This window comes from Schistocerca cancellata, chromosome 2 (assembly GCF_023864275.1).
Source record: "Schistocerca cancellata isolate TAMUIC-IGC-003103 chromosome 2, iqSchCanc2.1, whole genome shotgun sequence".
Classification (NCBI taxonomy): domain Eukaryota; kingdom Metazoa; phylum Arthropoda; class Insecta; order Orthoptera; family Acrididae; genus Schistocerca; species Schistocerca cancellata.
Genome location: NC_064627.1, coordinates 551,021,446 through 551,093,534, shown reverse-complemented (window position 1 = coordinate 551,093,534; position 72,089 = coordinate 551,021,446). Strand labels below are relative to the sequence as shown.

Below are 72,089 nucleotides of genomic sequence, written 5' to 3'. Positions count from 1 at the left end.
AGCGGCGTACGTCGGCGCCACATAATGCCACCCTAAAACACCAAGGAACCTCCACCATGTTTCACTCGCTGGACAGTGTGTCTGAGGCGCTCAGCCTGACCGGGTTGTCTCCAAACATGTCTCAGACGATTGCCTGGTTGAAGGCATATGCAGCACTCATAGGTGAAGACAACATGATGCCAATCCTGAGCAGTCCATTCGGCATGTTGAGGAGGAGGAGGAGGAGGATATTAGTGTTTAACGTCCCGTCGACAACGAGGTCATTAGAGACGGAATACAAGCTCTGGTGAGGTAAGGATGGGGAAGGAAATCGGCCGTGCCCTTTCAAAGGAACCGTCCCGGCATTTGCCTGAAGCGATTTAGGGAAATCACGGAAAACCTAAATCAGGATGGCCGGAGACGGGATTGAACTCGGCATGTTGATGGGCCCATCTGTATCACGCTGCATGGTGTCATGGTTGCAAACATGGACCTCGCCATGGACGTCGGGAGTGAAGTTGCGCATCATGCAGCCTATTGGGCACAGTTTGAGTCGTAACACTCTGTCCTGTGGCTGCACGAAACGCATTATTCATCATGATGGCTTTGCTGTCAGGGTTCCTCCGAGCCATAAACCGTAGGTACCGGTTATCCACTGCAGTAGTAGCCCTTGGGAGGCCTGAGCGAGGCATGTCATCCACAGTTCCTGTATCTTTCTGTATCTCCTCCATGGCCGAACATCATCGCTTTGGTTCACTCCGAGACGCCTGGACACTTCCCTTGTTTAGAACCCTTCCTGGTACAAAGTAACATGCGGACGCGATCGAACCGCTGTATTGACCGTCTAGGCATGGTTGAACTACAGACAACACGAGTCGTGTACTTCCTTCCTGGTGGAGTGACTGGTCCTAATCAGCTGTCGGACCCCCCTCCATCTAATAGGCACCATACAGCGAGACCTTCACAGGTGGTGGTCCAGACTGCTGTACACACCGGTACCCCTAATACCCAGCAGCACGTCCTCTTGCAATGATGCATTGTTGTTTACATATTTGGGTTCAAATGGATCTGAGCACTGAGGTCATCAATCCCCTAGAACTTAGATCTACTTAAGTCTAACTAACGTAAGGACATTACACACCCATGCCCGAGGCAGGTTTGGAACCTGCGACCGTAGCGGTCACGCGGTTCCAGACTGATGCACCGAGAACCGCTCGGCCACTGCAGTGGGCTACATCTTTGGGCGGGTTTAGTGAAATCTCTGAACAGTCAAAGGGACTGTGTCTGTGATACAATATCCACAGTCAACGTCTATCTTCAGTAGTTCTGGGAACTGGGGTGATGCAAAACATTTTTTTTTTATGTGTGCATAAACATGTACAACAGGAAGTAAACATTACAACATGCATTTTACAAACTATCGTGACTTTTCAATGCTGACAAAGCACAGTGTGGTAGAGCGGTGGCGTAACACTACGGTTTCTGCAAGCAACTTCTCCAGGCTCTGAGGCTAAGGTAGCGGCGCCCCAGGCGACACTGATGTCTCCAGTACTGTGGCAGCCGTGACCACTATGGGAGCGCTGTGGCCAACGCGCTGTGTGCTGGGCTCAGCGGTTCCCGTGGCGGCTTTGTATCCCGAGTCTCAGAGCAGCCTGTCCTGACATTAGGTCGAACTACCGACCCAATACAGCATTCTGGACGGCCCCGTACTGTTACCGCCCTGCGCTGATACTGCTGCAATACTAACACAAGAGTATATATCTACAAAAGTACTTAGGTTTTTACATGCTCGCGGACTGCACTTGCTTCGGATCTGATGTGCCTTGCAGCATGTACACTAAGCATTTCCGCAGTTGCTAGTGTGGGACTTCCGCCTTCATCAGCTTAGTTGCCGCCGTCAACTATTTTCACACCTCGCCTGGCTGGCACGCCTCGCAATGCGCGACGGCTGTGTTGTTTATTGTAAGGCATAACATCCGTGTTCGCCTGCAGCTGGCTTGGTTGTAATCTACTTCCTACTTTGTGCATTTCTGGCTGAATGCCGTTTCTGGGTTACATTGCCTTCTCTGTTAACAAAACCCTGTCCCGCGGATCGCCTTAACTACACTGTCTTAAGCTAGAGTGACAGATCCTGGCGGCTGGCCCAACTGCCTCCAGCCTGCTCTTGCACGATTATTTTTACCAATAAGTTCCCTTAAACACTACTTAGCCTAGGTCCCTTAATTTTCCGCCCAATTTCCTTTATTGCTACGGCTCTTCCTCTCCTACCTCCTAGACTCTTGGTATCCAGTCAATTATAATCTGAATAGTGGCTAGGTCCTTACTTTGTCGCCGCGCTGTGTAGCCGCGCGATCTAGGGCGCCTTGTCACTGTCCGCGCGGTTCCCCCCCGTCGGAGGATTGAGTCCTCCCTCGGGCATGCGTGTGTGTGTCATCCTTAGCGTAAGTTAGTTTAAGTTAGATTAAATAGTGTGTAAGCTTAGGGACTAATGACCTCTGCAGTTTGGTCCCATAAGACCTTACCACAACTTTCCATTTTCCTTACTTCGTCTTGTGTTCCTTTTTCTGCCTGTGTAAACAAGACCTACACTTAGAAGAGTAAGTGTTGCTACGGCAGTTGGTACGACAATGGTCAGCGTTGTTTTCCTCCTGCACTGACTCTCCCATATTGACTTATGTGCTGCGTCGATGTATCCACAGAGATTCGCCCCTACTGCTAGCAAACGAAATTGTCTATGGACTGCATTAATTCGGGCTCCTAAAATTGCGGCAGGTAGATGGAAAGTAGATCTCATTATATCACATGATGTCCTGTTTATTAGTAGTTCACTCCCATGTAACTCTAGCCTTTTGCCGTCATGTGTCCCCCTGCTCGAAACAACTTGTTACTACTACTGCGTTATCGAAGTCAGGGTGCAGCCAATGTTCCACAGTCCGTGCAAGTACAGCTCACAGCTAATCACTTCTTTCGCGTATTACTTCTCTACTTTCTTTCCCATTAGTATCTTCGCTTTGCAAGTATTCTGACCCTCTTCCACTGCTCTGTTCCATCAAATCATAATCACACGTCTGTAACACATCTGTAGTTCCACTTCTTCCAATTCAACATGTTTACTCTTGTCCTCCGCAACCAATAACAACCGTAGCACATTTACACTGACAAATTTCTTCAGCATCCCCCATTTAACAGCATATGTGTTTTTTCGTAGCCCTTCCAGGTACTATTCCAATGATAGCAACTTCACTCCAAGTTGGCCTTACACAGCTTGCTGCTTCGCTCCTGTAACTCTGCTAACTTTCTTCGTGCTTCCCATATCCTGTCCTCCAAGGACTGTAACCATTTTGTTACTACTACTTCCGTGTGCAATATTTCCAATAGTACAATTGTAAGTAGCCTGTTTGTATGTTATCAGCAATATAGACTGTGTTAATATCGCTGGCAGCTCTCTGCGCCCTCTGCAAGAGATTCTGGGGTTGGATGGACTAGCAGTTAGTTAGTAGATAGAGAAATGTAGGGACATGTTTTTTCTTAGTGGAGACTCTGTGTTGGTAGGACATGCACTGTAAAGTGAGACGCAATGAAATGTATGAGGATGGATGTATGGTTTGATAAAATTTGGGCAATGGTATTATTGACAACTATATAATATTTGGAACTGGATATCACATGAATAAGGTAAAATTTTCTAAATACATTGTTCGCTCTACAACTAGATCTTTCTTTTTCTGACAATATGCCTCTCAGTAGTTCGAGTCTATAGCAGTTAGAATCTTTTTATTTAACTGGCCATTGTTGCTACTTGCTGTAATTGCTATAGTTATTATTATGAAAATTTTCAGTGAGCTAAATGACTTATAAAAAAGAATGCGGGTTTCTACTATCGAGATTAGTTATTGTAATGAGTTTAGGCAATTAACAGAGTTGGAGGTAGTTTCATATTTCTGTAATTCAATATTTTTTGGATTTGTATTATTGTTAGGATTTCTTGCAATTCAGGGCCATTCTTTTGTGTTAATTATTGGAAGTCATGTTGTCAATGTATAGCAGTCAGATTGCGTTGAGCTTGTATATTGTGGGTAATAAATGAATGGGTTAAGTTTCAGTTGTCTTTGTCAGGGAAGATTCTGTTGGTCAGCGCTTCATAAAAAAAATTAAAGAGTTAGTTTCACAATCTCTTAATGTCCCGATTCACTAATTCCTAATTCTTCCGCAGTTTTGTCGTAGCTCATTACTTCCCCAGTCATCTGGCGTAGTAACCGAGTATTTTTCAACACATCTTTCTTAAACTAGCGATTTGTGTGGCGAGCCACTTACTTGTTGCCTTGTTTCCCTTCACCCATCGTTTTATTACATTTAGTGTGTTATTCACTCTCCTAATGTCGGCTTCGTTGTCAGTTTTCATAAGTCGGCCTCTCACGTTGATCCAACCTCTCTTCCTCTTCGTATGTGATATAGACCTCAGATCCTGTATCTTCTCATCCCTTAACTTCTCATAAGTCCCATATATGCTCCTACATATCCCGAGAACTTTGAGCATTCCGTGATTCTCTGCCCCCTGTCTATCTCACAGAGCGATTTCTACCTGATGACAGCCACTCAATACGTCCATTGTTGAGAAATGCTGGCACTGGCCAAAATCGTATATGGTTTTCGTAATGTTTGACAAAGGGTAGGCAACCGTTAAATTTTAGCATTCAGATGTCGATTTTTTTTTGAGTCGTCAGATTCTGACTGGTTTGATGCGGCCGGCGGCCGGCGGCCGGCCACGAATTCCTCTCCTCTGCCAACCTCTTCACTTCTGAGTAGCACTTGCATCCTGCATCTTCAATTACTTGCTGGATGTATTCCAGTCTCTGTCTTCTTCTACAGTTTTTGCCCTCTACAGCTCCCTCTAGTAACGTGGAAGTCATTCCCTCGATGTCTTAACAGATGTCCTATCATTCTGTCCCTTCTCCTTGTCAGTGTTTTCCACATATTCCTTTCCCCTCCTATTCTGCACAGAATCTCCTCATTCTTTATCTTATCAGTCCACCTAATTTTCAATATTCGTATGTAGCATCACATCTCAAATACTTCGATTCTCTTCTGTTCCGGTTTTCCCACAGTCCATTTTTCAGGACCATACAATGCTGTACTTCAAACGTACATTCTCAGAAATTTCTTCCTCAAATTAAGGCCTATGTTTGATACTAGTAGAATTCTCTTGGCCGGGATTGCCCTTTTTGCCAGTGCTAGCCTCCTTTTGATGTCCTCCTTTCTCCGTCCGTCGCTGTTTATTTTGCTGCCTAGGTAGCAGAGTTCCTTAACGTCATCTACTTCTTGATCATCAATCCTGATGTTAAGCTTCTCGCTGTTCTCATTTCTGCTGTTTCTAATTATCTTCGTTTTCTTCGATTTATTCGCAGTCATGTTCTGTACTCGTTAGGCTGTTCATTCCATTCATCAGATCCTGTACATTTTCTTCACTTTCACTCGGGATAGCAATGTCATCTGCAAACCGTATCATTGATATCCTTTCGCCTTGAATTTTAATCCCACTCCTGAATCTTTCTTTTATTTCCATCATTACTTCTTCGATATACAGATTGAACAGTAGGATTGAGAAACTACATCCCTGTCTTACACCCTTTGTAATCCGAGCACTTCGTTTTTTATCGTTCACTCTTATTAATCCCTCTTGGCTCTTGTACATGTTGTATATTATCGGTCTCTCCATAGCGCGTACCCCTATTTCCCTCAGAATTTCGAACATCTTGCACTATTTTACTTTGTCGAAAGCTTTTTCCATGTCATATGTCCACAATCGCAACAAAACGTATACTTCCGTGTTCCATCCACAGATTTTTTGGCTACGGCAACTCTCCTCAGTAATTCCATCCTTCACTGCTGGTCGATAAATTCTTCCAGAATCGGCTGCTAGTGCCTTGTACTTCTGTATGGTTTGCAGTAAACCGTCGATTCATTTCCTGTTGGTATCCAGTGCTGCGTAATATGCACAGCTGGCAACAGCAGTATTAGAAAAAGCAATTCCCTAAACTCCAAAAGTAGGTGTTTCATCCGTTCTCTGTCACTACCATTTTGACGCTTACTTCCCTCATTATGCAGTTTAGATGGCGTTTGGTGAACGTCCGTGGCTAACAACAATACTGTAACGCAATGTGAATCTTCGGAAACTCGGTAACGCTACCCATTCGCAGATTCAAACTATACGAAAGAAAGTCACTGAAACAAGTATCCACGCATATCTAGTAGATCATACTCCGTATTCCAAAGATCCAGTGGCGACTTATCACCCACACAAACAGTCTCCGACTTTTCACTTGCAGACTCTTTGGTGTAGGTAATTTGACGTGTTTGGCTTTGCGTCGGGTTTTCATATTTGTACTTAAGCTGTAGACCATTTGATGTATGTAATTTGACATCTTTGTCTTTACATGGGTTTTTTCATATTTGTACTTCTGCAGTTTGCAAATTAAAGTTGTTCTGCAGCGTATCTCACGTTGATGATCTATTCCTTTCTCATATAAGAAAGAGACGGAAATTACGACAATCCGAACCTATTTACCCATTCATTTGAAGTAACTTCGATTCCCAAAGAAGGTTTCATTTACAGAAACAGTAGGCTCAAGGTCAAGCATTCAGTGATTTACTATCAGAATTTGTTTTTGCGTGGTCATTTTTATGTTATCCTTTCGAAATCTGCGTCCTTAAATAGTTCCCAGGATAACCCAGATTGGGACGTACATCGAGATCCGACACACATTTTGTAAATATGAAGTATTGCCGGGTTCTCTTAGCTATACAAATATTCTTCATCTGAAACAGAAGAATGGAAAAAGTCAATGAATTCAAAAGACAAAAGAGTAAAGATCACGGCAGATGTATGAAATGCCGTACTTCATCTGAAAGACCAGCACATGTTTATCAGTTGCAAAGTCCGCCCCGAAAACTGAGTGGTCAGCGTGACGGATTGCCGTCCTACGAGCCCGGGTTCGATTCCCGGCTGGGTAGGGGATTTCCTCCGCTCAGACACTGGGTGTTGTGTTGCCTTCGTCATCATTTCATCCCCATCCGGCGCGCAGGTCGCCCAATGTGGCGCTGAATGTAATAAGACCTGCACCAAGGCGGCCGGACCTACCCCGTAAGGGGCCTCCCGGCCAATGACGCCAAACGCACATTTCCATCAGTTGCAAAACAGAAAGACCTCTTGCCGATGTTGCCATTTTTCCCCAATATCACATAAATTTTACAGTAAACTTCGGAACAACTCATCCGAACAATGAACTTAATATTGTTATTCCCCTGAAAAAACTGTTAAAGAAATGGAAAATGGTTTTTTAAATTACAATTCTACTAGTTAAAATAGCACATTACTTTTTACAGTAAACTTCGGAACAACTCATCCGAACAATAAATTTAATTTTGTTATTTCCCTGATAAAAAACTTAAAAAGAAATGCGAAATGGTTTTTTATTACAATCCTACTAGTTAAAATATTATTGCTACATTTCTGTTTACATATTACCACAAATAAACCCGCCAGGGTAGCCGAGAGCGCTAATGCGCTGCTTCCTGGACGCAGGTAGGCACGCTGGCACTGGATCGAATCCGCCCAGCGGATTAACGACGAGGGCCAACATGCCAGCCAGCCTGGATGTGGTTTTTAGGCTGTTTTTCACATCCCACTAGGTGAATACCAGTCTGGTCCCCACGTTCCACCTCAGTTCCACGACTCATAGTTCGCACTATTTGATAGCTTACACTAGACGATAACAGCTGGGGGTGACCTACTTACATCCCAGAGGGTTGAGGAAGGGCATCCGGCCACCCTCTGGAACTAACACTGCCAAATCCGTAATAACAAGGCCGACTGCATGTGACATGGGACAAGACCCCAAGACAGACATTACCACAAATAAAAAGTTCTATCTATGTATTAATGATGTACGAATCAAAAACTTTCGAAATGACATTTAAAACCAGTCTTTTTTCTTGATATGGCATATATAATGTTCTTTATGAATTATTTACTTTCTGATTTGTCTCATTCTTTTTTGCAATGGTGATCTGAGAAACATAATTCTCTGGTATCAGCATAGCATCTAAGTTCTTTGGATACAAATAAGTTATGTACCAAGCGAGGTGTGCTGTTTTTCTTTTTTTCTTTTTCTCCAGACAAATTTAATATTTCGCACTTAAATCCTAAGTTCATTGTCACCTTTCAATAACCAAAATGTTCATTCTATTTGTGATGTTTATTGAAACTTGCAGCATTGTCTTTGAAAAATCTGTACTCACAGACACATTTGTAACCCAAACAAGGAAGATAGCTGATTGCAATGCGATGTACAATAATCAGTACCAATCTTGAGAATTACCTTACACATTTTAAAGAAATCAGCATATTTTCTAACCTATTTTCTGTTATTTATGTCACATTTCTTGCGAATTTCAATTAAAAACGCACTATAATTTCCCACAGACAAACGTTTGTGTTGTGATGACATCATCATTATACTCTTCCAACAGTAAACAGAAGTACTGTGGGTAAGGCTAAGAAAGGTCAGTTGGCAGATAAAAGGCGGTGTCGAGAAGATAGTAAATGTACTTCATTCTCACGTTTCCCATCCTCTTCATCTGCTCGGTATGGCATTTTTAGTTGCGTGGCCCTGAGAGACTGTTCCAGCCGCTCAAGCGGATAAGTTGTCTTTCTCTGCGCGCAATGCCTTGTTTCCTAGCGTCGAGTCTCTAATATATCTATTAAGCTTAGGCGACCGTAATGTATGTCGGTACAGCATGGAAAATATTTCTCTTGTATGCCTTCGTGAAAGGGGGGGGGGGGGGAGAAGATAACTCGAACTTGGCACATGGCCTTCTCCTCTATAAAGACCACCAAGGTTTCTATTGAGCGTAATGCCTACATCAGACGGACGCATCAGTAGTCTCACATCCCCTTACTCAGTGAGAGACTGCGATGGAGTCTGAAATTTAATCAGAAACTTTATGTCACCACCTTTCCTGCTCTTTCTGGCCAGTGAAAGCCTTTAGCTTAATCTTAATTACTCATTACTATAACCTATGTTCCAAAACGGCGGCCTCCCACCCCTGACTCATGTAGTGTATTTCTATTAGAGCTCCACCACCAGCCCTCACCCACCAACGCTCTTCATGTACCCAAGCATCATGAGGTGAGCTTGTCATTCATGCTGTGTACGTCGATCGATCAACACCATGAAGCGTGAGCCGCAGAAGGTGTTAATCCTTCCATCTCTCTCTCGTTGCACATTATTATTATATGTGTTTTTCATTAATTTCATTTCCTTTCATAGTCAAAAGATCCCTGATCATGATGGAGTCAACCTACCAGATTTATGGGAGCTGACCGAGTTACAAAAGCAATTACCTAATTTATCAGACTTCTGATTTCCAATACCTGAATCTTCGTCCAACTTCTCGTCTCTAGCTTAGCAGTGCACTGGTTATATACGACAGCAGTGCACTGCTGATATATCACAGTATCAGCAGCTGCAAGACGTGAAACTACTCTTCTTCCAGTGCAGAGTTTTTATGTCTATGGACATGTATTTAAATAACGGTGGTGAGCATAAATGGTTGTGCAGCATGGAGAAAAATAACTAACAAAACTCAGCTGAACTGAAGGGTGCACATCAGGTACATTGTAGTTATACGACAGCAGGCCTTAAACATATAGCACTCCGTCTTCAGGCCACGAGTGGCCTACCGGGACCATCCCACCGCCGTGTCATCCTCAGAGGAGAATGCGGATAGGAGGGGCGTTGGTTCAGCACACCGCTCCCCCGGTCGTTATGATGGTATTCTTGCCGAAGCAGCTACTATTCGGTCGAGTAGCTCTTCAATTGGCATCACGAGGCTGAGTGTACCCCGAAAAATGGCAACAGCGCATGGCGACTGGAGGGTCACCCATCCAAGTGTCGGCCACGCCCAACAGCGCTTAACTTCGGTGATCTCACGGGAACCGGTGTATCCACTGTGGCAAGGCCGTTGCCCAGGCCTTAAAACTACAATGAGAAAAAAAAACACCGTTTTGTTACTGGAATTGTTGTGAATCACTAAGTTTTTGTAACTGCAATCTTCAGTGTGCATACATTTAGCTTTTACTAACCCTTTCTAAGAATGTGATATCTGTATGTGATTCAAATTGACATCAGTACGTTAATGTCAGCGTTCCGCTTATCAATGTGAACATGAGACATCACCTCCAAACCTTAAAGACCTTGTCATCAATATTAGGAAGCTCATTAGTAAAGAAATATACAACAGTATTATGCCTTGATAACACATATCCCTCAAACATTTGCGGGTATAAGACTATAGAGGGCCTTATTTTTGTTACTAACTTTTGTAAATCGTCATTCCAAGAAGTCTATTCCTTTTTTAATTAGACTATAGAAGATCTGATTTCTATGCTCTTTTAAAAGGTTAGTTGAGAAGTACCTGACTTCTTTACAAATGCACATGCGAAATTTGTGTAACTATGATTTTAAATGTGGCTGTGTTGAATAGAAATGTGACTGCTGTTTACATCACTAACAGTAGTTGATGATGGGATGCACAGAGCACATGGGGAATACCATACTAACTTGTAGCTAAGAAAATTAAGTCCCCTGCAGCACAATATCTACTCCACAAATTCCTCCCCGATGACAATCCACGAACAAATACACAAGCACACACACACCTCAGGGAGACAATGCATAGGGATTACACTACAAAAAACCGACACCTGCCAGTTTGTGTGAGAGGAGATCGCGCTAGCAATTGCTGGCTACGAAACTAAGTAAATAGCAGGACTAGATCATATCCACTCGGTAGCATTGCGCCATGTATACGGCAAATAGCCCCACATTTAGCTAATCTAATAAATGACGCCCTGAAACTGAGACGGGTGCCTCTAGTCTGTAAAACAGCCAAGACTGTAATTATTAAAAGAGCTGCAATAGGAATCCATCAGTATCAAAATCGTACCGACCAATTTGTTTGTTAAATACATTGGTCTTTGAGAGGCTTCTATGTAACCGCCTTCAAGCTCACAGGAAAATCCATAGCCTCAGTCAGCACCAATTTGGCTTTATAGCGGGAAAACCTATTGACGATGCGATTAATCGGGCTTTCCAAATCTTAGAACAGACATTACAGAAGTAGGCAATTGCGATTCTTATTGACGTTGCTGGCGCCTTTGATAATCTTCGGTGGCCACCAAAGTTCGCACGAATTCGAGAACTATAAATACCCGGATCCCTGTACAATAGTCTTCGAGACTATTGTAGGAGCAAAGAGACTGAGTGGCAAGACGGAAACCGCGATGTAGAAAAAAGGATTACCAAAGAATGTCCACAAGGCTCTATCTTCAGACCAATCTTCTGGGATACTACAACTGAATGCTCTTGAGTTTAATCGAGTGAGACGAACGTTCAGACGGGATCGGTGCTTATACTGACGACCTGTTAGTTGTGATATCAGCCAACACAAGAGAAATGTTGGAAAAGAAGGCCAGCGGTATGCTACACACAGTACAACAATAGTGCAACCAAAACAAATTATCCATAGAAGTCCGAGAAAGGGCATACATAGTGCCTAAAGGATCAGTACAGAGACATTCCCAAATATACACTGACGAACAACACAGCTTCAACGAACAAACTTCGACATTAAATTCAACCGGTACAGACTACCATTCATACACATGAGAATGCACCACTGTGCACTTTTCGAATCGGTGTTGAGCTATGCAGCTAGTACATGGGCACACAGACTCGCTGTCGTCGTGCACAGGGTCACTATTAGGTGAGGGTATGAGGCAGCATATCATTAGATTCGCTGCATGTGGCGCTTGGAATATATCCGATCGATGTAACCACTAGATGTCGGGCTGCAACATACTGGATGAAGATGGGTAGACCTGAGAGTGTTGCAGGCACTGGGCAGCACATAGAAGATAGGCGACAACTAAAATGTTTGCTTGCGGATACTCGGCAAAAATAGTGGGACGAGAGTGATAAGAGCGGTTCAGTCTACGCATTTTCCCCCAATATCAAGGAGCGGTTACAGTTGCGCCAACCGAGGCATGGTTCATTTTGTGACTACACACTACGCCCTTATCCCACGCACTTGTAACGCATGTCGCTTTCAGAAAGCAACCGTTGCACATGCGGCGAACTGCTTCCCCCGAGCACTTGTAACGCCGGAATTGCATATCTTCTTATTTCCATCTATTGTACTATAATTTTTTTCCTTGTTTTGTTACCTCAAGATATGACATTTACGTCTCTTTATATATTGTAATTGTTTTACTGTTTGTATGTATATATATATATATATATATATATATATATATATATATATATATATATATATATATGCATTTATGTTGGTATGTTTTGTGAATGTTATTTGTATTTATATGCTGGGTCTGGCCTAGGGAAAACTATGCTATCGGACGAATACGTCGATAGGTTGTGCGGAGAACCAAAGTGTTGAGGATCTTTGGTAGTGTTAACTCTGTCGCGTGGAGTGCGGACAGAGAGAGAGTCTGGCTGGAGTAGTGCAGTGGAGCAGGTGTGTTGTGTGAAGCTCCCGCGAGTTGCCGCGCTTTCGGGGTTTGGCAGCATGTAATCGCGCTCGACTTGCGATGATAGTTTCTAACATGGTGCCGCGGACGGGAAGCATTAGCTGGCGCACATCAAGAGCCCGTTTCGTCTGGTGACCGTGTCGAGAAGAAGGCGCGCCAACGTCCAGCTTCTGCAACAGCGCCGGCCGACAATGAGTGACTGTCGCCACCTCCTCGATCGACGACTTCAAACCTTCAATCAACCAACAAGGAAGACTGGAAGCACGTAAAGTTTTAGAACTGTATGGCAGACCTCAGCTTTTCAAACTTTTAAAATTGTTGCATCACATAATTACAGCAACTTAGCATGAACGTTTGTTGCTCATTGTCCCAATTGCATTACCAAGCAGGGTCCCTTCCTTTACCGGAATGAACCCGAGTGTCGTTGAAATTCAAACGCCAGCATCATTCGATTTCACTGCTTTAATTTCAAAGTTCAGTTAAGGTATTCATAGCTGGCTACAATATTTAGATTACACAAGCACAAATTAAAAGTACGAGTTTTGTTACCGTATTTTAGCTTACCTATGACTGCAGCTCAGCTTGGTACGTACTAAATTTTACTATTGTTAATTGTTCAGAATCATTTAATTCAAGTTCAAAGTTAAATCTCGTATTTATAAATTGCGTAGATTCAAGTAGCTTTTGAAGTGATTGTTGAGGTAGCCCAAGAGTACCCGTATTTTACTGAATTTCGATGTGCTTCAGAAACAAAGCTCACTATTAATTTCAGTCACTAAATTAACTTTCAATTTTCCGGTTTTATTAATTCTTTTGCTAAATTAAGTCAGAATGTAGGGAAATTTATTACTTCTGACAAACTCAGTTTTCACACTACACGTGTCAACCTTCAGTTGCCACGTTTCTAGTGCTATTTATGTATGTAATAACCTTTCTTTTTCACTACTATAGTAATTGTCCTTAGGACTGGCGACCGTAATTTCCCCCAAATCTCAAATATCTAATTACCGCTAGTTAATTGTTAACGTAACGGCCGCACATTTACTTTCTTTATTAACTTTACCCCTTTTCAAAATTAATTTCCACCAGTTTCATTTGCATTTTTCCTTTAATTAAATGTAACCCTTTCCTCCCTCTTTACCGACAGATTAACTTCGGTGACGATTGCTTTTCCCAAATTTCCATTAGGTACACGCGGTTTAATTTTTCACTGTCATTAAGGTCGATAAGTGAGGGGGAGCTTACACACTTTCTTTTGAAATGCATTAGATACAGGCACTTACGTATTAACATAGGACACATAAAGGAAACAACACTATACGATGTACTGAGGAACCCAGAAACACTGACACAGTTGAACCCAATCCCCAACAACATCTCGAAAGCAGACATGACATAAACAAACAGGCCCATCAACACAGAAGGCACAGAAAGACTGACACAGATAGTTCGAGTAGCTTGAGTACTGATGATGATACGAGTGATAGTGACGACACTGTCATAACATAGACACACAAAATATACATAACGAAAAATGTGTAAAACATGCAAACTACTCACGTGAGCATTAATTAAAGATTGCAGTTTATATCCTATTACGAATGAATATAAACAAAAGTAGGAGTAATTAGAATAGTTCATGGATATATATTGTTTTATAATCCATGTTAGACCTGTACAGCAAACTGTTTAGTAGTTACATATATGAACACGTCAATGTAAATGTAATAACATGAATGTAATATGAACTTAATATAAAGTAAGTATGCAGGATCAAAGAATGTAAATGCACAACAAAAACTAATCATGTATGTTAAGCAACTATATAAAATTAATGGGTCCACTACTCAAAAAAGGCCAGTTTATTCCAGAAAAACGTTTTACAAGATTAATAATAGGTTAGTTGTGACTTGTTATTCCTCCTACAGCAATGTGGGAACAGTATATAACTTAATTAATTTCACTGATGTAAGATATTGTTCCAAAGCCAAGCAGAATTTGTTTACTAATAATCTACTTGTAGTAATTATTATGTAACCTAACCACCATCTACTCACAAAGCACTCTAACAATCAATGCTGGCATAAATTAGATCTGTATGGACTGAACATATCGAGCTTTCCAGAAGAGGGTTTCTCATGTGGATAGTTACTGAAATAGGTAGCACCATATGTGAACGCTGAACTTGAATTTCAATACCAACTCCCCTTCCTCAGGTGGTGTTGGTGAAGTGATATCTATATCTGCTCGTTCCTGTCTTATTTTATTCCCTTCTTAAATGATACCATAAGTTTATAATTTGCTGCTTCTAAATTCCTGTATTTTTCTTTGAAAGACAAGTGTAATTGCTGCAGGTAAATAACAGATAACACCAAAGTGCAGACAAAAGAATTCCACGCAGCCCCACTTCCACGTGGTGCTGCATGGGCAACAGTGCCTGTGGCTTCAACTGCATAGCACAGTTTTTCTGTGCGGTGGTGGTCATGAGTACTGGCTAAGAGATCTGTGTGGAGCACTATGGCCTACGTAATAAGATGCCAGGCAAAACTGCTCACAATGCAGTTTGAAAAAAAAAGTCGAGCAGCTGTTCTCACTATTAACATCGGCACCACTTGTGGGCAGTTACAATGGCACACCTCACCTATTAAAGTGAAGCTATTCACAGTAATGGGCAACGGCCTTACCCCAGTGGATACACTGGTTCCCGTCAGATCACCGAAGTTAAGCGCTGTTGGATGCGGCTGGCACTGGGATGGGTGACCTTCCAGGCCACCATGCGCTGTTGCCATTTTTTGGGTTGCACTCAGCCTCGTGATGCCAACTGAGGAGCTACTCGACCGAATAGTAGCGGCTCCGGTCACAGAAAACCATGTTAACGACCAGGAGAGCAGTGTGCTGACCACACGCCCCTCCTATCTGCATCCTCAGCCGAGGATCATAAGACGGTCGGATGGTCCCGATGGGCCACTTATGGTATGAAGTCAGAGTGCTTTTATTCACAGTAACAAGCTATCTAAATGTAAGGGAAAGAAAGCATGCAGTTGTGGGCACGTCATCTAGTGAAGAGTTCAACATGTTGGCACTAGCAGCATTTCATCCAGTGAGTGGTGACAGGCATGTCAGAATTCTTCAAAGGTGATCTCACAACTGAATGGTCAAATGGCTCCTGCCATACAATACATGTTGAGGAGTACAATTAAGATGTACAACAATGAGGACAGTGTATAGTGCACTCATTTTCAGGAAACAAAGTTTGGAAACTTGATGTGTACTACCACTGCCTTCCAGTGTGCTGTGAATGAACGTCTTTGAAAGAGAGAGTATGTGTATGGATATGGAAATGTATGTTATGAGCATATAAAGCTCATCCATGAGAAAACTTCGGAGGACGCTTTCACTAAGAATTTCGATGTTTGTTGTGATTCTGTTTTCAATATGTGTGGTGCGTCATGACTACTCAATGGAGCTACAGAAATACATGCATACTTATACGTGTGTATGTATCCTACAATGCTACGTGGGATTAAAAAAAGAAAATAAATGATTTTTTTTTACAAATAAAATTTCAAATAGATCATCCACATTAGGTAAAGCTGCATAGGCACTGTAATACAGTAACTAGAGTATATGCACTAAAGCAAAAAACGGAGTGATTGCATTACTACCCTATCGCTCCCAGCCATGACAATCTGTCTCGTTTTTGGTACCTACCGCGATAGCAGCTTCCAAGTACCCAGCAAGCGACATGTCTGAAGACAATAGCGGATAAATTAACGTTTATATTGATTTGTGACATAAATTTTAAAATAGAGAGTGTATGTAGTACCACATTTTGTAAGTAGGCTGTTTATGTTTTCTTATCGGCAACGTTACGTAGCGCTCGGTATGAAAATCACTGGCTGTGCTGTGTGCAGTCTGTAGCTAGTTTGCATTGTTGTCTGCCATTGTAGTGTTGGGCAGCGGCAGCTGGATGTGAACAGCGCGTAGCGTTGCGCAGTTGGAGGTGAGCCGCCAGCAGTGGTGGATGTGGGGAGAGAAATGGCGGAGTTTTGAAATTTGTAACACTGGATGTCATGAACTGCTATATATATTATGACTGTTAAGGTAAATACATTGTTTGTCCTCTGTTAACATCTTTCAATTGCTAACTGTGCCTATCAGTAGATAGTGCCTTCTGTAGTTTGAATATTTTATTTAGCTGGCAGTAGTGGCGCTCTCTGTATTGCAGTAGTTCGAGTAACCAAGATTTTTGTGAGTTAAGTGATTTGCGAAAGGTATAGGTTAATGTTAGTCAGGGCCATTCTTTTGTAGGGATTTTTGAAAGTCAGATTGCGTAGCGCTAAAAATATTGTGTGTCAGTTTAAACACAGTCCTGTATAATTGTTCTAAGGGGACGTTTCATATGTCGACCCTTAGCTGAGGATACCTCACTGGAATCTTCTGATTTTTTCTTGTAGTTTGTGTAATTAGTGTAGCTATTGTTTATTGCTAGCGCGTAATTGTAGAGAGAATCTCCTTTGTAGTTGCAGTCTTTCATTGTTGTACAGTAAAACAGTTGTGGCATGCATGTAGATTTGCACCAAGTATTTCGCAGCTGCGCTTGCAATTAACTACATATCATTTTCAGTGCTATGTTAATGTGTTTTCTTATTTTTGCTCTTCAAATTGTGCTTTTCTGTGTTATCGTGTGAAATATTGTGACAATAATGGCGTGTGAAAAACATAATACTAGGCTCCAACGTAAACTGAGAAATGACAGTGAAGACGAAAGCAGTGTGTTAGCGCCGCAGAGTAATGAATTAACTAATGTTCAAAGTAGTAATTTGGTAATTGCGCATAAAGAAATGGAGCGGGTTGCAAATAATGGTGTACACAGTGAAACAATTAGTGAACAGGGAAGCATTATCGATCGATCGGTCGGCAACAGCTCGCCTCAGGAATCCGAAATGACAGAACACAATATTGCAAATACTGTAGACTTAGGTTTTGCGTCCTCACCGTTTTCTCAAATACGTCAAGACACATTTTCTGCTTGTCAAAATGTGAATGTTACCAGTGCAAATGCACTGCCGTAAAGCGTAGAGGAACAGATTCCAAACACTAATGCATTCTTATTACAATTAATGCAACAAATGGGCCAAAATCTTCAAAAGTTAGACGCAATGGAACAAAATCTTCAAGAGTTAGACACAATGGAACAAAATCAGAGACAAATACAGCAAAAGCTTCAAAAGTTAGACACCACACTTGAACAAACACGTGAAGATTTAACTACTGAGTTACATAACAATGAATCGAAATGTCAAAAAGTCTGTAATGACGTAAAAACATAAATTTGTGAGCATTTTCAACCTATTTTTTCGCGGCATGAAAATGCATTACAGAATCACGAAGCAGCCATAAAAGAACTGCAAACCATTGTTCATGAAAATCATGAGACCTTGTGGGCTAAAATTGACTCAGTTGCATCTACCGATTCGGTTACGCAACTTGCAAAAACTCAGGAAAACTTAAAGGACACAGTAGATACGATTTCAACACAAATGGACACTCTGAAACTTGGTTCAAAAAAACACACAGAGGAAATAATTTCACTAACGGATAAAGTAGCCGAACTTTCAGATCAGTTCACTAACTTATCTACAAAGGTAGATGATCTGAATGACACAAGACCTGTAGCCATCACTGACACAGAAGAGTATGAACAAATTAAGAAATTCAAACAAAATCAGAATCAAATTAATACGCAACACAAAAGAGAAATCCGGGAAGTACAAGATCAGTTGGCACAAGTAATACAAAAATTACATATTTCTGAGGACACTCGCGCTCCAACACGGGAAGAGGGACCTAGAAATACGGAACAACCACAAAATAATAACACAGGACACTTCGGAAATTATGAATGAAATTGGCAAGGCACACCGAATTTTGAGATGGAACCGCCGAAACGACGTAACAATGACCGACATGTGACTCGCCGACATGATGATTTTGAATATAAGCTGTTCATTACTACACGTAAATTCAAAACATTTAAGAATTCTGGCAACGACATTCATCCACAAGCATGGCTCCTTCAATTCTCTCATTGTTTTTCTCCCAACTGGTCATTGGAGCACAGGTTAGAATTTATGTGTGGCTACTTGGAGAATGAACCAGCTGTAAGAATGCGATCGGTCATTCACGATTGTCACAGTGAAGGAGATTTCTACCATGCGTTCCTCTCAGCCTATTGGTCTCAAGCTACACAAGACCGAGTAAAACATAGCATCATGATGATGAAACACTTTGAACAATCTGAATTTTCTAGTCTTGTCAAATATTTTGAAGACATGTTGCACAAGAATCAGTATCTTTCTAACACATACAGCCCCTCAGAACTCATCTGCATTTGCTTAATCAAATTGCCTGAACATTTACGACATATTATCTTAGCAGGACGTTGCAAAGACGACATTGAAGCTTTTCAGGGACTCTTACAAGAATTAGAAATTGACACTGACAATCGCGGAACGCGAAAATTCCGCGATGACAGAAATAATAACTGGACGGGACAAGGCTATTCTCACAACAAAAATCGTGACCAAAAGAGACACAACCCATATGACAACCACTGGCAGAGTAATAGTTACAGAGAGAGATCGCATTTCCGTAGTAATGAATATGACAGAAAAACTCATAGAAACAGACAATTTGGCAACCAGAACAATTATTATCACGGGAGACAGAATAACTTCAGACGCAATGGTCCACCGTGCAGTGATAATTCAGGGAGAAATTCTCCACCACTTAACCAACAAGAAAGAAACTACAGGAACTACCGACATGATGACAGATCCTCAGGGGGGGTACACGCCTACTTTGTGTACCATGTGTTTAGCAAGCACAAGGAGCCCTAGCTAATATGGTATTTGCTTATACAACTTTACACATCGGTACCATATTCCTCTAACACATAAATTACACAGCTACCTGATCATTTAACTGAGAGATAAACTTTTTTTTACATCAGTGACACATGTTTACACAATTACACAGTTGGATAACTTCACACTTATGAAACTGTATTTTGTCTGTACTGTGTGAACTGTTCATATTTTTTTGGAACCATTGTGATACTATGAGAGCTTTGAATGATGTATTTGGTATGGGATCACGATTTTTAAATTACGTTTGAGCCAGATGACACTTTTGACATGAGCAGAGAATTTTTTTAGGTTTTGAAATTATTGGAGGAAGCTACGACGGTTTTGAGAGTTGACTGAGGTGTTATGATGCTATTATTACGACGACGATGTGTATTATGCTGTTGAGGTATGTTTGTGATCAATAAACTGATGCTATATGAGGAATTTGATTATGCTATGTATTTATTATGATGAAATATTGAAATGTCGTCACAAGATTGACGTGTAGACGAGTATATATATATGTGTAATAACGTAAGGAGTAATGAATAGTGGTTAGGGACTCTGACTTGTGAAAAAGTATGTTGGAAACCAAGAATCGTACTTTAAGAGTTATGAATCTGTGTAAATGCGTGAATGTATCACAATGCCAGCGAAAATTTTTTTGGACACTGCTATATTCATAAGATTTTGCTTCTACACATTTGCAACGCAAATTCTCGACCCGTGAAATTTTGTATATGAGACTGTCACTGTAGCGGAAACTGCTGTCGTAAATATTTCCGTAAGAAAGTTAAGTGACCACCTGCACGTAATGGGTCGTGGACACCCAGCTGTGTCAGACGCCTGGAGAACAAGCCATTAGGGTGTGCCTTTTCAGAAGCACAGGTAGAAAAAAAAGGGGGGCCATTATCCTCGCTATTGACATTCCTTTGTAGAAAGCATCGCAAATACGACACGCTCATTACTTGGAAACATTCTTACATCTGCACACCTGATTATGACAAATATCTATGAGAGTTGAGAGATTTTTTTTTCTACATTATGAAATGCCATATGGCTAATGAATGATGTTTCATGCCTTCCTTTGTACATATTTTCATTTTTTTAATATCTAGTTTCTAGCTGCACTGCAGCATTGGTTAAAATAGAATTTTATAGATTTACTAATATAAATATTTTCTGTCTACAGATCCAGTAAATACTAATTTTGTAATACATTTCCCAAAAATGGGGGAGCACAAAGACATTTCCCTTCACAGGAACTGCATACATAATTTTCTTTTCAACTACTTGGTAATTTTTTTGGTAGAGTAAGTTTTTGTGATGCATCACTCTAGTGTTAAGATGTGACATAGGTATTAAACATGGCCATTTTTACTGTAATATTTTTTATGCTTGACCTATGTCTTGTTTATATATGTTATTTCATTTGCTGCTGCTGTTTGCCAGGCATAGAGTTACTGAATTTGACTGTGTTATTCTTCTAAGCCAGTTTACTACTGATTTATTTTTCTTATTTGCTGCTCCTTGCCTTATATTAGTTGTAATATTATTTTTTTGTCATTGCTGTTCGTGTTAATTGTTTTGTGCTGCTGCATTGTCTCGTCCCTTAGTTTAGCATCTGAGCTCAGTAGATTTAAGTTAGCTTAAGAGGGGGTAGCCTATAAGAGAATGAGTTGTGAGGAATTTGAAGAAATGCACTGAGAGGTTATGCGAGAAAAATACAGAATGCATGCTTGGATAGGATTTTTTTTTGGTGGAAGCAAAGGTTGAAATAAGACGAAAGATCTATGGAATGAAGTTTTGGGTTGGACTGCAGTACCAAAAGGTTACACTGAAAACAAACCCAGTCCTTTCCTTTTGTGTTATCCCACTATGTTTTTGTGTACCCTTGTGTATTTGTTTACTTCCTGTCTATGTGTAGTTTCATAGATGTTTTTCTTCTTCTAATACTAAGCTATATTCACTATGATGAGGAATACTGTTATCCTCAAATATAATTGGCATTAATAATATGTTATTTACCTTGTAAATATGCTTAGACATTATTTATTCTGTTTTGTTTTAATGCTCATGTGTGAAGTTGATGTTTCGAAAGTTATTCTGATCTTTTATGTATGTACTCATGTCATAATTCCTGTAACACTGATGTATATGTTATTTCTATTCTTTTGTAAAGCCTGTATTACTACAAATGTTCTCTGTATTGTTATGTTATTACTGATGTATTTTGTACCTTTGTAATTGTATTCTCCTGTTATAATATTGTAATTGACACCAGTTCATCAAATTAAGTAACTTGTAAGCATTCATTTCACTGCACACATTTCTGTTGGTCATAGTAATGCACAATATGTGAGAAGTTGGGACTGTTAGTGTTTGCAAATGTGTTACTAATTCAGCAAGGGACAGGATAACAGCATTGCTGGTTCTAAGGACAATTCCAAAAACTTTGTGCGTGCACAAGTGGTGGTTTATGGGCTTGCTATATTGTCCACAAGACTCATCGATGGTGATTGTGCACCTGCACAGTTGCAACAGATGGCTGCTGGCCGTCTCTACAAGGACTACAGTGGGTCTGCATCTTTGATGACCCACCAATACCATTATTTCTACAAGGACTACAGTGGGTCTGCATCTTTGATGACCCACCAATACCATTATTTCTACAAGGACTACAGTGGGTCTACACCTTTGCTGACTCACCAGTACCATTATTTCTACAAGGACTGCAGTGGGTCTGCACCTCTGGTGGCCCACCTATACCATACTCTCTACGAAGACTATAGTGGGTGTCGGATGACTCTGCTGTGGGTTTGCTCTGTTGTGGCCCATTACCTGTCTGCATGTCAAGAGTCAGCACTGTCTTTCCGTTGGAAGGACAACACTACTTCTTCAAGACTGCATGGAAATCCACTACTTCTGTGTGCAATTTCTTTTACTAATGAGACTTTGTGGAAAAAAAAAACTGTAATTCCTATTATGATGAATGATCAGGACTATCTTTATGGACTGTGAGAAAATTTTAGCTTTTGACCAACATTGTATCAATAAGTGCGTGCATTTGATTTCTTTGTTATTGTAATTATGAAAAATTTTATCAAAACATTATTGGCCACTGCCCAAAACAACTTGTAAAATTTTTTGTGGGGAGCATGTGGGCTATGTAAGTAGGCTGTTTATGTTTTCTTATCGGCAACGTTACGTAGCGCTCGGTATGAAAATCACTGGCTGTGCTGTGTGCAGTCTGTAGCTAGTTTGCATTGTTGTCTGCCATTGTAGTGTTGGGCAGCGGCAGCTGGATGTGAACAGCGTGTAGCGTTGCGCAGTTGGAGGTGAGCCGCCAGCAGTGGTGGATGTGGGGAGAGAAATGGCGGAGTTTTGAAATCTGTAACACTGGATGTCATGAACTGCTATATATATTATGACTGTTAAGGTAAATACATTGTTTGTCCTCTGTTAACATCTTTCAATTGCTAACTGTGCCTATCAGTAGATAGTGCCTTCTGTAGTTTGAATATTTTATTTAGCTGGCAGTAGTGGCGCTCTCTGTATTGCAGTAGTTCGAGTAACCAAGATTTTTGTGAGTTAAGTGATTTGTGAAAGGTATAGGTTAATGTTAGTCAGGGCCATTCTTTTGTAGGGATTTTTGAAAGTCAGATTGCGTTGCGCTAAAAATATTGTGTGTCAGTTTAAACACAGTCATGTATAATTGTTCTAAGGGGACGTTTCAATTTGTCATTATTTAGTTTTTTTAGGGACCCTGAGAGATATAAACGATGCTTTACAGAACAAATTATTTACAGTTTTACTGTAACATTCAGATAATTACCGAATAAAGTTGTTTTCCTTCAATAACTAAAAATTGCTAGTAAATACCATAAGACCTGATCTTTTGCAGAATTACGTCGTATATGTTCTCAGCAAAATGAATTTTCGTACGCTACACTTTCAGCCGAATCAGAAAATGTGGAATGCAGGAAACCTGTATGGAACGTAATACCTACATTATTGAACGCAACAAACAAGCCGCCACACCTGTAGCTTAAGGGAGACCCACACGGACACGATAATAAGTAGTTAAAAGCAATCAAACTGTTTCCCAAAACACAAGAAATCAATTCCATAACTGCTGCTAAATATGATCCACAAACAGCAAGAATCTTCAACACATTCTCTTTAGAAGTACAAATAATTACATCTACTCAAATATTCGAGCATTAGAAAGTCGAATGAAGTGCAAGAATCGACGAATCGTTAGACTCTATGAAAATTTTTAAGTGTCAAGGATAGTACCCGTGATAATGAAAACAGGCAACATCAGAAATATAAGTTTCTCAAGCATGAAATATGTGTTAATGTTCTCTTGTTTTCAGCAGAATAAGCTGCAGATACAAACACATTCGAAAGTATTTTTTCATGAATAAACGGCAGCTCCTGTCACTGAATCAGTGGGATTCGGTTATTTTACGTGTATTCCACGATAATTCATATGACTTGATAATTTGCGAACGCATGGAACACAAAAATCTGACAACTATTTTGTTCATTACGAAGAAAATAATTTAAAACAAACACTGCCCATAAGATACATGTGACTGACTGCTTTCTCACCACTTGGAGCGCTAGTCTCGCTCCAGCTGTAAAGCGATAGCAACATCCGCACTAAAGAGCGTCGTGACTGTATGTATTAGATTGTGGTACAACTACTGCTGTTATTGGGTCTTCTTGTAAATAAGATCAGGACGGATGTAAATGACAATTTAATAATTTTTAGTTTACTTCTATATATATAGATACAATTTTTTTGCTGTTGTATGAAGAATGGCTATGATAGTAACTAAAGAACACAGAGATACGTTTTCATTTATTTAATACACATTTTAATAACAACGATCGAATACTTTTTATACTAATATTGTTTAATAATATTGCCTACAAACTTTTTAAAATAATATTAGTAGCATGAAAAGATATATACAGTTTTCTACAATGGACTTTTAAAAAATATGTTAACATTCTTTGATATAGCCGTTTCAGTAGAAATATTTTTACTGTTGTCATTCTTTGATATAGCTTTTACAATAATAACTTTTTTTGGTTTTAGAATGATCCAACCAGTCACAATAATTTTTAAATGTTTTATTTTAGTGCTATAACCGGTTTCGGGCTACCATGTCCATCTAATATTTTTAGTTAACCAGTTGTTTTAACTGACAGCATGTCGTCTGCTCACATATTGCACAAAAATATTTCAGTATTTGATGCCACTTCATAAGTCGTTTCAGTAATGAAAATACGCTAAAATGTTTGCGTTTATTTATGTATGAAGCAAAATAGTGGTGTTTGCTTACGTAAACTCCAGCACATGCCGATTTGTTTTGTTGTAGTCCACGTTGTTTTCCAGGTCGATGTACATGTTGTTGAATTACGCACAGCACGCATATTGTAAATAAAGTATAGCAGTAGTCTCACTCTTTAAATACAAAACCTCAAGAAGCAAATACTGATTAATCATGTAATAGCATAGGTATGCTGCTGCAAGGCTAATAGTTTCAGGGAGATGAAAGGATGTCTAAAGTTACCATTTAAAAGTTGTTAAATAATGTCAACTGTAATAGGTGTACGTGCTACAAATGTTCATAAAATTCCTTTACTTTCAAAAAATGGTGTCAGGTATTTCATGTAGGATAACGAATAAGGATTTCTGAAGATCTTTCCGAAAGCTTCTTCGGCGTGTCCTGGGTCACTGAACGATTTCGTAAACTCTACACCGTACTTTTCAGTCGCCAGAGCAAAACTGCTCATGGTGCTGTAGAGAAATCCTATGACTAGACAGCGGTCCATTTCCCGCTTTAGCTCCTCTAGAGTGAAGACCTCAGCTTCGTCCTGCATGCCCAGGCGCCGTAGGATGCCCACCAGCGTGTTGTGGTACTCGCCCAAAAGGTCATCCATGTGGTGACGATGGACCTCCTCACTAGCGCTTGCGTACAAGAAGTACTGCAGATCCGAGGCTGGGCTGGTCACGTATGATACCTGAAACATCGCCATAACACTAGTTTAGAGTAAAGATGTCATACTCTAACTATTCATCACCAACTCACACTATTGAATGTACTAGTTATTCGCAGACAATTCTATTATGATAAATGACGAAATAGGGAAGAAATCTTCTAGTAAGTTGAGTCCATTTACAGTTAGAGTAGCGAGCAGGAAACCTCTTGTTTTAGTTATTTAGTTTGTTAGCCGTTTATATGAATCAAAAATGATTAGTACAACTAATCTTAGTGAGATGGAACGAGTCATTTTATACTCTTATTACTAATTCGTACATAAGTATGGCTACATACTGACCATTTACAAACTGTTTTTTCTTTAATATAGATGTGAATTAGTAATTTCTAACATACCACCTTTCACATATTAAATAAACAGAAATTCTTCTGTGGAATACAAAATGTCAAAGGCAAACTTTTTCAGTTTGTTTTCAGATTGAACTTCGCTTTCTCGCACGCGTTTTATATCGTGGGTAAGGGAACAAAAATTTTGGTGATAGAATTGTGCACCACTTTTTGTGAAAAGACAATCTAAATGTGGAATAATGAATGTCATTTTCCCTTCCAATATTGTAATTATTATGCACCATTGTTCTTATTGTACTTTAATGGGTTGCTTACGAGAAATGTAATGAGGGAGTAGAAATACAGTGATGCACTAGTCAAAATACCTAACCCCAGGAGCAGGTATCTGCAATATAATCATGGGTGAGTATCACATGCTATTCTTACAGCACTTTCGTGACGAATGGAAACTTTCTTTCTAAAAGTAAAGCTATCTCATAACATTATTCCACATGACAGTATTGAATGGGAATAAGCAGAGTAAGTCAACTTAACAATTTGTCTTCCCCCAAGGCTTCCAGTGATTCTAATTGCCAATGTGTAAGAACTGAGTTCTTTTAGGAGTTCTAAATTTTTGTTCAACTTCAGTTCCCATCAACATCGCTACATAAAAACTTCGAAGTTTACAGCACACTTATTATTTCCTCGACATCTGTTTTATTTTATCAACTGGTACAGTACCTCTAAAAGTGAATATGTTGTATTTTGGAAATTGATAGTGAGACCATTTGCATTTCAATAATGTTTTCAAAAACAGTATTTACCATTTCTTCTGTTGCTCTATTTATTATCAGAATGAACAAAATGTTAGTGTCTGCAGCATGAAGAATCGTGCTCATGGATGGTCATTATGTATATATATATATATATATATATATATATATATATATATATATATATATATATATATATATATATATATATATATATATATAAGTTCGATGAATGATATTAATCAAACGAAAGACAAACATAATACCTCAATTCGTCTTCAAAGTGATGTCCACTGGCCACAATTCTCTTTACGACAATGTTTATGTAGTTGCTGGAAACTGTCACAGAAAGCTTCTTTTGAAATTATTGAGCAATGTCAATCAAAATATGATGTGGACAGCTTTACAAAAATGTTAATGTGTGTGAAATCTTATGGGACTTAACTGCTAAGGTCCGCAGTCCCTAAGCTTGCACACTACTTAACCTAAATTATCCTAAGGACAAACACACACACCCATGCCCGAGGGAGGACTCGAACCTCCGTCGGGACCACGCGCACAGTCAATGACTGCAGCGCCTAAGACCGCTCGGTTAATCACGCGCGGCGACAGCTTTACACAGCGACTGTTTTCAGTTAGACAAAGCTTTGTGAATGATGGCGTCCACACTGTCTTTGCCAGTTCCTGGGTTATCCGATTCTGTGCCAATATATATAATTTGAGAAACAACAGTACACCTAGCACTGAGCTTAGTGAATTCGTGAATCCACTTAAGTGATTTCTCTCCACCAGAAAAATCTTCCACGGCTTTATTCGTTGAGTTATTGAGGACAATTTTCCGCATTCTTTTGTTTAATAAGGCATTATCCATTGGTTGACAATACCATTAAATTATCTAGAAGGATAAAGTTACTGAAACAGCCAGACGCATTAGATAGATCGCAAAAAAGGGCAGTCAGTGCCATTTTGTTATTTTATGCTTGTAAAATTTGCTGATGAATTTATAAATAGCATTCTTAGTCAAAAAAATCTTATGAAATGCAAACTGTGATGTACAAAGGATGCTATTGTTGCTCAGGTAAGATACTATTTTCGAGTACATTACTTTCTCAAATACTGTGGGAAATTATGTCAATAGTGAAACTGGTAGGTAGTTATTGATATGTTTCCTATCACCTATCTTATAGAGATGTGGAGAATGCGTGGACATTGTGTTCTGTTAAAAATCATTGAACACTAGATCGAGAGGCGAGAGATATTCGTGTAAGTCTGCAGAACAAATGGTTCAAATGGCTCTGAGCACTATGGGACTTAACAACTGAGGTCATCAGTCGCCTATAACTTAGAACTACTTAAACCTAACCAACCTAAGGACATCACACACATCCACGCCCGAGGCAGGATTCGAACCTGCGGCCGTAGCGGTCGCGCGGTTCCAGAAGTAAAACTGTGAGTACCGGGCATGAGTCGTGCTTCGCTAGCTCAGATGGTAGAGCACTTGCCCACGAAAGGCAAAGGTCCCGAGTTCGAGTCTCGCTAGGGGCGCACAGTTTTAATCTGCCAGGAAGTTTCATATCAGCGCATACTCAGCTGCAGAGTGAAAATCTCATTCTGGAAACATCCCCCAGGTTGTGGCTAAGCCATGTCTCCGCAGTATCCTTTCTTTCAAGAGTGCTAGTTCTGCAAGGTTCGCAGGAGAGCTTCTGTAAAGTTTGGAAGATAGGAGACGAGATAATGGCAGAAGTAAAGCTGTGAGTACCGGGCGTGAGTCGTGCTTCGGTAGCTCAGATGGTAGAGACTTGCTCGCAAAAGGCAAAACTCCCGAGTTAGAGTCTCGGTCGGGCGCACAGTTTTAATCTGCCAGGAAGTTTCATATCAGCGCACACTCCGCTGCAGAGTGAAAATCTCATTCTGGAAGTGCCTTATTAATGTGGCGAGGTGTCAGTAGCAGTCCAGTGTTAAGGCCAACAATGCAGCGTGCAGTGTGGCTGCAGACGTCGATGTAGAGGTGTAGAAATTTTAGACTTTAGAGTTATACTGTGTGCTTTTCCAGAGAGTCCCATCGCAACGTTTCTTACTACTCCTGCACATTATTACGAACAATATTTGCGTATTCTAGGCTCCTGAACTCGATGCAGTGATGATGTGGTATGATGGTTTGGGCGCTTAACAGTCAGATCTAAAATCTAATACTCTGATAAAAAAAAGATAAATTAAGTGGCATGATCTAAAACATCATGACAAGAATATGTGGCTGGACGGAGTTTGGTCTAATACAGCATGAGACAGCCAATATGACCAGCTAAATATTCTAGTCTAAAACGTTACACTGAAGGCTAGACGCTTTACAAAATTTTTTAAACAGATGGCAGGTGTCCACTTAAATTTGCTTCACTCTCTTAAAAGTTGCCGTACAATGATCTGTACGCCACAGCCTTCTCAGAATGAGGAACTCTCCCGCCGGAATGTGCAGTCCTACATTAACTATAATGGCGTATGCAGAGGTTGGTCAGAGTGACTTCATCCTATTGGAGTGACTGGTATGTGGTAAGTCACAGAAGAATAGTTTACTTCACTGACCACTGCTTCTTATCCCTTATTGCTAGCAATCAATCCAGCGATAATCGAACATTCGACAGCGAGATGAAAGTCTGCCTTTGATTCCCTGTAGATCTTGGGTTTTTGATCAGCTTGATCATTTCCACAGATTCCTCATGCTTTAGTATTAAGCCGAATGATACGTACTTCCATCGGTCTTGAAAAGCATTATTTTGTCCTGCAATGTTTGAGTCATTTTCTTTGTAGGCAATATTTACTGCAGTAATGTGGGACACTAAAGGAAGAAGAACAGATAAGAATTGTTTTCTGTCGTTGATGTCTCATCTACTCCACTGCCTCCAAGATTGATGCACTAAGTACACTGTACTGATTGAAAAAGCGAATCCTGAAGATATGATCCGAGAAAATGGCAGAACAGCTGAAGGCTAAAGGAATCCCCTTGATTCGAACCATCAGTCTATGACATATGAAACTTAAAACAATGGATTAATGAACGTTCTTGAAAATAGCTTCAGAAAATGAGTAAGTCAATAAACTCTTGGTCCACCTCTTGCCCCAGTGTCAACACAGTTCATGGTTTCATGCAGTCGTACTAAGGACGTCCACTGCAATACGAAAAGAGATGCACAGCCACTACGACAGGCGATGGATATGAAAGTGTTTTCCGTGATTCATCTGTATCTACACATACTGCAAACCATTGTGAAGTGCATGGCACAGAGTACTTACCCTGGTATAAAATGTCACAGAATATGTTTCAAGGATGAAGAACTTTTGGAATGTACGCCCTGAATTATTATGATTTGGTCACCATTAAGCAAAACACGTTACAAACTGATGTGTCATAAACTAGACAGTCCGTGAGCTAAACATCAAACGAATAATTATTTGCAGCAGAACACAATTTTATTTTTGGTAACACGATAGTATGCATGGTGAGGCAGCTAGGAAATACCATTCCGAATACGTTCAGAACGAGTAAATACATTGATCTGCAGGTTTCGCTAAGTTGAAGCTGGCAGTTTAGCGAATTTTCTGCCGAACGTAAGTAAATTTAGCTGCCTTAGGCACACTGGCATTCTTTTCATTACACACGTTTTCTGTGGCTTTGGAAAAGCCTCAGTAGAGGATGCTGGAAACATAGTGCATGGAACTTGAGATTAACAAGATAACAGCGCGGCAAACGACTGCCTCGTCTTCAAGAGAAGGGGTTCCACAAACGTATGTCCTACTATCCAGATTTAAGCAAACGCGTATCTCATACACGGTTCGTGTGTTCATTTTTGTGGCTATCAACTCAAGTTTTCATAATGTTGACTGTGAGCACTAGGTAAATGGCATAAAGCGATTTTAGGGAGTCTTTACTGCACACTGTACTTCATCTTGACTTGGCTCATGCCCCTGTTTCATGAGTTTCCAGATCCTTGGGAGACATAGCTATTGCCTGTTGCCTTGTAATCCTCTTAATTAGTTTTTTCCACAGATAAAAGTGCAGAACTATTAACACTGGAGGGCGTGCAGGCCATTTTCTGTTTGACGACCGACCACTCCAACTATCGGTCTAAATAATCTACGTTATTGTAGACATGGCAGATCAACTCACATAATTACTGGTAAAAGAATTAAGCTCCATGTGGAAAGAACGTATTACAAAAATTGTGAGGCATTCTTACCTGAAAGTCAACAATTCTGACATCTGACAGTTCACCGTCCACATACTTAAACAGAAAGTTGTTCTTCCAGCAGTCACCATGGCCCAGCACAGGTAACCTGGTCTCCTCCTTCATTCGTTCAAGTACTTCGAAGATACTGTTAGCAGATCGGTCTATAAATCCCCGGCATTTTTCAGAATATTTTTCGTACCCTGGACACTTATTCAGTTCATCTGCCAGTGCGGACATGATCTTAGATCCTATTGCTCTGAAATAGTCCTGAGCACGCTTGTCTGTGAACATAGTCTCATTGAACACGCTCTTGTAATGGGGCTGTTTGTCGAGTAGAAAGGCCGAGGCAGCATGCAATCTGGCGTACGCTCGCAGGACCGCCTTGCAGTGTTGGTAGTTCAGAAGACTTTGCCCCTCAGCCATCCTGAAGCCGGCTGTTGACAGGTCCTCCAGCACAAGGAAGAGTGCCGGCTGCTGACCCCCGTCGTAGCATCGAGCTGTCAGCGGCCGGAAGTCCTCACCCTCCAACGATGCCAGCATTTTCTGGATCTGTGGCATCACCTCACGCAGCATCTGTGTCTCTGTTCTGAACACCTGGTAATTTTTCTTCAAGTCCTTCATTGGCCCAAACTCAAGAGCAGTTTTCACTAGCAGTGATACCTTTTTAGCCTCTTGTTCATTATCTTTGCCCTTCAGAATGGCAGTCACTCTGAACAACAAACTTGTAATGCCAGCTCCTGGTGGACAAGCGTATTGTACTTTAATTGAATCTACCGAAGCTTGATTTCCAACTTTATTTATCAGTACAGATTCTATGAACTCCTGATTGATCCAGGATGGAGGCGGTGGTCGAGTTTCGTTGAGCGATTCCATGCTGTTGTGTACTCTTCACCTGAAAACGTAAAAAAAGATTCCATCGTAGTAGTCAACTTGCTGAGTGTTAGCTTTATTACATTTAATATCAGGTTATTTATAAACAGGATGAGGCACATAACATTTTCCCTTGAATATTTGTTAATGAGGTATCAAAACTTGTTTGTCATTAACACATAATGTCCAAAGGTAACTGGATCCAAAAGCCATTCCTCTCATTTGAGATAGAAGGTTTGGTACTTTAAAATTATAAACTGAAATTGCTATCCTCCAATGGAATGCATCATGAGTGAGATCTAACAGAGAAAATCTGCTCTATGCAGTTTACATCACACGTGCATTGATTTCGGCTAGACACAGTTGAAGCCTAACTTTCTATTTCGCTTGTCCGAATATAACAATCTCAGAAGTAGAGCACAGTATTGGCAAATTAGCAACGCCGTGAAGTTTTATCACACAAGTAACTGACCACACTGCGTATGAGGGGGTGCGTAACCATTTATCTGAATGGGAGGACATTATTTTCCTTATGTAAACAAACCAGCCAGTTCCCGTTTCTTAATTTAACGGCACATAGGTAAACAAACTGTCCACTTCACCACATGTTGTGTTTATTTAAGCAATAATTAATGGCCAATAACTGTCATGATAATTACTATAATTTATGAGCAATATGGCGGCCTACTCCGTGAATTAGCCTTTTACACTGATGAGCCAGGACATTATGACCACCTGTTTAATAGATTGTTTCCCCGTCTTCGGAACGAAATACATCACTGATTTTGCTTATCAGGGACCGAACAGTTTGTAGGTAGTTTTGTAGAGGTATGTGCATTAGATGTCTTCGCATAAGTCATGTAATTCGAGTAAATAACAGGCAGCTCATATGGGTACGTGGTGATGGCGCCCGATAGTGCTCCAGATGGGTTCCCTAGTATTTACATCAGGCGAATTTGGTCGCCTAAACATCAGCGTGAGTTCACTATAATGCTTCTCAAACCACTGAAGCATGGTTCTGGCTGAAAGACATAGACAAGTATTCAGCTGAAATATGACATTGCCATCAGGGAAGGCATCAAGCATGAATGGATGCAGGTGGTTTGCACCTGTCAGCGTGTCTTCTATTAGCGCCACAGGTGCCACGCAGACGCAGGATAATGTCTCTCATAGCACAATACTGCCCTCACCAGCCCGTGCCCGTGGCACGCTGCATGTTTCGAGCCGCTGTTCACCTCGTTGACGGCTTTTGTGGAGACGACCATCGACTTAGTGTCGCAAAAATATAATTAACCCAGAGAGCCGACACGTTTCTGTTGATCAAAGGTCGATTCCTGACTGTCCCATGTCCACTGCGATCGTAAATGACGATATCGTTGGGTCAACGTTTGAACACGTAGGAGTGGTCTGCTGCTGAGCTTCATGTTCAACAATGTATGATGAACTGCGTGCACCAAAACACTTGTGTGTGCGTGAGGACTCTATTCTTTCGGCAGAGATGCCACAGATCACCATCTATCCAACTTTACAAAGCAGACGAGATTCCGAATCCCATGTTCTGTAACGAGTCACACCTAGGTTTTACTGTCCTTCTACCTCTTTCCACAGATGGTCACGACAGTAGCACGCTAACGTTCGACTAGCAACGTCAAACTGTAGAAGAAAGAGGGTATTTTTTTATTGCACTGAAGTGTTAAGCTCCGTATTTACAGATGTATTCTTTTTTATAGAGGAAATCAGAAACGGGTATGGGGATGTATTATCGTACGGGAAACTGAAGATGCTTCAAGGTGGTGCTGTTGCTTGTACGAAGTACAGGGTAAGAGCGCCTCTCTTTGGGTTCTGAGATGACGCTAAGGAGTGGTGGGGATGGACTTAGTAGGAGACAACCGATAGCAGCACGGTGGTGGTGGTGTGGGAGATAAGTCGTTATTTTTTTAGTCATCAATTACTGTCATTAAAATGAGAGTTATCACTTTATGCTAAATGCATTTGAACACCTGCGTAGACATAAAGCCAAGTCTCAGACATGGCCGCTATATTTCCCATAAATTGTGTTAGATATCATAAATGGCCAGTTTGTTCGCATGAGGACCATTAAATTAGGCTGGCGCTTCTGGCTGGCATGTTTCCGTAAGAGAACAATGAGAGAAAATGCCCTTCCCCATTCAGGTAGAACGGGTACACACCCCTAAATAACTCTCTCTTGGCATTTTGATTTACAAAAAACTTGCCACATATAATTTGTATAGTACCACCATATGTCAAAAGGCATAACCATTGCATAGCTGGGAGTCAGTTAATAATGGATACACACTAATTTTTCTTATTGCATGCACATACACCGACAGAGCTACGACGACCCAGCATAAAAAGTACAAAGAATATTTGTACGAGCTACTTTTTCTTAAAAATTTCTGTGGGGATGATAAGCCTTATGTAAGTACACACGAATTTCTTTGCCTACATCTGGTAGTGGTAACACACCATACATGCTCCACACAGCTTCACAACACTTATCAATGTTTTTAGTGAATACATCCTTGGAAATGTTGTCATTAGTCAGCTCTGAAAGAGCATACCAAATGCTTCCCACAAAAAATCTGTAAAGATAATCTCGCCAACTAACACAGCATTGCTGGACTGGCGCACACCACGTTTGCGAATGTCACTTCCCATCCTTATCACTGGTAATTTTAATAATTTTCGGATAGTCACTGACACGTACTGAATGACAACCCAGTAACGCAGGGGGTGCACTTTAAACATCCGACAGAGAAGTGCCACCACTCATATAATGAAAGTGTAACATTCTTGGCACTAAACTGAGCATTTTGAAACACTATTAGAGCATTGAATTTCCTGGCCTGGGGGCATGCGCAAAATAATACATTAGCTACCGCTCAAATTTAGACGGTACATAACAGTGAATGGAAACACCTTAACGTTTGCATTAAGCCACTGTAGCCACACATATGGTGATGAAGATCTAGATGGGGTGGTCACTCACGATAATACAAGAATACTTCCTTTATATTGTCTGGTGATTTTCCACCGGTGGACCAATCCTGATGCTATGTCGGGGACTAACAGCTGGAAAAAACACGCGATGGGAACCTTAAGTCCACCAAATCAGGTAAGGGCAGTGGAAAACGAATAGCTTCCATAAATCAGGCTGGTCAACTGCAATAGCATCTGGAGCCCACTGCAGTATAGGAGAGAGAAAAAATGTTACTGAAAGTAGCAAATAGTAATAACAACAATGAGAATGAGAAGGAGGAATGAACGAAACAATTATCTTCTTTCTACTCTTCTCATTGGTGGTGGATGATCTTTGTTGCTTCATGGTGATGGCAGTGTTGCTCGAACAAGGTATAGATTAAGAACGTCTGTCTTGGGATGCTGGAGTGATTCTAAGGAGTGGTGGAAGTAGTGATGGCGTTGGTGGTGGTGGTGGCGGGGTGGAACGACCATTAGGAGTACAGTTAGGCAGTGGGAGCCGGAAGAAGTCATTTTTAGAGTCATAAATTACCATAATTAAAATGACAGTTATCACTTTACACTAAAAGCTTTGAACACTTAGTAGACAACTGATAAACCAAAACATCATGACCACTGCACACCGTGACTTTGAGTGCCGCCTGGTGGCGTTGCGGGCGTGTGAAGCGGTAACAAAAGAAGTATGTAAGCGGAGCAAACACGGATGAGAGACCACCCTATCGAAGGTATGGGCTGCAAATGGGGGAATCCATCGAGATAAGCGACTTTGATAAAACGAAGTTTATTATCATGCAGAGCCTGTGAACGAGTATTTCGAAACCAGTGAAGATTGTGGAGTGGTTTCGAATTGGTTTATTACGCATTGGCAGTTACATTATAGACTATGGCATATATTTTCTTTCATGTTTATGGTGAACCTTAGTATAGCAATTTTTTTTCCACTAGCACATTTTAATCCTATGTACTTAACCGTTACAGAGACACACCTTGTGCTTGTAAATGTTTCCTTTTATTGGCATCGTCCTACCATAATCTTGTTCAGGAGTAACAGATTTACATACTTAAGCAGCTTAGTACAGTCAGCTTGGTACGTATATAAGTAAACGGTAAGCGTTCATGTAATGGTCATATGGCTGACACCTTGGCAGACCATGTATCGTGGTTTTGCTCCTGATGTATTTTCAAAGTTTGTACTAACCCATTTTTTAACAAGCCGTACCGTACTGAGAATAGGTAACGCTCTGCCTTTGTCAGCAAATTGTATGATAATTATGATATTCTGTACGTATTTCTAGTATTAGATTATCATTAGTTTTTAAGTACTTTGCTGCCTTGCTGGACGTGATTTCTTTTCCTCTATGGTGATGACATATATTCATTATTTTGGCCAAATTCTTCATGTTCGCCGGCCGGAGTGGCCGAGCGGTTCTAGGCGCTGCAAACTGGAACCACGCGACCGCAGGTTCGAATCCTGCCTCGGGCATGGATGTGTGTGCTGTCCTTAGGTTACTTAGGTCTAAGTAGTTCTAAGTTCTACGGGACTGATGACCTCAGAAGTTAAGCCACATAGTGCTCAGAGCCATTTTTTTCTTCATATTGCTATGTTGACTGACGCACAATGAATGACTTTAAATTGTCTCTTTCCACAGGTCCAATAGTGCTAGTGCACTGTACGAACTTTCCTTCTTCTCCTCACTTCCTGTTTGTTCCCATAATTAGTGGAACTCCTGTTTTTCCCTTTTGTGTTTATTCTACAGAGATAGTTAGCCAAGACCTTAGTATAAATATTTTTATGATAACATAGAGACGTTCTTGCAATCATATGGAAAGTGTCTTGTCATCAAGTAACTACGTTTGCACACTTCTCTGAATGTATACCATATTTTTTTCTTTTCACAGAACTGTGTTACTCACATTACCGAATATGGCATACTTTGCTCTTTATATATATATATATATATATATATATATATATATATATATATATATATATAAACAGCAACTAAGTTTGCATATTACTCTGATTTCTCCAGTGTTAAGATATGTTTCTCATTTTGTTTCGCGATGTAACATGTAGACTAGTTCACCATTGTATTTTATTGCATGGACATACCCTCTTGTTTTTTATGTATCATTTTTACTTTATTTGTACTCTACACAGATACTGAAATATTTTCATTGGGAGCAGTTGTTAGCTCTCATATTTTATTTGATCAGAGACTGTACAGTCTTATACTCTGGCTTGTGATAAGCTTGTACAGCACTTAAGGTGCTCGTAAAGACATGTTTGTAGTGAGTGGTTAGGTTCTTGTTAGTGTGGATGGACTATTTTTAGCATATTCTGACCTTGCTGTCTCCTCATTAGTGCAAAAACCAAATTTTTCCGATGTCGGTGCCAGTGAAACTGCAGGATTGTCTTGCACTGATCAGTTACACCAAATATTTCTGACAGTGACGGTTGGTCTGCAATACGAGTATTATCATTGTCTGTGGGACTGCAAGATTTTCCTTCAACGTGTCATCTAGTTCCCCTACACACTTATGGTTGGCAGTTAAATTACAAGCTTTACTGCTCTGAGGACACTTTTTGTGCCGCAACCTCGGGTGGTGATAAATAATGGTTTTTGTACTTAGGACAGTAATATGTGCAGTCATATATGTACTTTATCAGCTCTCTGTAATAACAGTCTACACATTTAATGCAGTTTGCACTACTGTGTGTGTACCCTAATATTTAGCAAATACTATACTTGTAACAATATATTTAAGTGCAGCAATGAATTGTATCTACACTCCTGGAAATTGAAATAAGAACACCGTGAATTCATTGTCCCAGGAAGGGGAAACTTTATTGACACATTCCTGGGGTCAGATACCATCACATGATCACACTGACAGAACCACAGGCACACAGACACAGGCAACAGAGCATGCACAATGTCGGCACTAGTACAGTGTATATCCACCTTTCGCAGCAATGCAGGCTGCTATTCTCCCATGGAGACGATCGTAGAGATGCTGTATGTAGTCCTGTGGAACGGCTTGCCATGCCATTTCCACCTGGCGCCTCAGTTGGACCAGCGTTCGTGCTGGACGTGCAGACCGTGTGAGATGACGCTTCATCCAGTCCCAAACATGCTCAATGGGGGACAGATCCGGAGATCTTGCTGGCCAGGGTAGTTGACTTACACCTTCTAGAGCACGTTGGGTGGCACGGGATACATGCGGACGTGCATTGTTCTGTTGGAACAGCAAGTTCCCTTGCCGGTCTAGGAATGGTAGAACAATGGGTTCGATGACGGTTTGGATGTACCGTGCACTATTCAGTGTCCCCTCGACGATCACCAGTGGTGTACGGCCAGTGTAGGAGATCGCTCCCCACACCATGATGCCGGGTGTTGGCCCTGTGTGCCTCGGTCGTATGCAGTCCTGATTGTGGCTCTCACCTGCACGGCGCCAAACACGCATACGACCATCATTGGCACCAAGGCAGAAGCGACTCTCATCGCTGAAGACGACACGTCTCCATTCGTCCCTCCATTCACGCCTGTCGCGACACCACTGGAGGCGAGCTGCACGATGTTGGGGCGTGAGCGGAAGACGGCCTAACGGTGTGCGGGACCGTAGCCCAGCTTCTTGGAGACGGTTGCGAATGGTCCTCGCCGATACCCCAGGTACAACAGTGTCCCTAATTTGCTGGGAAGTGGCGGTGCGGTCCCCTACGGCACTGCGTAGGATCCTACGGTCTTGGCGTGCATCCGTGCGTCGCTGCGGTCCGGTCCCAGGTCGACGGGCATGTGCACCTTCCGCCGACCACTGGCGACAACATCGATGTACTGTGGAGACCTCACGCCCCACGTGTTGAGCAATTCGGCGGTACGTCCACCCGGCCTCCCGCATGCCCACTATACGCCCTCGCTCAAAGTCCGTCAACTGCACATACGGTTCACATCCACGCTGTCGCGGCATGCTACCAGTGTTAAAGACTGCGATGGAGCTCCGTATGCCACGGCAAACTGGCTGACACTGACGGCGGCGGTGCACAAATGCTGCGCAGCTAGCGCCATTCGACGGTTCCTGGTGTGTCCGCTGTGCCGTGCGTGTGATCATTGCTTGTACAGCCCTCTCGCAGTGTCCGGAGCAAGTATGGTGGGTCTGACACACCGGTGTCAATGTGTTCTTTTTTCCATTTCCAGGAGTGTATTTTCAGTTGCGCAACTATTTACGTCCAGCAATAATTTTTACTTATTTTCTGTCATGTATAGTTTTATTAATACCCGTTACTCGTATTGTATCTCCAAACTTTTGTACCCACCTCTTGACATCTTTCTATCAGAATAATGTTTTTGTAAAGTAAAATTTCCCAGTCTCAGCAGTGTCAATGATATCACCCCGCCTATGAAATTTTGGTGCACTGGACCGCGGGGTAATGATGGGTGTCATGTGTAATTTTGGTACATGAATCGATTATGAAAGAGCAGCGATGTTGTAAAGCTGTATCGCAGAAGTTAGGTTAGTATCTCCGACGTGTGCGAGGGCGCAGTGTAATAGACAATGTTAAGCTGTGTTAGAGTGAAGAAGCAATTGCTATGTTATGTTTCAAATATAAAATCTCAATTTATCTGTTTGTTCAATCGACATGATCATATCAAGATTGTAACGGAAACTGACTTGTGAAGGAGGAAGTCTAGTGGAACGTCAGAGTCATATATTATAATTATGTTACTTCTTTTCCACTATTGGTGCGTCATGGGACAAAGTTGGTTATTGTCCTGAGAGTTACTAGATTTGAGAGATCGGAAAGTGTATTGTTTGGATGTTAAGATGTTCATTAAATTTAAAATCAGCCTTAAGCACTTTTTCACAGTATACAAAAAACTTAGTGTTGTCATTTATGCGTGTATTTCATTTTTTTACCAACATTTCTCTTACTTTTTTTAATAGATCATGGAACCAAGTCTTCGAAAAACTACATTTGTAACTGAGACTTCATTGCATCTCTCGAGTGTCTCTGTGTAGATACAGTAATTAACAGCTTTAGCATAGTGGCGCGCAAGACAGAGCAGTACTGCAACGCGTTATCATGATTTGCGCAGAATAGAGGTAAGGGCAAAATATTTTTATTCTTTTTTCATTTATTCAATCAGGACCAACTTATGTCAATCAGAGACAGTTTTTGTGATCCGTTTTGCAAAACCAATTATTGTAGGTTTCGTGTCAAAGTTCATTACTCAGGCAGTTTATACTGTTAAAAATTCTTACAGTCAGATTGCTAATTTTTACAGTACGGAAAACTTCCCTTTTCATTACGATAATTAATTATTATTACAGTGTAGCTTTGCCTTCACCTTACGACAGTACAAGTTTCAGTAGGACAGTTCATTCATTATTACAGCTCAGAGCTTAGAATCAGAAACAGTACTTAAGGCAAATATTTAATTATTCTGAGGATAACTTTCGCTCATATTTTTTTATTATTTTAAAGAGAACTTTCACCCCCACCTAAATAAGTAAGACTTAGCACAGTTTTCATTTTTGACGACGTTGCAGAGGAGAACCAGGCTGTAATACGGAAATACTCCATCATAATAGTAATTTGAACTAGGACAGATGTTCCCACTGTGCGCAGCAGGATTTCCTTTGTAGTATTGGTATCATGACTTGCCATTAGGTGCCGGCGGTACTGGTATGGAGACGCAGTGTTGAAACACAGGCACCAGTGTGCAATACAGCTGCAGACACACAGCATGGACCGGGCCTAGATGAGAAGGACTTTACTCGTAAAGCTGTTTTATCAAAACAAAAGCAATAGTTTTGCTGCTCTTCGCAAATATCGACGCATTAAAGGAGTACACTGATGCGACAAAATTCATGGGATAGCGATATGTACACACATAATTGACGGTAGTATCGCGTACACAAGGTACAAAAGGGCAGTACGATGGCGGTGCTGCCATTTGTACTTGGGCAATTCTTGTGAAACGCTTTTCGACGTACTAAGTCCTTACAACGGAAATTACCAGACTTTGAACGCGGAATTCTAGTTGGAGCTAGGCGCTTGGGAAATTCCATTTCGGAAATCAGAGCCACAATGTCAAGAGTGTGCCGAAAGTACCAATTTTATGTAGTTACATGTATTCAAAATGGGTAAGTGGTCAGCTTCTATCAGTAACCATCATCGTTTGGCGAAAAATTAAGTGTCTCTCTGAATGGCCACTTTACTACCTTTTCAACCCACTCCCCCCAATTCCTACCTATAAAGTGTCAGTATTGGCTCTTGTGAGAAAACGTTTGACAACCACTGTACTGAAAGATACTAGCGAATAATTTGGCTACTCAGATCGCCCGATATGAATCCCATCGAAGACTTAAAAAGCATAATCGAGTGGTGAGTTCGTGCACAAAATTCTGCACTGGCAAAACTTTTACCATTGTAGATATCTATAGAGGCAGCAAGGCTCAGTGTTCCTGCAAGGGACTTCCAACGACATCTGAGTCCACGCCACGTCGAGTTTCTGCACTACGAGAGGCAAAAGGAGGTCCGGCACGATATTAGGAGATACCCCACGACACTGGTCATCTCAGTGTCTGGAGAGGTCCTCTTCCCGCGCTGGGGTTGAAGAACATTGTCCGCAACTTCGAATTAACTGGTGATTTGGGAACTGCTACTAGAACAGATTGACGGCCAAATGCGCCATAAATTGTTGAAGTAGTTACAGTTACCATGGCTCAGAGTGCAGGACGCAATGCGTGATCTGAGCTGTAGTGTACGAGTTGGGTCAAGATGGGAGGCCATTTCATAGTCCACTGTTGTTTCGGGTAGCAGCAGAGCAACCACTAGTGGGTTTCATGCTGTCATGGATACAGACGGTCGTCTCGTCACTGCGCAACGTTTGTGACCTGGAACTTAAATATGGTACGCAATTAACAAATGTCAACCTCTCATGTGGAAATTATAAAGTGTTTCTGTCAGTAGTTAATTAGTTATTTCTCTTCCGCATTTTCTTACAAATGCTTCCTCGAAATTTTGCCCGACAAAGAGTCGTTTGTCATGGGGCCGCTCTCAAGTAGCGAAAGTTCAACTATAACTTTATTTTTATTTACATGTCAAGTTGCGTAGGACCAAATTGAGGAGCAAATCTCCAAGGTCATGGAACGTGTCAGTACATGAACTTACAACATAAAAGTAATAACAGATAAAAATAAATGTTCATGAACCTGAAAGAAAATCAGTCCATAAGTTTAAGCAAACGCTATCAGCAATACAGTGACAATCAGCTTAATTTTTCAAGGAACTCCTCGACAGAATAGAGGGAGTGACCCATGAGGAAACTCTTCAGTTTCGATTTGAAAGCGCGTGGATTACTGCTAAGATTTTTGAATTCGAGTGGCAGCTTATTGAAAATGGATGCAGCAGTATACCGCACACCTTTTTGCACAAGAATCAAGGAAGTCCGATCCAAATGGAGGGTTGATTTCTGCCGAGTATTAACCGAGTGAAAGCTGCTTATTGTTGGAAATAAAGTAATATTGGTAAGAAGGAACGACAATAAGGAATATACATATTGAGAGGCCAATGTCAAAATACCCAGACTCGTGAACAGGGGTCGACAAGAGGTTCGTGAACTCACACCACTTACTGCCCGAACCGCCCGTTTCTGAGCCAAAAATATCCTTCTAGAATGGGAAGAGTTACCCCAAAACATAATACCATACGACATAAGTGAATGAAAATAAGCAAAGTAGACCAATTTACGTGTCGAAGTATCACTCACTTTCGATACCGTTCGAATGGTGAAAATGGCAGTATTAAGTCTTTGAACAAGATCCTGAACGTGGGCTTTCCACGACAGCTTACTATCTATCTGAAGAACTACGAATTTGAACTGTTCAGTTTCACTAATCATATGCCCGTTCTGTGAGATTAAAACGTCAGGTTTTGTTGAATTGTGTGTTAGAAACTGTAAAAACTGAGTCTTACTGTGATTTAACGTTAGTTTATTTTCTACAAGCTATGAACTGAGGTCATGTACTGCACTATTTTAAACCGAGCCAATGTTGCATGCAACATCCTTTACTACCAAGCTACTGTCATCAGCAAACAGAAATATTTTAGAGTTACCCGTAATACTAGAGGGCATATCATTTATATAAATAAGGAACAGGAGCGGCCCCAACACTGATCCCTGGGGCACCCGCCGCTTCACAGTACCCCACTCAGATCCCACATCACAGCCGTTATCAACATTGTGAATAATGACCTTTTGCTGTCTGTTGCTAAAGTAAGAGGTGAACCAATTTTGAGCTACTCTCCTTATTCCATAATGGTTCAACTTCTGGAGCAATATTGTGAGATCAACACAGTCAAATGCCTTTGTTAAATCAAAGAATTCGCCAAGCGTTCGAAACTTTTTGTTTATCCCATCCAGTACCTCACAGAGAAAAGAGAATATAGCATTTTCAGTTGTCAAACGACTTCTAAAGCCGAACTGTACATTTGATAGCAAATCGTGTGATATAAAATGATCAATTAACCTTACATACACAGCCTTTTCGATAACTTTTGCAAACACTGAGGGCATAGAAACAGGTCTAAAATTATCTACATTATCCCTTTCAGCCTTTTTATAAAGCGGCTTTACTACTGAGTACTTTAACCGCTCAGGAAACTGACCATTCCTAAAGGAAAATTACAAATATGGCTAAATACAGGGCTAACAAGTGCAGCACAGTACTTTAATATTCTACTAGACACTCCATCATAACCATGAGAGTCCTTAGTCTTCAGTGATTTAATCATTGACTCAATCTCCCTCTTGTCTGTATCACAGAGGAGTATTTCAGACGTCAATCTCGGAAAGGCATTTGCTAGGAAATTTATATAATTTCCTGTTGAAACTAAATTTTTATTTAATTCACCAGCAATGCTCAGAAAATGGTTGTTAAATACTGTACTTATAACTGATTTATCAGTAACAGAAATATTATTACTGCAAACTGACTTTATATCATCAACCTTGTGCGGCCGACCAGACACTTCCTTCACAACTGACCATATGACTTTAATTTTGTCCTGTGAATTAGCTATTCAATTTGCATACCACATACTTTTTGCCTTGCTAATAACATTTTTAAGCACCTTACAGTACTGTTTGTAATGGGCTACTGTAGCTTGATTGTGACTACTTCTAACATTTTGATATAATTCCCACTTTGTTCTATATCCTTATCCCACTAGTCAGTCAACCGGGCTGTCCATTAGTGCTAGTACCCCATTTAGAATGTTCTAATGGAAAGCAACTTTCAAAGAGCATGAGAAATGTGTTATGGAAAGCATTGTATTTATCATCTATATTATCGGCATTATAAACATCTTGCCACTCTTGTTCCTTGACAAGTTTTGAAAAACTCTCTATTGCTGTTGGATTAACTTTCCTACGTAGTTTGTAATTAAATACGACACTGGTTTGAGTACATAAACCTTTTAGTGTTAAAATTTGTGCATCATGGTCTGAAAGGCCATTCACCCTTTTACTAACAGAATGCCCATCTAGTAATGAAGAATGAATAAAAATATTGTCTATGACTGTGCTACTATTCCCCTGCACCCTAGTTGGAAAAAACACAGTTTGCATCATATCATATGAATTTAGGAGATCTACCAACATCCTTTTTGTTGCACAATCATGTACAAAATTAATATAGAAGTCACCAAATATAACTAATTTCTGGTACTTCCTACAAAGTGAATCAAGAACCCTCTCTAGCTTAAGCAAAAAAGCTCTGAAGTCGGAGTTAGGGGACCTATAAGCAACAGCAATTAGAAGTTTTGTTTCACTAAATTCAACTAATGCTGCTCAACTTTCAAATATCTGTTCAGTGCAGTGTCGTGATACGTCTATGGACTCAAATCAAATACTGTTTGTTACGTACAGAGCCACTCCCCCACCCCACAAGGAACTCCTTGAGAAACAGCCAGCTAATCTGTAGCCTGGTAAAGGAAGCCTCTGAATTATCAAATTATTTAAGTGGTGCTCTGATATACCAATAATTTCAGAGTTAACATCTATTAGCAGTTCACTAACTTTATCTCTAATACCTCTTATATTTTGATGAAATATGCTAATTCCTTCTCTATTTGGAAACATTACATCCTCTGGAGGTGAGCCCTTAGTTAGAGGCACTTCCTTTAAGCAGGTATACCTATCAGCTGACTTCAGTCTAAAAAAGGTGCAGCTCTAACACCAACTACTACAGGAATTTTTCCATGAGTGATACCACTACCACCACCACCTACTACACTGTCACCTGTAAGCTTAGCCAGCATCCCCTTCCCATACCTATTGAGGTGCAGGCCATGCCTAGTGAAACCCCAACTACTGATAGACCCAGCTGGAACCACTGAGATGTGATCCATGCCCTCCGCCATCAGTGCCCTCCCCAGCCCCACATTAACGCGCCTAACAGCCGCATTAAGGTGAGGCCGATCATGACGCTGAAACAGTTGCACGAAATGCACATTAGTGCCACCAGTTTGAGTAGCTATCTTAACCAAGTCACCACTGACATCACATTCCCCGTCCCTATCGAGACTGTTCCCTGCTCCACCCACTATCACTACCTGATCCTCTTTCGTAAAATTCTTACATAACTCCCCTATGCTTTCAGTCGCCTGAGCAAACCCTGCACTAGGCTTCACAATGCTGGGGATCTGGTACTCACTCCCCAACACTTCCTGCAACTGCTGGCCCACACCTCTACCGTGGGAACTACCTAGCAGCAGAACCTTCTTTCTGCTAGACTTTGCAACTAACCTAGGCCTCCTAGTTGCTGAGGACTGCTGCAAGTTACCTACATCTACGGCTACACGAGGCTCCTCTCCACTCAACTCTGACAGTTGGTCGTATCTATTGCATGTATGCGAAGTAAAACTGTCTGGATACCTCCTCTTCCTAGCTACCTCCTTGCCAACTGCCAGTTCCCATTCCCCACCACCCTTCACCCTCCTCAATCTATCTAGTTCCTCCTTTGCACATTGCAACTGCACCTGAAGGGCACAGATCTTACGCTCCTGCTCCTCTATTAACTTGTTTCTACTACAGATTCTACATTCCCAGGAGAGGATCTCCCTAAAATGACCACTGGCTTCCCCACTGCATTCCCCCCAATGAAAACACTTTGAACAAATCCCACACCGTAATCCACTACTCACAAACCTACGACAGTGCCCACACTTTTCACTCATGGTAAAATTTTACAGTTACTGAAAAAAACTATACGTCTACGTTACCAAAGTTCAGTTACAGCAGTAGAACTATTTAAGAACTAACAGTAACGGTCTCCGCCAGTAACAAAGAAATCTGGGACTTATTGGCACTTTGTTTCGTTGTTTCCCTCCTTGAATGACTTCTTTTGTTTTTAGTTTTTTTTCCTTTCTTAATTACCACTAGTGTTGGTGAGAGATATACCATAAGATAAAGCTGCCATTCTGTAATTCTGGGTATAAGACCAGGCCCAATTTGCTAAATTACGTTAGTCACAATAATTTTCTAATTAATTTGAACCATTTCAAGTAAATAGTTTTGCAAAGGCTGTTCAGTTAAGTAACAGTAATTATTTTCTATTCCAGTTACATTGTTGACATGTAAACAGATGTAATTACTATATTACTCATAAAGTTAGGAAAATAACACGTAGAAATCCTTAAAGTATTCATCTACCCAATTTCTTTAACATCATAAGAACTTCTGCGCTTAATTAGATTCCGAATAATTAGAACTTTTGTGTATGGTATTGTTTATTTCACAATTTTCCCAGTTTCGGCATTAAAAAGGCTTACTTCACTTGAAACGCTTATTGTAAGAAAATGTTCAGGCCAAAAACAATTTTCCTGCTGTATTCAATTATATTGAGATGTAAAATTCTAATTCTAAATATCGAAATTTTATATTTAACAATGTGAAACTTTAATAGCAATTTTTGAAAAGCTATACAAACACTGGCCCTGAACCATTTTGGAAGTCAGTTCCGAGATGTCGCATATGGAACCCGTGCCAGTCAAAACAGTCATAATGTACTTGGGCACTTGGGCAATAATGTATTTTGCTTAATATGAAGCCAGACTGTGAATTAGAGCTATTAATAATATACGTGGGTTAACTTGAATACGGGAGTCAGTCTGTTCTGAGATTTCGAACGTGGATCCAGTGTCAATCAAATCAACAATAACGTAATGGTGCAGTAATGTATTGTTGTGAATAAGAAGAGGGACAATCGAGAAGGACAATTAACAATGACTGTTGATTAACTTTAATATGAAAGTGCCACACGCATCGTTTCAACTGATTGAGATTTTTGTAGATTGGTTACACAGCGACTATTATCGTATAATGAGAAGATGCAGTATGTGCATATCTGGTAAATGTGACTTAACTACGTAATTAAGACACGGACTGGCCATAACTAATTCAGTGAGGTGGTCTGACCTTTGTTGACCACATTATTGTATCTACTCATCCATATTTACAGCCAATTTTTCGCAATGATCGTTGCTACCGAGGAACTACAAGCTGATTCATGACCAGGTGTGTCACACGCCCTGTGTACTTTTAGATAAATATGTCTGACATTAATTTCACTATTAATTTCTGCAGCCTTCGCCAGCACTGCATTCGATGGAGTTGAAGACACTACTTTTAGGAAAGTTCTAGTATCACGAATATGCATTTTTTCTAGTTTCTAAACAGCTTAATTTTTGCCTCTGCCGAAGAATGCGCAACCACAGTCAATAACAATCTATACGTTAAAGACTCTGTAGAATAGAAACAGAATGTTAGGACACACCTGTAACCGAGCGCATCACGTTGAGACAAGGGTTTACTCCTTATAAGATATGCGCAATGACAAATAACAGCCATACCACGAATATTACACTGCTTAAAGTAACAGATAACTAAAAATGTGTCAAAAAACAGTGAGGCTACAATATTTGCACTACAATACTACAGTAAAGCATTTGATGCCGTGAGTTCTGACATACTACTCAGAAAAAATCGACAGACAGAATTTTCAGATAGTGTACTGAAGTGGTTCGAAAGCTACTTGAAAAATAGACAGCACCGAGTTGTCTATGAGAACGAAAAGTCGTCCTTGAAGGATGTTCACTCAGGAGTGCTGCAAGGGTCAGTACTGGACGCATTATAGTCCCCCTTGTATGTCAATGATTTCTTGTTGATTCTGTCTCCTGTGAATGTACATAGATATCTATACCGTAAATCTCCTACTCAATTTCAGTGCAAAATCTGAAGATGTCTTACTTCCTCTCCCACAGAAACGACAATATGTCGTCAATGGTAAGATGGGCGCAAAACCTAGAACTGAAACTACATATGATGATATTATAAGTAATTTTAATATTCCAGGAAAAATAATGAGCTCTGACCTCTGCTGAAAATTACCCCCTATTAATCAGAGGTGTCCCAATATCACATCACAAACCAGTAAAGAAATTGGATGCAACTTTGGATGAGCACCCCTCACTGAACAGCAAACATTGTCGCCAGGTGCAGGAAAATTTCTGTTCGCCTCTATACCGTTCTGAAAATTTCGACATAAATTTTCACAAGAAGTGAAACGTACACCTACGCACTGTCAACGGCTTTGCGGAGGTGGATACACCGTTTCCTGTTAGATCACCGAAGTTAAGCACCTCGGGCGTGGCCAGTAATTGGGTGGGCGACCGCCCTGGTACGCCGCGTGCTGTTGACAATTTTCCCTTCGCCTTTAAGGCAGACGAACAGGAGCGGGTAATGACGTAAAGTCTCTGATAACAGATCTTTGCGGCACTGTCCTGAATTAAATACCAATTCTTTCCGCAGTGCCTGATGAAGCGAGGGCATGCAACACCGTAGATGGGCATCCGTCCGTCGGATGGGGACGTTAAGCTTAGGCCGATGCCCCCTTGGTGCTCTGTGAGAGGAACTGGGTATGTGTCTGCATCGAATTTCACCCTCTTCCTTCCCTTATTATCTCCGACTCAAACACGACACTACGCTACACACCACACACACACACACACACACACACACACACACACACACACACACCGTCATGGTCATCTTCATTTCATACGCTACTGGCCATTAAAATTGCTACACCATGAAGAAATGCAGATGATAAATGGGTATTCATTGTACAAATATATTATACTAGAACAGACATGTGATTACATTTTCACGCAGTTTGGGTGCATAGATCCTGAGAAATCAGTATCCAGAACAACCACCTCTGACCGTAATAACAGCCTTGATACGCCTGGGCATTGAGTCAAACAGAGCTTGGATTGCGTGTACAGGTGCAGCTGCCCATGCAGCTTCAACACGATACCACAGTTCATCAAGATTAGTGACTGGCGTATTGTGATGAGCCAATTGCTCGGCCACCATTGACCAGACGTTTTCAATTGGTGCGAAATCTGGAGAATGTGCCGGCCAGGGCAGCAGTCGAACATTTTCTGTATCCAGAAAGGCCCGTACAGGACCTGCTACATGCGGGTGTGCATTATCCTGCTGAAACGTAGGGTTTCGCTGGGATCGAATGAAGGGTAGAGCCACGGGTCATAACACATCTGAAATGCAACGTCCACTGTTCAAAGTGCCGTCAATGCGAAGAAGAGGTGACCTAGTCGTGTAACCAATGGCACCCCATACCATCACGCTGGGTGATGCGTCAGTATGGCGATGACGAATACGCGCTTCCAATGTGCGTTCACCGTGATGTCGCCAAACAGGGATGCGACCATCATGATGCTGTAAACAGAACCCGGATTAATCCGAAAAAATGACGTTTTACCATTCGTGAACCCAGATTCGGTTGAGTACACCATCGCAGGCGATCCTGTGTGTGATGCAGCGTCAAGGGTAACCGCAGCCATGGTCTTCGAGCTGATAGTCCTTGCTGCTGCAAACGTCGTCGAACTGTTCATGCAGATGGTTGTTGTCTTGCAAACGTCCCCATCTGCTGACTCAGGGATCGAGACGTGGCTGCAGATCCGTTACAGCCATGCGGATAAGATGCCTGTCATCTCGACTGCTAGTGATACGAGGCCGTTGGGATCCAGCACGGCGTTCCGTATTACCCTCCTGAACCCACCGTTTCCATATTCTCCTAACAGTCATTGGATCTCGAACAACGCGAGCAGCAATGTCGCGATACGATAAACCGCAGTCGCGATAGGCTACAATCCGAGATTTATCAAAGTCGGAAACGTGATGGTACGCATTTCTCCTCCTTACACGAGGCTTCACAACAACGTTCCACCAGACAACGCCCGTCAACTGCTATTTTTGTATGAGAAATCGGTTGAAAACTTTCCTCATGTCAGCAAGTTGTAGGCGTCGCCACCGGCGCCAACCTTGTGTGAATGCTCAGAAAAGCTAATCATTTGCATATCACAGCATCTTCTTCCTGTCAGTTAAATTTCGCGTCTGTAGTACGTCATCTTCGTGGTGTAGCAATTTTAATGGCCAGTATTGTAGATACACTTACACACACGGTTCTCATATTTAGCGAAAGAAAAGTGCGACCGGGCGCAGAGGACAGGGAAAATGTTCCCAAGTAGGCGACTGAACCTGCCCTTCAGGGTCTCCCAGAAATTCATGGTATACCACTTTACTTTCCTGGTTTTCTTATGCATTAACTCGTTCTACCGAAATTCCACTATTCCCCATATTATAGATCAAGTACCTGTGACATCATCATAATAGTAACATAGGTTCTCACTTATCTTGAATCCTAGTTCTGCCCATCCACATAGCAAAAACATTCTCAAACTGCTGCTCTACTGTGGTGGTCCACCTATGGTGGATCAAGCTATACTGAACTGTATGCACAATGAAATGTTTTCGTGCATATAATAAAAAGGTGAAAGAAACATAAAAACCTAGTTTTCTCTCTGTTAAACAGTAAAATGAGTGCCTTCATCTTCTCGAAGTTAACCTTTTTCCTTTCTTCACTTCTCAATCGTCCCTGCCTCCTTCTTTCCCCTTCTCTTCATTATTTGTGTTCCAGCACTTTCATCTTTCGCTCCCTATCCCAACCCTTCTGTGACGTCCATTCCCTTCAGGGGTGTCAGTTTAGATATACGTGATTTTGCGAGTATTTTGTCTGCCACTCTGTTATTCATGAACTAGTATAAATGTTATTTTTTCTGCTATAACTACCGCTGCTATCCACATTTTACTGGTATTGTAATGTTACTTCTAATTGTAGTATCCTATATGTCCGCCCCCGATATACGAGTGGTCAGCGCGACAGAATGTGAATCCCAAGTGCCCGGGTTAACTTCCCAGCTTGTTCGGAGATTCGGAGATTTTCACCACTCAGGGACTGGGTATTGTGTTGTCGTAATCATCATCGTTTCATCCCCATCGACGCGCAGGTCGCCGAAGTGGCGTCAAATCGAAAGACTTGCATCCGGCGAACGGCCTACCCGACAGGAGGCCCTATTCGCACGACATTTTATTTAGAATTCTGTATAAAGTGTGTCTTCTTATAATATCCGTGACATCATACGAACATAATAGAGTGCCTAGTTAAATAGAAAGAGAGGATGTGATGTCCCTAATCATGCAAGGGTAAATATGTTCCGTCCATTGTCATTCCCAGAAATGTAGTCTGGCATTTACTGAGGAAAGGAGATGGCTTTATCTGATGTTTCTTAGTGCCTACAGAATTCTTAGCCTACCAAAGTTACCAACAGCCGTCTTAATATTGTTGTAGCCGCCTTTAGGAAAACTTTTTTATTTTCCAAGATAGCAAGGATGTATACATCGATTGTTAGTTTTACCTAGTCCCATAATACATCGACTACTGTACCAAGATGCTTAGTCATAATCACGTTCACAATTAAAAACTCTACAACTGAGGTTACAATATGACACAATCATATTTACGACTCCAAGCTAAAGAATTGCGTTTACAATTTTTAAATTTATAGTTGTAAACATGACAGTGGCAAAGCGCCTTGCTTCAATAGTCGATGTTGACACTCCTTTTTACTATGTGATCTGATTATGTGAAGACTGGTCGAAACTACACTCCTGGAAATTGAAATAAGAACACCGTGAATTCATTGTCCCAGGAAGGGGAAACTTTATTGACACATTCCTGGGGTCAGATACATCACATGATCACACTGACAGAACCACAGGCACATAGACACAGGCAACAGAGCATGCACAATGTCGGCACTAGTACAGTGTATATCCACCTTTCGCAGCAATGCAGGCTCTATTCTCCCATGGAGACGATCGTAGAGATGCTGGATGTAGTCCTGTGGAACGGCTTGCCATGCCATTTCCACCTGGCGCCTCAGTTGGACCAGCGTTCGTGCTGGACGTGCAGACCGCGTGAGACGACGCTTCATACAGTCCCAAACATGCTCAATGGGGGACAGATCCGGAGATCTTGCTGGCCAGGGTAGTTGACTTACACCTTCTAGAGCACGTTGGGTGGCACGGGATACATGCGGACGTGCATTGTCCTGTTGGAACAGCAAGTTCCCTTGCCGGTCTAGGAATGGTAGAACGATGGGTTCGATGACGGTTTGGATGTATCGTGCACTATTCAGTGTCCCCTCGACGATCACCAGTGGTGTACGGCCAGTGTAGGAGATCGCTCCCCACACCATGATGCCGGGTGTTGGCCCTGTGTGCCTCGGTCGTATGCAGTCCTGATTGTGGCGCTCACCTGCACGGCGCCAAACACGCATACGACCATCATTGGCACCAAGGCAGAAGCGACTCTCATCGCTGAAGACGACACGTCTCCATTCGTCCCTCCATTCACGCCTGTCGCGACATCACTGGAGGCGGGCTGCACGATGTTGGGGCGTGAGCGGAAGACGGCCTAACGGTGTGCGGGACCGTAGCCCAGCTTCATGGAGACGGTTGCGAATGGTCCTCGTCGATACCCCAGGAGCAACAGTGTCCCTAATTTGCTGGGAAGTGGCGGTGCGGTCCCAGGTCGACGGGCACGTGCACCTTCCGCCGACCACTGGCGACAACATCGATGTACTGTGGAGACCTCACGCCCCACGTGTTGAGCAATTCGGCGGTACGTCCACCCGGCCTCCCGCATGCCCACATACGCCCTCGCTCAAAGTCCGTCAACTGCACATACGGTTCACGTCCACGCTGTCGCGGCATGCTACCAGTGTTAAAGACTGCGATGGAGCTCCGTATGCCACGGCAAACTGGCTGACACTGACGGCGGCGGTGCACAAATGCTGCGCAGTTAGCGCCATTCGACGGCCAACACCGCGGTTCCTGGTGTGTCCGCTGTGCCGTGCGTGTGATCATTGCTTGTACAGCCCTCTCGCAGTGTCCGGAGCAAGTATGGTGGGTCTGACACACCGGTGTCAATGTGTTCTTTTTTCCATTTCCAGGAGTGTAGTAATTGACGTATCCTTCCTTGCGATCTTGGCATATCAAAAAGTTTTTCTAAAGAACACTACAACTCCATACGTAATTACAGATCGCCTCCTTCAACGCGAAAACAATGTCAGGTAGTTACATTATCTCATACTACCTTTCCGCAAATGCTTCTCAAGTGTCTACAGTAAGATGTGCCAAAACTTTATACAGAAATAATTTTCCGAAAGTCGTGTTGGTAGTCTGGCAGTATACATTTTTGATTCGATTCACCACTCAAGTCGTTTTTAAATCAATCATTAGAAAGGTTCCACAGTGTGCGAGGAAAGTATTATGAACGTACAGGCGGAGTCAGACGGAGGCCCCATTCATAGTTTACGGAATGGTACAATTATTCCTGCCTTCCAGTCTTAAGGGAAACATTTGTAGCACCATATTGCCAATTTCCAGCAGCCAGTAGCTATAACTTTCTGATCACTGCACAAAAAACACATGGTATTATAATTAAAGTTAAAATTTTCAAAACGCGGTAGAAATAACACCACTGGTCAGAATGACGTGTAATTGTAACGGAATATTATCGGACATGACTGTCTCAATACAGGATCGTGCTCTGCTTGTAAAGCTGTATTACAAGAACGATGAGAGTGTACACTTCGTTCTGCAGACGTTCCGGGCACTGAAGGGTTTGAAACAAGGCGTTGGTCCGATTAGTGCCTAGGTCTGGAGAAAATGATTCGGAAATTCGGAAAAATGGATTCTTTTGGTGCGAAACGTGGTAGACGAAGGAAACTAATTGATTCGACGTCAGTGGAAGGAGTGGCCACAGTAATACAGGAGGAGACGAGTGGTAGTGTGCAAACGTATAGTGCACGGAGAATTGCCTGAACATTGGACGTACCCGTGTACACGGTGCGTAAAAACCTACGAAACATCCTTCTTTGCTATCCATTCAAAATTACGCACGTGCACGAGTTGCTTTCTGTTGACCTGCCAGCAAGAGAGACTTTTGCTTTAAAATTTCTTGCTCGCATTTAAGTGGACAATGATTGGCCGTGGAAGATTTTGTGGATTGAGGAAGACCACTTCCATTTGACTGGATATGTCAATGCACAGAATTGTCGAATATCTGCAACGGAAAATCCACACACAGATCAACCACTACCACTTCACCTTAAAAAGTTTATTGTGTAGTGTGGGTTTACGGCATCATTTATCATAGGGCCATATTTTTTCGAAGAGATAGGTGCTTCCGGTCCTGTTATCTGTACCGTCACTGGTAAACGCTATGAGTGATTTGCGTAAACACGTCATACCAGTTCTCCAACAGCTTGGATGTGTGGATGGGATCATTTTCATGTATTTTGATTGGTGCTTTTTATGCGGTTTTTGCCTCAGGACAATTAAAAACCGATGTGAGTGCTGCTTTTTATGCGGTGTTTGGCCTCAGGACAATTAAAAACCGATGTGAGTGATGCTTTTTCTGCGGTTTTTGGCCTCAAGACAATTAAAAACCGATTTTTCCCGTTGCAATTTGACGTCATTCTTACCAGTGGTGTTATTTCTACAGTGGTTTGGAAGTTTAGTTATAATCACCCTGTATTTTCCACTCCTCATACTGTACTGGATGTACGTATTAAGGGGAATTGTTTGATACTTCTGTCAGAACATTCAGATTCTGGCGACACAGAGGTGTGCTATTTTGTCTAAGGCTGTGCCTGCGAGCGTTTCGTCCATGCTTTCAAAATTATTTTTTTCTTGCTTACTGCTCCGCAGAGCTTTGACTTATTTCCATGTCATTATTCTTCGTTAAAATGGTCTTAAGCCACGTATTATCGTTTTCTTCAAAACACGTAATTTTATTATTTTGTAAGAAATCGAATGATTTGTTTGGACTATATTCTTGCACGCATTTTTCCTACCAAAATAGCTCGTACATTCTACATCACATCATGTGATTGGATATTTCTTTGATTACTTCGATTCTTTATTGGTGAAGATGGTTTCGAGAGCTGCGTTGTTTATTAGTTCGACTAAAACATTATAAGTGTCGTATTCGTTGCAGTATGTTATTAGGTTATAAATTAGGCACTGATTCCATTCTCATATTTTTCACATAGCTTTTATCATATTCTTCATTTCTCATTTATCACTACTTCATTGTAGCAAATATTCCTAGTTTAATTTCAACCACGAGGTGGTCTGATCCCACTATGTCACTCAAAATTCTCTACTGAGTTAAAACCGTCAATACCGCAGCCAATACGGTTACGTCTGTCGCGAAGATCTTCTATACAGACTAGATATTGCGGTAAAGCTTCCGTTATTAAGAAATATTAGCACCCGTGACTCTGACAGTATGGGTGAGATTTGGAATACCTCGATAGCAAAATAATTTCCGATAGTTCAAAGTACATAAATGTTCGTAAAAAATTTAACGTGAGACATGGTGCACGGCGACACGAACAGAAATAATTATTACGTGACACTCCAAAGTATAGTTAAAAAAACAGGAGGAGTGCGTTGCATAGTGTATTAACCACTGTACATCTTGTCCGGTGGTTTGATTTAACGCGAACTAAAATTTTGTTTGAGATTAACTGATTTAAATATTGAGCTACGGATTTTGAGACCATTACTTCCTAATTTAACCATACAGTAAAGTTAAATGGAGGGAAAGGCTATTTACAATTTGTACAGAAACCAGATGGCAATTACAAGAGTCGAGGGGCATGAAAGGGAAACAGCGGTTGGGAAGGGAGTGAGACAGGGTTGTAGCCTGTCCCCGATGTTATTCAATCTGTATATTGAGCAAGCAGTAAAGGAAACAAAAGAAAAATTCGGAGTAGGTATTAAGTCCATGGAGAAGAAATAAAAACATTGAGGTTCGCCGATGACATTGTAATTCTGTCAGAGACAGCAAAGGACTTGGAAGAGCAGTTGAACGGAATGGACAGTGTCTTGAAAAGAGGATATAAGATGAACATCAACAAAAGCAAAACGAGGATAATGGAATGTAGTCGAATTAAGTCGGGTGATGCTGAGGGAATTAGATTAGGAAATGAGACACTTAAGGTAGTAAAGGAGTCTTGCTATTTGGGGAGCAAAATAACTGATGATGGTCGAAGTAGAGAGGATATAAAATGTAGACTGGCAATGGCAAGGAAAGCGTTTCTGAAGAAGAAAAATTTGTTAACATCGAGTATAGATTTAAGTGTCAGGAAGTCGTTTCTGAAAGTGTTTGTATGGAGTGTAGCCATGTATGGAAGTGAAACATGGAAGATAAATAGTTTAGACAAGAAGAGAATAGAAGCTTTCGAAATGTGGTGCTACAGAAGAATGCTGAAGATTAGATAGGTAGATCACATAAGTAATGAGGAGGTATTGAATAGAATTGGGGAGAAGAGGAGTTTGTGGCACAACTTGACAAGAAGAAGGGACAGGTTGGTAGGACATGTTCTGAGGCATCAAGGGATCACAAATTTAGCATTGGAGGGCAGCGTGGAGGGTAAAAATCGTAGAGAGAGACCAAGAGATGAATACACTAAGCAGATTCAGAAGGATGTAGGTTGCAGTAGGTACTGGGAGATGAAGAAGCTCGCACAGGATAGAGTAGCATGGAGAGCTGCATCAAACCAGTCTCAGGACTGAAGACAACAACTACAACAACAACAACATCCTAATTTAGCATCTAATGTCATAAGCTCTTCCGTCAACGCCTTCTACGAAGAAAACGAATCTTTAGGAAGTTCAAATGAAAAGAAAGGTTCTTGCCCTAGACTATTCAGAAGAACGTAGATCCAGTCTTAATTCTGGGCGGGTTCCTACTGCTGCCTGTAAGTTAATGGACCTTTTAAAGAACATGCCGCACTTTTAAGTGGTGGTATAATGCACTGAAAAGCTTTTACTAACGGGATCTACTTGAAACACTCAAAATCTTTATTCTGAGCCTAATACTGGAAAGACACATAGAGATCAGAGGGCTGTATTTCTTTACTGACAGTCCTTTTGGTAATTAGTTTTAGTGGTTGCAAGCAGTGACATCGATCGAACTTACCTAAGAAGTAAGACAGTTCCCATTGACACATAATAGGAGAATAACAGATGCTTAGTACCCTGTGTTTAAATTTGCGCGCTTAGCTTCCTCAAACTGCTACTTCTACGTTGTGAAACAAAACACTTAAATTACTAAAATAACGAAAACTTTGGTATATTTGTGATGGCTTTCAACAGGGATAGACAGCGTAACGTGTCTGATGTGCATTATTTTAGTATTAAAATTATTTTACATTATGACGCAGCAAAATATATAGATGGGTTTTAACGTAATTCACGCCGGCCGCAGTAGCCTACATGTTTATAGGCATACTTATTGTTTAATATTTCCATCTGATAAAACACCATCAATTCATCTACAGCTCTTCAAGATACTTCCATAACTGCGTGGAACGAGGGCTCAATGTAATACAGAACGGCTCTTACAAGGAGACGGCACGACCGTGGGGCCCGGGATTTGTCCGAAATTTTGTGTGGTGAAAGAGGACCCCTAACACCTCACGTGGTTAAAATATTAGGACGCACTATTCGGAATATCGATCCAAAGTTTCTTAGGTGCCTTATGAGTATAAAATGTTAGTCCCTTTCCGAGCCGCCGTCTGGCCTACATGGTTAGCGGTCGGACCCTTAAGCCAGAGGTCTAGGGTTCTATTCCTCCTCCGGCACTTTTTTGTCTTCTGTTGCTTGCAAAATTGCAGTGCACTGTTACAAGAGAATGGTGAAATTAATTCCCGGGAAGATTGTATAAAAATTCAATCAGTTATCGTCACCAATATTCCAAGACATGATTCAATATGCCTGGTTTGCCTCAATATTATCAGAAACTCAAAACATTTTCGCAAATGTTACCGGGGCATACTTTTCTACAGATTTATTGCAAACGCCCTGTGAGTGTAAAAAATCCGCTTTTATATGTTGCGCAAGATGTCGCAAAAATATTATTGCTTTGTTTGTTTTTACGATAATTACCACTGCGGTTCTTGTTTATTATTATCATATGTATAAAAGTGGAATGTTTCCCAATCGACTTTGTTATTCTGATTAAAAACCCAATGATTCTCCTTATATACTTTACAATGAAAAATGGAAAACCCACCGCCATTAATTGTGTTGTTGGACAAAAAGAAAATAATTTTTATTCAATAATGTAACTAATTTGTTAAATATAATGTAGGTTTGGGGAACTTTCTGATTAATTGGTGGAATAACAAAAGAAAATGAAACAGAAGAAAAAAAAGTGCTGGCGGAGGCAACTAAGAAACTTTGTATCGATTTTTCCCGGGATTTGCTGGGTAGTGCGTCCTAATATTTTAACCACGTGAGGTGTTAGGGGCCCTCTTTCACCACACAAAATTTCGGACAAATCCCAGACCCCACGCTCGTGCCGTCTCCTTGTCAGAATATCCTGTAGGATTAATTTAAATCTCGCGTTCGTGGTAGACCGTGCAGATAAATTTGGCAGGAATTCTGCAGTGCTCCTTATTTCTCGTGTAAAGGTGTTGGGAACAATAGGGAGAACGAGTTGGGTGCGTACGCATACATAAAGTCAGTTACCCTCATCCAGACACAAAAAGAATACCATAGGGGTAGTCTAACACTGGTTTGATTTAACCTACGCCATGCTCTGTATAGTGGCTTGGGGACTATATAAGTAAATGTCGATACGCGCTGAGGTGACAGAAATCAAGGCATAGCAAAATACACATATAGAAAAGACGGCAGTATATGATATAAAAGTGTAGTACATGGGCGGAGCTGACATTTGTACTCAGGTGATTCATATGAAACAGTTTTCGACGTGATTACGGCCGCCGACTGGAATTAACGGTACATTTCTCAACATTTCTGCAGGGAGCTTTCAACGACATGTTTAGACCGTGCCATGCTGAGTTGCTGCACTACGTTGGGCAAAAGCAGGTCTGACACGCTGTTAGGAGGAATCCCATGTCTTTTGTCGCCTCAGTTTATGAAGGAACAGAGGTGACCAGTTTGGCCGTGAAAAAATTCAGACACTTTGCGCCATTACAATACCTCCCTGTGGTTTCATCGGGCAGACGTTGCCATTTATGCTATAGGGTACAAGAGATGATGAGGAAAGAACGTGATGACTAGAACGAACAAGAGTGTCCCATTTTGCTACTGCAACTAGTCTCAATCCTTAACCGACAAAAGAAACACATCTTAGTCACTCTCTAAATTTCTGTAAACAATCGTATCTTCAAAGATCCCGTTTCTTCATATGAAGTGATCCAGATATAACAACTCTTTGATATTTAGGCGCCAGAATGTGTGTTAAGACAATGCTGCAATCAACATGCAATCACTGTACATCTTGGTGAAAAATGTAGGATACACATGGGTTAGCAGTGTCGTTGGGCAAGATAACATGTGCAGTCATCCAGTCGAATTTTTAAATTTGTTAACCTGTGATTGTAAATATGCGTCACTGCCAGCGTGTCTCTTACTTTTTTACGAAATGTGAGAACACTAAATTGTGCCACGGTACGTCCGAAAGCTGCACTTCTACCGTACAAAAGGATTTCGCTCAGCCTAGAAACATTTTAGATCAGTTTTAAAGGCTCAGTATTAGCATCTGCTTCACTATGTCCGTCACTAAAGCTCATGGTCTAAGAGTGTATATCTTCTATGACGTTTCCTCACGAGCCAACAATACGAACTCCATTCACGTCTATCCCGAGAGACTTTCCATTTTATGTTTGTCACAGAGAGGCTTTATTTCATAGTTATATCTTGTATTCCACTTTAAGAAAATATGCTTCCTTACATTACATATGTAATATTTCTGTACTGAGCGAGGTGGGATAGTGATTAGCGCACTGGACTCCCATTCGGGAGGACGACGATTAAAACACGCGTCCGGCCATCCTGATTTATTTTTTCCGTTATTTCCCTAAATCGCTTCAGGAGAATGCTGGGATGGTTCCTTTACAAGGGCACAGCCGACTTTCTTCCCCATCCTTCCCTAATCCGATATGACCGATGACCTCGCTGTTTGGTCCCCTCCCGCAAATCAACCAAACCAACCAACCAACGTAAAAATGCTGTAGCCCACACCAAATAAGTTTAATTATATTGTAGTTGTATTCCTTATGTTTACGTAACTCAATAGTCCTCCAACAATTTTTATGTCACTAAATGGTCAGCCGGCCTGAGTGGCCGAGCGGTTAAAGGCGCTACAGTCTGGAACTGCACGACCGCTACGGTCGCAGGTTCGAATCCTGCCTCGGGCATGGATGTGTGTGATGTCCTTAGGTTAGTTAGGTTTAAGTAGTTCTACGTTCTAGGGGACTTATGACCACAGCAGTTGAGTCCCATAGTGCTCAGAGCCATTTGAACCATTTTTGAACCAAATGGTCAATGCTTCATATTTACTTGAAACAAAAGGGGAAACAAAAGTATAGTTTATATGACGAAAAACATACCGACGAACATCGGAACCTTGTTTTACCCATTGTGTAACGTAACGTGGGTGAAGACTTTTAAGAACATTTTACACGAGATTACACTGTAAGATTAAATGGCAAGATTTTGTACTGTAATGTGATACCTTCTACAGTCGTGTGAAAGATTGTAAATAAACTCACTTATCTTTTAAGAAGAACAGTACACCATTTACTCTATGGATTTGATTCGTTGTTTCATAGCATTCAAGGTGAAGTAATTCCTATCCCTTCTCCTAAACCTCGACCAGGAAAAAGTAGAAGTTTATGTGAAACATGCCTGGCAATCAAATGAAAGTTAACCTGGAATACTATAGGCGCAGCAGACAAATGTCGTCTATAATAACTTCCAAGAAAGAAACAATAATTGTCAATTTCAAAAACTGGTGTTTTAACTATTACAATTATAAAAGGATCTGCATTTAGGTGGTATGTAGTCGCCTGTTAACCAATGGGAGTTCTGTTAGTTTCCCTATACTTTGTTCACCACGTCAGGACCACGAAAATTGTTTGAAAATTTCATTCAATATGCGCTACATACCTACAGACTTTCGGGAAGAAATGTTTACTTTCCAGAGCTAGAAGAATTCTATAAGATCTCCCTTTTCAAATTCTAAATTAGACCTCACTTTCTCCTGTTTAAGAGGTATTCCAGGAGGCACGAGATGGCAAACGCAGTTCTTCGTTAATTATTTCTAGGGCCTGCATTGCTTGCGGTTCCGATATTTTGACCACTGGCAAAACTTCAAGAATCTCGTCACATATTTGTTTGGAAAGATGAAGGTTTGAAGAGGTACGAAATCTGAGAGCCAAAATTTGGAAATAGGAAATAATGACATCTAACGTGCACGTCTAAAAATAGTGGTATACTTCGTCCACGGGGAAAATTTCAAGAATCACTCCCATGTCTTGCTCGATAGTTTACCTATGACGAATTTTAACAGAAAAAGATGGGCGTACCTTTTCTTCTGAGGAAAGAACTTCAGCGGCAGGTCTGCGACATCTGGAATAAGCAGTACTCGGATTTTTCGTGAATCGATTCAGTGTTTTGTGTCAATGTGCAGGTGCATATTAGCAGTCAGCACTCGGTTCTCACATAATAAATCCCTTGAGAAACATCTGCCAACGCAACGTCACATATCAACAACACAAGGTGCAAATAATTAAAACACTCATTGCAATATGACGAGCACAATAAGAAACAGTCACCAACCTACAGTAATGCTTTGCTTGGTAGATACCAGACAAGATGCTATGGTTAGAGATGATTGACATACCACAGGATGTGCAAGTTTTCCTGCAGAAGTGAGACGGCGCGAACAGCGGGCGTTGCCGGGTGTGCAGCACGCAGCACTGATAAGCGCCTGCGTACAGCTGGGGGGAAGCCGCGTTTCGAGGCCGCCACGTCATCCGCGCCATCTTTAGCCTCGGCCAACAACAAACTCTCCAGGCGTCAGCGTCCGCATCGTGTTTCTTCCTTCCACTCGCCTTCACTGTGGCGCAGTCTCCACTGTTACTTTTCGCACAAGGTGACATCGCTCGGAGTGCTTACGCATACCATTTTCGATTTCGTAGCAGTTAACTAAACGTTCGGCTATGGTAAGGAGGAAGATGGCACACTAATCTCCTAATTGATAGGCACTACATTGAAATCAATGGTACGATGTTGAGGGGATTCCAAAATTGCGGACACCAGTCCACAGTTACGTGAAGTTCCACATCGTACAACAAGGAGTAGGTCGACCGGATCAATACAAAAGAAGTATGTAACCTCTGCAATTGATAGATTAGTAACAACTACACTCCACCAGTGCTTCTTGTTGTTTGTACGTCACAGAGCTAAAAAAAAATCATCGCGTCACTTGCATCACACGCGCGAGTTGGGCAAATATCTTTTGGTCTGGTAAAGAAATAACGTTGATCAAGAGCGTATCCTAGAACTGAGCTAGAGGGAGCGACGTACATTACACACGCCGAAGTAGGACAAGTAGAGGAAAGGATGCATCACTTATAATAGAATAAAACTCAAAAGTATTGGTTAATTGTGTTGATTGATCCCCAAACACACTAGCACTACCATTTTGTAATATTTTCTTAATACCAATAATGAAATGAGACGCTAAAAGTAGTAAATGAGTTTTGCTATTTGGGGAGCAAAATAACTGATGATGGTCGAAGTAGAGAGGATATAAAAAGTAGACTGGCAATGGCAAGGAAAGCGTTTCTGAAGAAGAGAAATTTCTTAACATCGAGTATAGATTTAAGTGACAGGAAGTCGTTTCGGAAAGTATTTGCATGGAGTGTAGCCATGTATGCAAGTGAAACGTGGACGATAAATATTTTGGACAAGAAAAGAATAGAAGCTTTCGAAATGTGGTGCTACAGAAGAATACTGAAGATTATATGGGTAGATCACTTAACTAATGAGGAGATATTGAATAGAACTGGAGAGAAGACAAATTTGTGGCACAACTTGAGTAGAAGAAGGGATCGGTTGGTAGGGCATATTCTGAGGCATCAAGGGATCACCTATTTAGTATTGGAGGGCAGCGTGGAGAGTAAAAATCGTAGAGGGAGACCATGAGATGAATACACTAAACAGATGCAGAATGATGTAGGTTGCAGTACATACTGGGAGATGAAGAAGCTTGCACAGGATAGAGTAGCGTGGAGAGCTGCATCAAACCAGTTTCTGGACTGAAGACCACGACAACAAACATGTTTCACTGACAAAATTTAGTTTGTATGAGATTTGTGCATGTTTTTGTAGCCCTTTAAAACCAATGGCGCGTGATGTTTTTTATTTGCAGAGATAACAACGACGAACAGCTAAACATGGGGTGTAATCAAAACGAAACGAGCCGGGGGCTCTAAAACGAAAAATGCTGAAGGGGTCGTAATGACAGTATCTACAGAAGTAGGTGTGGTCCATACAAGAGCGCTTGGGAGGCCTCAAACGAACCGATAGAGGGACACGGGCATACACCCACGTGATGACAGAGTGAGCACGTGAGGCGTCCACTGTCCACTGCTTTCAGTTGTGCTAAAAACAGAGAAAGGGTGGTTTGATACGAAGAGAGAAACAGTAGGTGAGTTATGTGACAGCGAAAGGAGTGCGGAGAACGGAAGCCCATCAAAAACTGGCTCTGAGCACTATGGAATTTAACTTCTGAGGTCATCAGTCCCCTAGAACTTAGAACTACTTAAACCTAACTAACTCAAGGACATCACACACATCCATGCCCGAGGCAGGATTCGAACCTGCGACCGTAGCGGTCGCACGGTTCCAAACTGTAGCGCTTAGAACCGCTCGGTCACTCCGGCCGGCGGTCCATCAAAGATTAGCCCAAGTGTAAGAAGAAGAGCCCTGCATGTCCGTTGCAGGGGTCAGTGTGTGGGACAAGCGATTCAAGGAAGGACAGATGTCGTTGGCCGATGACGTACGAGCAGGAACGGCATTGGACTATTGTCCAGTAGGTGGATGCCCTTGTTATTAAAGACCGGACCTACGTTGGCAATCATTGTCCCGAGGGTCGGACTAATAGTCGGAATTGCAACAGACATGTAGTGCTCTTCGTACACTTGTGCCATTGTTCTATGAATTTTCGTTCCCCGCATTCCTTCCGGTGAAAGAAAATACCGTTACATCCTTTTGCTCTTCTTTTGAAGCCTCCAATACGATCATTTCGTTTTGGATGCATCTTATAATGTTGATATTTCATCTACATCTACATCATATTCCGCAAGCCACTTAATGGTGTGTGGTGGAAGGTACTATCTGATCCCTCCAACCCTGTTCCACTCGCGAATAGTGCATGGGAACAATGGCTGTCGGTAACCCTCTGTATTGGCTCTAATTTCTCGAATTTTCTCCTTGTGATCAATATGCGAGATGTATGTGGGGCGAAGTAATATGTTGTCCGACTCCTCCTGAAAAGTGCTGTCCAGAAATTTCAATAGTAAATTTCTCTGTGATGCACAACGCCTCTCTTATAACGTCTGCCAGTGGAGTTTCTTTAACGTCTCCGTAATGCTCTCTCGTCAGCTAAACGACCGCGTGACGAAACGCGCCGCTCTTCGTTGGATCTTCTCTGTATCGTCTATCAGTCTTACCTCATAGGGATCCCAGATACATAAGCTGCGCTGGGTAGCCGCGCGGTCTCGGCGCCTTGTCACGGTTCGTGCGGCTCCCCCCGTCGGAGGTTCGAGTCCTCCCTCTGGCATGGGTGTGCGTGTTGTACTTAGGATAAGGTAGTTTAATTTAGATTAAGCAGTGTATAAGCCCAGGGTGCTACAGAAGAATGCTGAAGATTAGATGGGTAGATCACGTAACTAATGAGGAGGTATTGAATAGGATTGGGGAGAAGAGAAGTTTGTGGCACAACTTGACCAGAAGAAGGGATCGGTTGGTAGGACATGTTCTGAGGCATCAAGGGATCACCAATTTAGTATTGGAGGGCAGCGTGGAGGGTAAAAATCGTAGGGGGAGACCAAGAGATGAATACACTAAGCAGATTCAGAAGGATGTAGGTTGCAGTAGGTACTGGGAGATGAAGAAGCTTGCACAGGATAGAGTAGCATGGAGAGCTGCATCAAACCAGTCTCAGGACTGAAGACCACAACAACAACAAGCCCAGGGACCGATGACCTCAGCAGTTTGGTCCCATAGGAACTTACCACAAATTTCCAATTTTCCAGATAGATGAACAATATTCAAGGATCATGCGAATTAGCGCCTTATAAGCCACTTCTTTCATGGATGAATTACATTTCCTTAAGATTCTTCTGATGAATCTGAGTCTGGTGTCTGTTTTTCTCACTTTCTGTTTTATATGGTCATTCTACTTAAGGTCGCTCTGGTAGTTACGTCTATATATTTTACAGCAGACGCTGTCTCCAGCTGTTTGTTTTCAATAGCGTAGCTGTACAGTAGCGGATTTCTTTTCCTGTGTATGCGCAATATGTTACATTTATTTACGTTCAGGGTCAACTGCCAGAGCCTGCACCATTCATAAATTCTCTACAGGTCATCCTGCAAATTTGTAGTATCCTGTGGCGTTGCTACTTTCGTATAGACAACCGCATAATCTGCGAATGGCCTTAAAGAGCATCCGATGCTTTCTACTAGTTCATTTATATACAGGGTGTTACAAAAAGGTACGGCCAAACTTTCAGGAAACATTCCTCACACACAAATAAAGAAAAGATGTTATGTGGACATGTGTCCGGAAACGCTTAATTTCCATGTTAGAGCTCATTTTAGTTTCGTCAGTATGTACTGTACTTCCTCGATTCACCGTGTAAGAGGCCCGAGCAGATGTAATTTCGATGTATTGCTCATGCGCTGCCTGCGATATGCAAGGTATAAGAGAATCGCTGACCAGAGAGCAGTGTTGACTGAGTAGGAACTGTGTAGCTGTAGCAGTAAGTTGTTGCTAGTGGCTAAGTCTGCAGTCTGCTCTGGTCTGGTATAGTGTATAGAGTGGCTGCGCCGGTCGCGGTGCAGCGATGCCGGAGCCTGAGTATTATTGTATAAGGTAAAAAAGCAGCCTCGCGCATATCTAGTAATGTTATCTGAACTCCCGTGTAAATGTTTTAAAAATGTCCTAATAATAACCTTTCTCATATAAAGTAATTTTTTTACAAGCATTCATTTCAATTTAAAGAATTTACTAATTTCCCCAATCCATGATCATTCCGATTGTTGCAAAAGAAAAATCAGTTGCTTCCTTTCATAAATGACAAATCTATCGGCCAGCATTGCACAGGGCTGTGCTAAAAAAAAATTTATTGTAAGAGCAGATATATATGCGTTATGCGGCGACTTCATTGAGGTAAGAATTTTTCTCTTTTTATTCAGAATGATCTTTCAGGGTCATGACGCAGCACTGCTGACGTCCAAAATTTACCAGGTTAAATTCACAGTCAATTATTGAAAAGTTATAAGTGAGCGACAATTTAATTGAGAGGTTTAGGAATTTTTCTGCTTTGAGGTTACACTAAAATGGTAACGAAATTTTTTAGGGAGGTTACAATTGTGAAGGAATGAATTTTGTGGGGAGGTTACACTTGTCGACAACCGGCCAGGATCGTATTTCTTTGTGAATTTCTGAAAAGTAGTCATATATCTGCTCTTATTTAGTTAAATGTAGTTTGCATCTGGCGCAACGCATTTACTAATTTGTCACTCTTTCTTTCACAGATCATCGGCAATTTATTGCTCTTTGTTGTAATTGTTTGTTCTAATTTTGCTTCGCCTTTGTTTCATTTTTGTGCTTAGTTTTGATTTGTGAAAAATGCCGCGAAAAAGTGTTAACAGTACATCGCGATGTACAATGAGTGAAATAGCCGACTCAAATAATTTGACCGATAATACTTGCGATGAGCCGGCCGGTGTGGCCGTGCGGTTAAAGGCGCTTCAGTCTGGAACCGCGTGACCGCTACGGTCGCAGGTTCGAATCCTGCCTCGGGCATGGATGTGTGTGATGTCCTTAGGTTAGTTAGGTTTAATTAGTTCTAAGTTCTAGGCGACTGATGACCTCAGAAGTTGAGTCGCATAGTGCTCAGAGCCATTTGAACCATTTTGAACTTGCGATGACCAAATGGTTGCCGGTACACAAAGCGTGACATATGCAGATACACCATCACTCAGCACAGAGAATACAGCAGCTAATTTTGGCATGGATCGATTTATGGCATTATTGCTACAACTTAATGAAAATCTCAAACAGCAAATTAATGAAAAATACGACAACCTTAACGAATCGAACAAACAATTTAATGAAAAACTAGACAGCAATTCCAAACAACTTAATGAAAAACTAGACAACAATTCTAAACAGTTGAATGAAAAACAAGACAACAATTTCAAACAGCTTAGTGAACAGATTACAGCCGTTTCCGTGCAATGTCACGATACTAAAGAACAATTACGTGAGAAAATTAGGGCTTGTGCTAGGAACAGTAGTGAAGAAATTAGATCTGTGGCACAAGAATTAAGTAATACACATGCAGCCACAACGAAATTACTTAGAGATGAAATTAGTGCAGTCGCTAAACAATATTCTGAAAACGCAACACAGTTACGCGACGAGTTTAAATTAATGTCAGCAGAACTTTCACGCACACTGGATGCGAAAGTAGACGCGAAATTTGACCAACACAACAGGCAAATTGACGAACGTTTTAATCACCACCTACAAAACAGTGAAACGCGTTACAGCAAATTTATACAGGAACAGAATAAAGTAAAGCAACAAGTCATGGCAACAGTTACTGTACAGAGACAGGAAGATAAGCGTAAATTGTTTACGAAAGCAAAAACATACGTAGACAACAATATTGCTACAGTATCAGACGAAATCAAACAGTTGAACATCGAATTTCATAATGAAATCTCCGATCTTAAAACAAAAACTGACACACACACATTAGACTTTCAGACAATGACCAACAGACTTGAAAAGTTGGAACTAATACAGGATCCCGATGCCATCAAAGCAGACGTTAAAAAATTGAGCAAAACCACACGTAAAATACAAAAACAAATTAATGCTTGTGACACTAAAAACGATGATCAGGTAAGAGAACTGACTGAAAAATATGATGAATTGGCCAGTCGTATTGATGTTATCGAAAATAATAATGACACCAAATCAGACGATACGTCACCAGTTTCGCTTAATCAAACACCCGATTTCCAAAATTTACAGCAGACAAACAGTGAGATAGGTTCGTCCAATAACGCATTACGTAGAAAATTGTTAACTTTACAGCAAGAAGTGACAGAGATGAAAAATATTTCAGCCTTTAACACATCACAGCATACGTCACTTTCCGAACATTTGTCAGACTCACACAGCCAGTATAATTTAGGTAATTTACAGAGAGTACGTGAGTTACATTCCGAACAGTCACAGACGAACAGATCATCATACAACCCTAAACCTGTTCAGACGTTCAGAGGCGAAAATTTTGATTACAAACACTTTCTATCAGTGAGAAAATTTAAAGTATTTACAAATGACAGAACACAGATTCACGCTTTGGACTGGATACGACAATTTGATTCTGTATTTTCATCAGCTTGGCCTGTAATGCAGAAACTAGAATTGGACTGGATACAACAATTTGCTTTTGAATTTTCACCGGCATTGCCTGTAACGCAGAAACTAAAATTTATTTGCAGCGCGTAAGAGACCTCAGGGGATTCATTACACTTCGATGAATATGTGCCGTAGCGTGCACAGGGCCCCAAGCCGTAGTAGTGCTATTTCATCTTTAGTTTTCTGCACTGCTGCCTTCTCTTTCACTATCCTTTATATCTATCAAAACAGCTCTTCAACTATCGATCTATCTATAGATTAGAAACGTGTAAAGAAAACCTAATATGACAAGTTTTACCGAAAGTGACAATTTTCATTAGACACTCCAGAACTATCAGCGTAATTTTAATGAAAGGCAGAAGTGTAATCATCAGTATGTACAAAATTTTCAGCTGTCGCAGACGCATTTTGGCAACAATAGAGGGTTTTTCCCCACAACAACAACAAAACCAGCCGGTTAGCATACTTAACCAACAATGTAATGTGCAAGGTCAACCAAGCGTTAATGTTTCACCGCCTACACGTATAGCGTCGGCTCCACCAAACAGTAACGCACAGCAACAAGGAAATCAGTATGTACAGAAAACACATCATTTCAATTCCTATTGCAACGCGCTGTATAGCAATGATTATCATGACAGTCGTAAGAGCAATGAGCACAGTTTTCAGCGTAACAGTCGGTCTTACCAACAGCAGAATCATCCCCAACAACAGATTATCATGAATGAACCAGACAGTAGGTATCATCCCGAACGTAATACGTCAGGAAGAAATAACAGAACAGTACAAATAGTTGAAATGCCACAGCATCCTCCCGAAAATAACAGTACGTCAGAAAGAATTTGACTAGACACAACACAGGTTACATCTTCCAGCAACGTAAGCACTACTTTTGACACACAGGATGTTGTTCACGAAAATGTTATTAGTTTTGACGACATCCGATACACACTTTTGCATGAAAGACAGAATCACAACGTATGTAGACGACATCCTTATCACATAAGCTAACTGGTCTGAACACGATCTGATTCTTGAACAACTGTTGCAAACTTTTCGTGCACAAGGACTCACAGTTGATCTTAGCAAATCGCACTTTGGCAAAACTTCTATAAAATTTCTTGGACATGTAATTTCAGCAGAAGGCATTGCGCCTGACCCGGAAAAAGTTCAAGCTTTACGTGTCATTACTGTACCTACGACGAAGAAACAATTACGCAGCTTTCTGGGATTAATTAACTTTTTTCGTAAATTTATTCATTACTCTGCTTTAGACACCCCTAGATTATGTCAATTGACAGGTAAAAACACTATTTGGTCCTGGGATAGCCAAGCGCAGTCTGAGTTTGTTAATTTGAAACATGCCTTGTTGAATGCACCTCTTTTATCACACCCAGATCTTACTACAAATTTTTCCATTGCCACCGACAGTTCTAACACCCCTTTAGGCGTACACATTTTTCAGGAAATTGAAGAAGGTGGTACTACAGTAATTAAAAACATCGCCTTTGCGAGTCGCATTCTGTCACCTGCTGAACGCAATTATTCTGTTACAGAACTTGAAACATTATGTGTTGTATGGGCATTTACGAGATTTCGGCATTTTCTTTATGGAAGACATACCACCGTTTACACAGACCATAGAGCTATACAGTTTTTACTTTCCGCTAAATTTACACACGACAGATTAAGCAGACGGAAACTTTATTTACAGGAATTTAATTTTACAATTGTTCATATTCCCGGTACGCAAAATATTGTAGCAGACGCACTGTCCCGTTCTCTTAGCAACAATCAGCAAGACATCGCAACCAACTTCTGCCAAGCAAATTTTAGCGTCATGTATATTCAACAAGTTGCATTTGAAAATTTCATTTCGTCGTCATTACGAGATATAGCACAAGAGCAGAGTAAAGACAACGTATGGAAAGAAATTAAACACCTTTGGCAAGATAGGAATAATGTTACCATTAGAAACCATTACACTGTACGCAATAACATTCTGTTTCGCCGCTCTCACCCTGACAGCAACAACTGGTTACTATGCATTCCTGACGAACTTGTTAACAAAATAATTTGGTATACTCATTTAAGTTACGCACATTACGGAGCCAGAAAATGTTTTCTTATACTGAGACAGAACTGTTATTTTGCCAACATGGAGAAACGTATTCGACGAGCTTTAGCGTCATGTAAAATCTGCCAGAAAGCTAAGTCAGACATGACTTCACATATTCCTCCGTTACATCCCATTGTACCCGTTAAATTGAGACACATGGCCGCTGTAGACATTTTTAGTCCGATTCCCAGATCTAATAGAGGTTTTTGCAACACCTTTGTCGCTGTTGAACTCACTTCGAAATTCGTTACCTTCACTCCGTTACGCAAAGCTACTGCTAAATCTGTTTCGAAAGCATTTGTAAAACATTTTCTATTTCATGTAGGACATGTATTGAAAGTAATTTCCGACAATGCACCACACTTTCGATCTGCCATATGGACACGTATTACGAGCAAGAAACACTTCTCCGATCTATATATCCAAGTATCACGCTTCTTCGAACCCTTGTGAACGTCTAATGAAAGAAATTGGTAAACTGTGTAGAATATACTGCCATAAAAGACATATTGATTGGGACACACACATACTCTCATTCCAGGATGTAATTAATTCCATACCAAGTGAATCTACTATGCTATCTCCGACTGTTATATTGAAAATTGTTGAACCACCTAACAAAATTAAAGAATTAGTATCCTTTCCTACATCGCGTCGACTACGCCATCATGAAATAATTGACATTGCACTCAACAACATCAAACGTGCCGCAGAGCGCCGGAGAAAACAGCAAAAACAGGTTTGTACACGCCGTGAATTTCACATTGGACAGAAGATATTAGTACGTACACACTATTTATCCAACAGAGGAAAGAGTAGATGCAGTAAAATTGACCTTCTATACGCAGGTCCATATCGAATTCGCAGCATTCCTCACCCCAATGTAGTACACGTCGAAACTTTGAGAACCAGAAAAAGCAAGGGCAATCACCATGTCTCCAATATTAAACCCTTTATTGAATGAACATACTTTATGATTTATCACACTGTAATGCCATTTCCTGATTTTTTATATGACCACTTATGCAATTATATTTATATTAACACTTACTGATGATTATCATATTTTTCGTGGCAAGTGCCCGGCAAGGTAAGGTTAGCAGATCGCTTTTCTTCTCGTTATATATCAGACCGTGCACATTTTCCATTTTTCGGGTATGTATGATTGTTTTCCGGCTTTGTTTGTATGCACTACGAAATCTTTAAG

At 41.2% G+C, this 72,089-nt stretch overlaps 1 protein-coding gene, 1 non-coding gene and 2 pseudogenes across 3 annotated transcripts; 2 read left to right on the top strand and 2 right to left on the bottom strand.

The window, feature by feature from the left end:
- Positions 1-9,890: 9,890 nt before the first annotated feature.
- LOC126163786 (5S ribosomal RNA) lies at positions 9,891-10,007 on the bottom strand (annotated as a pseudogene).
- Positions 10,008-15,259: 5,252 nt separating this feature from the next.
- Positions 15,260-15,377, top strand: LOC126164163 (5S ribosomal RNA; annotated as a pseudogene).
- An 8,970-nt stretch (positions 15,378-24,347) lies between these two features.
- LOC126146718 (uncharacterized) lies at positions 24,348-62,055 on the bottom strand. 2 transcript variants are annotated; one of them, XM_049915641.1, is made up of 4 exons: positions 61,876-61,894; positions 61,619-61,777; positions 30,850-31,732; positions 24,348-25,539 (listed from the first exon to the last, which is right to left on the bottom strand). In XM_049915641.1, exons 3-4 carry the CDS (start codon positions 31,711-31,713, stop codon positions 25,144-25,146), a joined length of 1,260 nt encoding a protein of 419 aa, XP_049771598.1. In that variant the 5' UTR covers positions 31,714-31,732; positions 61,619-61,777; positions 61,876-61,894; the 3' UTR covers positions 24,348-25,143. The 2 variants fall into 2 exon arrangements, with proteins under 2 accessions (XP_049771598.1, XP_049771597.1); XM_049915640.1 differs by lacking the exons at positions 61,619-61,777; positions 61,876-61,894 and adding an exon at positions 61,936-62,055 and having other exon boundaries at positions 24,349-25,539.
- Positions 60,365-60,448, top strand: Trnas-gga (transfer RNA serine (anticodon GGA)). Its single transcript is given in 2 exon segments — positions 60,365-60,404; positions 60,414-60,448. It is a non-coding gene; the product is annotated as a tRNA-Ser (tRNA).
- Positions 62,056-72,089: the final 10,034 nt, after the last annotated feature.

What these genes read in the sequence shown, in the direction of transcription:
- LOC126146718 (XM_049915640.1), bottom strand. Translation starts at nt 31,713, where the DNA reads ATGGAATCGCTCAACGAAACTCGACCACCGCCTCCATCCTGGATCAAT. An exon ending in TCAGAATTGTTGACTTTCAG is followed by an intron (nt 25,540 to 30,849) that starts GTAAGAATGCCT and finishes GCGATGTTTCAG; the next exon opens with GTATCATACGTGACCAGCCC.